At 38.1% G+C, this 72089-nt stretch overlaps 3 protein-coding genes across 7 annotated transcripts; 1 reads left to right on the forward strand and 2 right to left on the reverse strand.

Moving 5' to 3' along the window:
* Positions 1 to 22170: 22170 nt before the first annotated feature.
* LOC104237530 (probable mitochondrial adenine nucleotide transporter BTL1) lies at positions 22171 to 26184 on the forward strand. Its single transcript, XM_009791693.2, has 5 exons — positions 22171 to 22615; positions 22729 to 22823; positions 23076 to 23409; positions 23569 to 23806; positions 25596 to 26184. The coding sequence occupies exons 1-5, from the start codon at positions 22448 to 22450 to the stop codon at positions 25850 to 25852; spliced, it is 1092 nt and encodes a 363-aa protein (XP_009789995.1). The 5' UTR covers positions 22171 to 22447; the 3' UTR covers positions 25853 to 26184.
* A 775-nt stretch (positions 26185 to 26959) lies between these two features.
* On the reverse strand, positions 26960 to 36839 carry LOC104237531 (pumilio homolog 5). 3 transcript variants are annotated; one of them, XM_009791695.2, is made up of 11 exons: positions 36632 to 36839; positions 36453 to 36491; positions 34883 to 35686; positions 32944 to 34355; positions 32713 to 32854; positions 32486 to 32593; positions 30647 to 30859; positions 30445 to 30555; positions 29073 to 29267; positions 27418 to 27601; positions 26960 to 27261 (listed from the first exon to the last, which is right to left on the reverse strand). In XM_009791695.2, the coding sequence occupies exons 3-11, from the start codon at positions 35519 to 35521 to the stop codon at positions 27239 to 27241; spliced, it is 3027 nt and encodes a 1008-aa protein (XP_009789997.1). In that variant the 5' UTR covers positions 35522 to 35686; positions 36453 to 36491; positions 36632 to 36839; the 3' UTR covers positions 26960 to 27238. The 3 variants fall into 3 exon arrangements, with proteins under 3 accessions (XP_009789997.1, XP_009789998.1, XP_009789996.1); XM_009791696.2 differs by lacking the exon at positions 36453 to 36491 and having other exon boundaries at positions 34883 to 35660; XM_009791694.2 differs by lacking the exon at positions 36453 to 36491.
* A 2614-nt stretch (positions 36840 to 39453) lies between these two features.
* LOC104237533 (uncharacterized) lies at positions 39454 to 49860 on the reverse strand. 3 transcript variants are annotated; one of them, XM_070171254.1, is made up of 6 exons: positions 49602 to 49841; positions 49306 to 49395; positions 48923 to 49194; positions 47979 to 48133; positions 40338 to 40474; positions 39454 to 39873 (listed from the first exon to the last, which is right to left on the reverse strand). In XM_070171254.1, exons 2-6 carry the CDS (start codon positions 49306 to 49308, stop codon positions 39706 to 39708), a joined length of 735 nt encoding a protein of 244 aa, XP_070027355.1. In that variant the 5' UTR covers positions 49309 to 49395; positions 49602 to 49841; the 3' UTR covers positions 39454 to 39705. The 3 variants fall into 3 exon arrangements, with proteins under 3 accessions (XP_070027355.1, XP_009790000.1, XP_009790001.1); XM_009791698.2 differs by lacking the exon at positions 49306 to 49395 and having other exon boundaries at positions 48923 to 49231; positions 49602 to 49860; XM_009791699.2 differs by lacking the exon at positions 49306 to 49395.
* Between the last annotated feature and the right edge of the window lie 22229 nt (positions 49861 to 72089).

A 72089-nucleotide genomic window follows, 5' to 3' on the forward strand; every position in this document is an offset into this window, starting at 1 on the left:
TTAACAATTCTCTTGTGTTCTTTCTTTCATTCTCTTAGCAATCTTGAGTGTGGTAAGGCTGACTTGACATAGCAAGAACGTGAGCAAGTTGTGCAAGATCATGAGCGATTTGTCAAGTGTTGCACGTGTACTTGGTTAACAACTAAGGATGTGACACCAGGCCTCGGTCCAAGTCCAGGTCCCAACAGAGCAGCAGGTCATAGGGAGCCAGTCTCAGGTTCCTAAGCTTATAGAGGACCCAGGGACCACTCGGGATCAAATGCAGACAGATGGACCATAGGGAGTTTCTGTATCATCTTCCCTTTATTTTTTGTGCTTATTTTGCTTAGTTAGCATTGAGGACAATGCCAGCTTTCATTTGCAGGGGTAGGCCCTACTTTGATTTGATTTGGATGACTGTATATATTTGACAGATTTTATGCTTTCTTTATTTTTCATCTTTGGTATGTATATAATTTCAGCACTTCATTACATTTTTCTTACTTTTCATCTTGGGTATGTATATAAAAGTTATGTTACATTGTATATATTCAGTCTCTTATTGTATATTCGATTAAAACCCCTCTTGTAAATATTCATTTTATTTTCCGCAGTTTTTCTTTCTTAGCTTCTTATTTATGTTCCTAGCTTCTTGTTTTGGATTTTTGCAATAAGCCTTTGGTTTTCTTAATGCATGGTTTTCCAAAGGTGGAATATGTCTGAACCGGGTGGCTCTTCCCGATGATGGATGGCATGACTACCTTCTTAAGGGTTTGAGTCTGTTTTTCTTTTCTTTTTTGCTTTTTAGTAGTTAGTGGTTAAGAGTGCCTCAGGCAAAGCTTCACTTGGGCCTAGCACATTTGTCTTTGATCTCATGGTCAAAAACAAATTGTTGTGTATAAGATGGTGAAAGTCGTGACCTTGAGACTCTTGTGTTGACCAATAATCATCAAGTGGTCTTTCGGGACCATTGTGTGCTCAAATATTATCTAAGGTCGTTGTGGGGTCCCGATTCTATGTCTTTAGCGATCCCATAGCTTGTGTGGTGAGAAATTGCATTGCAAGTCCAAGTCCCGAGCCATTGGTCTAGAACATGCCCTGAATGTTTGTTGAGGCAAAATCCTAAGTGAATTTTGACTTGAGAGATGATTATAAGCTCTCCTTGATCCAAATGATAGCGTGGACACTTCCATAGCCTACCAATGATAAAATCCCTAGTCAACCCTTTTGAGTCTTAGACCTTTTTCCTTCAAGAACCATAATACAAGCCTTTACCCGTTTCAAAAGATACCCTCTCTTAGCACCCAATCTTTCTTTAGCACATGGCAAAAACATAAGTTTGGGGGGAGAGACGACGATGGCAACAAAGTGGTAAAAAGGTACAAAATGAAGAAAAGGAAAGGCAATGAAAAAGAAAAGCAAAAAGATAAAAAGAATGTTCAATGTAGAAATGAATAAAAGGGATTCAAGAAAAGCAAAGAATGAAAGGTGTGAAAAATTGAGAAAGAAGAAAAGATTTGAAATGAACAAGAAAGAGTGACAGTGTGTCTCTCTAACCCCTTAGAAAGAGGTGAAATGACTCAAAATGTCAAGTGAATGTGTGCCAAAATGAAATAAAAGAAGTGCTTAAGGGAATATGGAACTGACTTAGACCAAACATTGCCTATCCTGAACCAAAAGCCTACACTATGTCTCCACAAAAGCCCTATATAATCTCTCGTTGAATGAAGCTTACATTAGTGGTGACTCACATAAGGGGCAAGCATATGGTACTTAGAGTCGGACTTGTGACTTTTCCTTGAGAGAGATGAGTGTATTTTCATTAACCTCGTTCTGAGTGCCATTATCCTAAAGGTGAGGTTTGCTTAGGGAGAGTTGAGGATGTTTGAGTTTGAGTTCCACAATGACAAAAGTAATAGAAAGAGTTCTTTGATGTGTTGAGTCAACTCTTGATGCTCTTGTGTCACAGTTAATCCATGGTGTTTAAAAGAGTAAAATGTTGTTAATGATTCATTTGTATTGAGGGCAATTGTTAGTCCCAATTGATACTAGATGAGGTCACTTTAGGATATGTCACGACCCCAGTTCGCCCTCCGTGAACTGTCGTGATGGCACTTAGTCATCTATGACTAGGTAAGCCTAATAATGTGGAAACATAATCGAAACTTGCAAAAATATAACTTAAACCAAAATTTAAAACAGAAGAAAGCGAAATGTAAAATGCCACTCGGCATATACAGCATAATAACTCAAACTTCTACATGCTATCCCAAAACCCAGAATCTCACGGGAACACAAGCTAGATGGAATATAGTAAAGTGCTCTAATCTCCAGAAATGTCTACATCAATAGTACGATAGAAGGCTAACACTACAAGATAGAGTAAAGAAGGAGACTCTTCGATCTGCTGACGCGACAGATGTACCTCGAAGTCTCCAAAGCTCTCCCTGCCTCAAGGATGATAAGCATGTGCAGAGGTACCTGGATCTACACATGAAACACATGCGCAGAAAGGGCATGAGTACACCACAGCGGTACTCAACAAGTGCCAAGCCTAACCTCGATCGGGTAGGGACGAGAAAGGTTAGGGCCCTACTGAGATAAATCAATAATAAATGACAAGATAAAGAAGTAGTATAAGTGAGAATCTACAGCAAGAATCTAAACAGGATAATAAGGATACAGTAACGGAAAACAAAAATAAGGCAAACATAAGGAAATACCGTTCACAACAAGGATGATAATTGGGGATCTCTTGGTATCCCGAGGATCTCTTGGTATCCTCATCAAATACACTAGGGATCTCTTGGTATCCCGAGTATCCTCAATAAATATGCTGGGGATCTCTTGGTATCCCGAGGATCTCTTGGTATCCTCAATATATATGTGCCAGGTATCTCTTGGTATCCCGCACCTCAGTCCAAATCATAAACACATGCAGGGGATCTCCCGGGATGCCGTCCCGTAGTCCCAAATTTAAACACACAACAGCAGCTCAAGAATATTAGAATAAATGCTAAACTCGTAACAAGTAACAGTTAATTCTAGCCTAATATGCTTCACGAAATACAATTAAGGCAGTTTAAGCAAATAGGTAATTAAGTCAACTAAACATGCTTTCTAAACTAACACATGCTATATTTGCAAGTAGAATAAAGCAGGTAAGAAAGGAACTCAGTTTGAATACTTAAAGTAAAATCAGATTTTCAACAATTAGCTCAAGTACGCGCTCGTCACCTCACATACAAGGCATTCAATTACCAAATATCATATCCTAAGGGGAAAGGTCTCTCACACAAGGTTAGACAAGTCACTTACCTCGAACCGGCTCAAAATCAACTCGAAACCACACGTTTGCCACGAGTATCCGACTCCAAATGGCCCAAATCTATTAAATTCAATTACATATTGTAAATAACATCTCAAGCAACTGATTCTATGGTTTAATTCAAAGCTAAGACGCGAAATTAGGTAAAATGACCAAATCGCCCCTTAGGCCAACGTCTCGGAATTAGGTGAAATTAACGTTTTCAGAAACTTCGTACTCTCACGAGTCTAACCATATAAAAATCTCTCAAATCGGATGTCGAAAACCTACTCAAAACTCAATAATTCAGCCTATGAATTTTTATCAATTTTTCATTCAAAAACCGAAATTAAAGGAGGAATTCATGCTTAGATTATTGGGTTACAAGCAAAAAGGAGTTTAGAATCGTTACCCAATCGATATCTCTAAAAAACCCTCAAAATCTCGCTCAAATCTGAGCTCCCAAGCTTAAGTTTGGTAAAAATGGCTAAACCCTCGATTTTGAAATCTTATATCTGCCCAGGTAATTTGTGAATAGCGATCGCGAAGGTAGGTCTGCGATCGCGAAGAGTAAAATGAAGGCTCCAGGAAAATAGCCGACGCGAACGTGAGGGAAGGCACGCGATCGCGGAAGAGGAAGGGATGGCCTTACGTGATCGCGTCTGAAGACACGCGAACACGAAGAAGGAATGGGGCCACTGAGCCACCGGCTCAGTTTCTACTACGCGAACGCGAAAGGGGAAGGGGCAGAGCTACGCGATCGCGAACCAAGTCATGCGATCGCGAATAAGGAATTGGCCCCCTCCGGAGTTACTCTATGCGATCACGAGAAAGGGGCCGCGATCGCGAAGAAGAAATGTCTGCAACACACCGGAAGCAAAATCTGCAACTTTTTCCAACTTGAAATGAGCCGTTTAACTACCCGAAACACGCCCGAGGTCCCCGGGACCCCAACGAAATGCACCAACATATCCTAAAACCTTATTCAAACTTGTACCAATCCTTAAACCACCTAAAACAACGTCGGAAACTCGAATTTATCAAGGATTTAAGCCTAAGAACTCCAAATTTCCTCAAAATACGCTTTCGATCAAAAACCTAACCAAACCACGTTCGAATGACCTTAAATTTTGCACACACATCCCAAATGACATGATGGAGCTACTGCAACTTCCAGAATTCCATTCTGACCCTTGGATCAAAATCTCACTATCAGACCGGAAACTTCAAAAATCTCAACCCTCGGATCAAAATCTCACTATCGGACCGGAAACTTCAAAAATTCAAACTTCGGCATTTCAAGCCTAAATTAGTTACGGACCTCCAAAATACAATCCGAATACGCTCCCAACCTTAAAATCACCCAACGAAGCTAACGGAACCATCGGATTTCCATTCCGAGGTCGTCTTCATACTGTTCCGACTACGGACAACTTTCCAACACTTAAGCTCTCATTTAGGGACTAAGTGTCCCAAAACTCTCCGAAACTCAAAACCGAACGTCCCAACAAACCAAAATAGCAGAGATAAACTTGGGGAAAGCAGATAATAGGGGATCGGGGCGTTAATTCTAAAAATAACCGGTCGGGTCATTACATCCTCCCACACTTAAACATCCGTTCATCCTCGAACGAGCATAGAGATATACCTGAAGTAGTGAAAAGATGAAGGTATCGGCTGCACATATCCTGCTCGCTCTCCCAAGTCGCCTCCTCAACCGGCTGACCCCGCCACTGAACCTTTACCGATGCGATATTCTTTGACCTCAGCTTTCTAACCTGCCTTTCCAATATCGCCACTGGCTCCTCAACATAGGATAGATCCTTGTCCAACTAGACTGAACTGAAATCCAACATGTACGACGAATCACCGTGATACCTCTGGAGCATCGAAACATGAAATACTGGATGAACCCCGGCCAAACTGGGAGGTAAGTCAAGCTCATAAGCAACCTCCCCAACTTGCCTCAATATCTCAAAAGGGCCAATAAACCTCGGACTCAACTTCCCTTTCTTCCCAAACCTCATGACACCCTTCGTAGGCGAAACCCGAAGCAGAACTCGCTCACCAACTATATAGGAAACATCACGGACCTTCCGGTCTGTGTAACTCTTCTATCTGGACTGGGCTGTACGGAGTCTATCCTGAATCACTTTAACCTTCTCCAACACATCCTAAACCAAATCTGTGCCCAATAGTCTAGCCTCACCTGGCTCAAACCAACCAACCAGAGATCTGCACCTCCTACCATATAAAGCCTCATACGGCGCCATCTGAATGCTGGAATGATAACTATTGTTGTAAGCAAACTCCACCAATGGCAAGAACTGATCCCAAGACCCTCCAAATTCAATCACGCACGCACGGAGCATATCCTCAAGAATCTGAATAGTGCGCCCGGACTGTCCGTCCGTCTAGGGGTGAAATGTTGTGCTCAACTCCACTCGAGTACCCAACTTCTGTTGACGGCCCTCTAGAACCGTGATGTGAACTGAGTACCTCAGTCTGAAATGATGGAAACTGGAATACCATGCAGACGAACAATCTCCCTGATGTAAATCTCCGCTAACGGCTCCGAGGAATAAGTAGTACACATAGGAATGAAGTGCGCGGACTTGGTCAGCCGATTCACAATCACCCAAATGGCATCGAACTTCTTCACAGTCCGAGGGAGTCCAACTACAAAGTCCATGGTGATCCTCTCCCATTTCCACTCCGGAATCTCTAGCTGCTGAAGCAACCTACCCGGTCTCTGGTGGTCATACTTCACCTGCTAACAATTAAGGCACGGAGCTACAAATCCCACTATGTCTTTCTTCATCCGTTTCCACCAATAGTGCTGTCTCAAATCCTGATACATCTTTGCGGTACCTGGATGGATGGAATACCGCGAACTATGGGCCTCCTCCAATATCAACTCCCGAATACCATCAACATTGGGTACACAGACCCGACCCTGCATCCTCAATACCCTATCCTCACCGATAGTCACATACCTGGAATCGCCATGCTGAGCCTTGTCCTTGAGGACAAGCAAGTGAGGGTCATCATACTACCGCTCCCTGATGCGATCAAATAGGGAAGACCGAGAAACCACGCAGGCTAGAACCCGACTGGTCTCCGAAAGATCCAATCTCACAAACTGGCTGGCTAAGGCCTGAACATCCATCGCCATAGGCCTCTCTGATGCTGGTAGATATGCCAAACTCCCCAAACTCTCTACCCGGCAACTCAAAGCATCGGCCACCACATTGGCCTTGCCCGGGTGATACAGAATAGTAATATCATAATCCTTCAGCAACTCTAACCACCTCCTCTGGCGCAAATTTAGATCCTTTTGATTGAACAAGTGCTGCAAGCTCTGATGATCTGTATAAATCTCACAAGGCACATCGTACAAATAATGACGCCAGATCTTTAAGCCATGAACAATAGCAGTTAACTCAAGATCGTAGATAGGATAATTCTTCTCATGTACCTTCAATTGTCTGGACGCGTAGTCAATCACCCTACCGTCCTGCATCAAAATCGCTCAAGGCCAATCCTCGAGGCATCACAATAGATAGTATAAGAACCCGAACCTGTAGGCAATATCAAAACTGGGGCTGTAGTCAAAGCTGTCTTGAGCTTCTGAAAGCTAACCCTCACACTCTTCCGTCCACTGGAACGGAGCACCCTTCTGGGTCAGTCTGGTCATAGGTGTTGCAATAGAAGAAAACCCTTCAACAAATTGACGGTAATAGCCCGCCAAACCAAGGAAACTGCAAATCTCTGTAGCTGAGGATGGTCTAGGCCAGCTCTGCACTACCTCTACCTTCTTCGGATCCACCTGTATTCCCTCACTCGACACCACGTGACCCAAGAAGGCCACGGAATCCAACCAAAACTCACATTTTGAGAACTTTGCATACAATTTCTTTTCCCTCAAGGCCTGAAGCACTGTCCTCAGGTGTTGCTCATGATCTTCCCGACTCCGAGAGTATACAAGAATATCATCTATGAAGATAATGACGAACGAGTCGAGATATGGCCCGAACACACTGTGCATCAAATGCATAAAAGTTGTTGGGGCATTGGTCAGCCCAAATGACATAACAAGAAACTCGTAATGACCATACCGAGTCCTAAAAGTAGTCTTCAGGATATCTGGTTCCCGAATCTTCAACTGATGGTAACCTGAGTGCAAGTCAATCTTAGAAAATACCTGTGCACCCTGAAGCTGGTCAAACAGATCATCAATATGAGGCAAAGGATAACGGTTCTTCATTGTAACCTTATTTAACTGGCGATAATCGATACGCATACGCATAGAACCATCTTTTTTCTTCACAAACAAGATAGGATCACCCCAAGGTGAAACACTGGGCCGGATAAAACCTTTATCAAGCAATTCCTGTAACTGATCCTTCAACTCCTTCAACTCAGGAGGAGCCATACAATATGGAGGAATGGAAATGGGCTGAGTGCCCGGCAACAGATCAATGCAAAAGTCAATATCTCCATCAGGCGGCATGCCCGGAAGATCAGCTGGAAACACATCGGCATAGTCCCGTACCACTGGTACTGAATCAACAGAAGGGGGTATCAATACTGACATCTCTCACATAAGCTAAATACGCGTCACACCCCTTCTCAACCCATATGCTGAGTTTTAAGGAAAGAGATAACTCTACTGGGAGTGTGATCTAAAGTACCACTCCACTCAACACGCGGTACACCTGGCATAACCAGTGTCACGGTCTTGGAGTGACAATCAAGAATAGCATAATGGGGCGAAAACCAGTCCATGCCCAAGATAATATCGAAATCAACCATGCTGAGTAACACTAAATTGGCTCTGGACTCAAAACCACGAATAGTAACCAAACACGACCAATAAACGCGGTCCACAATAAGAGAATCTCCCACAGGAGTAGAAACATAAATAGGGGAACTCAAAGAATCTCGGGGTACACCCAAATGTGGAGCAAAATAAGAAAACACATAAGAATAAGTGGAGCCTGGATCGAATAGAACCGACGCATCTCTGTGACAAACCAGTATAATACCTGTGATGATAGAATTAGAGGCAACAACCTCGGTACGAGTAGGAATGGCATAGTATCTGGCCCGGCCTCCCCCTCTAGGGCGACCTCTACCTCCCCAACCTCCATCCCTAGCTGGTTGGGTAGACGGGGTAGCAGTTGGAGCTGTGATCATAGCCTGAGAACTCTGCGGAGCACACTGTGGCTAAGAAGTTTGTGGAGGTGCACTCCTCCCAAGTCTAGGTCAATCCCTCACCACATGAAGGGTGTCACCACACTCGAAACAAGATCTGGGAGGATGTGGTGGATGTGATTTGCTCGGGCCAGGCCTGCTGGACTGACCTTTGAAAGCACCCCGCGCAGGAGGCGCTCTAGAAACCGGAGGTGCATAATAAGGTTTTTGAGGTCTGGGAGGAGCTGGAGCACTGCTGGCTGCTAGAAGAGCTGAATGAACGGGATGACTCACATAACCCCTACCATGACGACCTGAAGCTGGGGCACGGGTACCAGAGAAATGACCCGACTCTCGAGACCTCTTGGCCTCCCTCACCTCTCTCTCCCTAGCATGCATACCCTCAATCCTCCTAGTAATGCTCACCACCTACTGATAAGAAATATCCATCTCCAACTCACGATCCATGCTAGATATGATAGGGGGAATAAGCCCCTCAATGAACCGGCAAACTCTTTCGCGTATAGTAGAAACCAAGGCTGGTGCATGACTAGCCAATCTGGTGTAACGGATAGCATACTCTGAGACAGTCATAGCACCCTGACGCAAATGCTCAAACTCTGTGCACCATGCATCCCTGAGGCTCTAAGGAACAAACTCTCTCAAGAACATATCCGAGAACTAGGTCTAAGTCAGTAAAGCAGCCTTGTCTGGACTGTCTAACTCATAGGTGCGCCACCAATCATAAGCGGCTCCCCGAAGCTGGAAAGCAGTGAAGGAAACCCCGCTCGATCCTGATATACCCATAGTACGAAGAATATGGTGGCACTCCTCTAAAATCCCAAGGCATCATATGACGATAATCCACTGAAAACTGAAGGATCATACTTCTTGAACCTCTCAAGTCTCCGCTGCTCATCCTCTGAAGCAGCTGCCCCATCCTAGGGCTGAACTGGCACTGCAGGCGATACAGGAATGATCTCTGGGACCTTCTCAACATGCACTCGCTACTCAGGAGTGCGGGCGGCGGGAGTCTATACTCCTCCCCCGGCCTGGGATGTGGCTGCAGCAAGGGGAAACAACCCTGCCTGAGCCAACATGGTGTACATGCTCATGAACTGTGCCAAAGTCTCCTAAAGGGCTGGAGTAGTAGTAGTAGGTGTGTCAGGTGACTGAACTCCGATTGGATCTGTTGATGGTACCTCGGCGGCAGCTCGCAGGTGCTCTAGCTGCACCACGTGCGTGTCCTCGGCCTCTACCCCGGCCCCGACCTCTAACGACTGCAGTAGGGGGCGCGAGTGCCTGATTATCTCGAGTAACATGGATCCTCACCATCTATGAGAGAATAGAAGACAGAATTTTAGAATTGTGATGTCAAAATATCGCATGACAAGGAAATCAAATGAAGTGAAAATTTTCCTAACAGTTACATAGCCTTTCGTAGATAAGTACAGACGTCTTCATACCGATTAGCGAGACTCTAATAAACCGGCTTGTGTTCTGTGACTCCTATGAAACTAGAGCTTTGATACCAACTTGTCACGACCCTAGTTCGCCCTCCGTGAACTGTCGTGATGGCACCTAGTCATCTATGACTAGGTAAGTCTAACAATGAGGAAAAACAATCGAAACTTGCGGAAATATAACTTAAAACCAAAATTTAAAACAGAAGAAAGCGAAATGTAAAATGCCACTCAACATATATAGCATAATAACTCAAACTTCTACAGGCTATCCCAAAACCCGGAATCTCACGGGAACACAAGCTAGAAGTAATACAGTAAAGTGCTCTAATCTCCAGAAATGTCTACATCAACAGTACGATAGAAGGTTAACACTACAAAATAGAGTAAAGAAGGAGACTCTTCGGTCTGCGGACGCGGCAGATGTACCTCGAAGACTCCAAAGCTCTCCCTGCCTCAAGCTGTGCAGAGGTACCTGGATCTGCACATGAAAAACATGTGCAGAAAGGGCATGAGTACACCACAGCGGTACTTAGTAAGTGTCAAGCTTAACCTCGGTCAGGTAGTGACGAGGAAGGTTAGGGCCCTACTCAGATAAATCAACAATAAATGACAGGATAAAGAAGTAGTATAAGTGAGAATCTACAGCAAGAATCTAAACAAGATAATAAGGATACAGTAACGGAAAATAGAAATAAGGCAAACACAAGGAAATACCGTTCACAACAAGGATGATAACCGGGGATCTCTTGGTATCCCGAGGATCTCTTGGTATCCTCATCAAATACACTAGAGATCTCTTGGTATCCCGAGGATCTCTTAGTATCCTCAATAAATATGCTAGGGATCTCTTGGTATCCCGAGGATCTCTTGGTATCCTCAATATATATGTGCTAGGGATCTTTTGGTATCCCGCACCTCAGTCCAGATCATAAACACATGCAGGGGATCTCCCGGGATGCCGTCCCATAGTCCCAAATTTAAACACACAACAGCAGCTCAAGAATATTAGAATAAATGCTAAACTCGTAACAAGTAACAGTTAATTCTAGCCTAACATGCTTCACGAAATACAATTAAGGCAGTTTAAGAAAATAGGCAATTAAGTTAACTAAGCATGGTATCCTAAACTAACACAGGCTATATTTGCAAGGAGAATAAAGCAGGTAAGAAAGGAACTCAGTTTGAATACTTAAAGTAAAATCGGATTTTTAACAATTAGCTCAAGTACGCGCTCGACACCTTACGTATAAGGCATTAAATTACCAAATATCATATCCTAAGGGGAAAAGGTCCCCCACACAAGGTTAGACAAGCCACTTACCTCGAACCGGCTCAAAATCAACTTGAAATCACACGTTTGCCACGAGTATCCGAGTCCAAATGGCCCAAATCTATTCAATTTAATTACATATTGTAAATAACATCTGCAACTGATTTTATGATTTAATTCAAAGCTAAGACGCGAAATTTGGTAAAATTACCAAATCGCCCCTCAGGCCAATATCTCAGAATCGGGTGAAATTAATGTTTTCAGAAACCTCGTACTCTTACGAGTCTAACCATATAAAAATCTCTCAAATCAGATGTCAAAAACCCACTCAAAACTAAATAATTCGACCTATGAAATTTTATCAATTTTTCATTCAAAATCCGAAATTAAAGGAGGAATTCATGCTTAGATTAGTGGGTTACAACAAAAAAAGGAGTTTAGAATCATTACCAAATCGATATCTCTGAAAACCCCTTGAAATCTCGCTCAATCTGAGCTCCCAAGCTTAAGTTTTGGTAAAAATGGCTAAACCCTCGATTTTGAAATCTTATATCTGCCTAGCTAATTTGTGAATCGCGATCGCGAAAGTAGGCCTGCGATCACGAAGAGTAAAATGAAGGCTCCGGGAAAATAGCCTACGCGAACGCGAGGGAAGGCATGCGATCGTGGAAGAGGAAGGAATGGCCTTACGCGATCGCGTCAGAAGACACACGAACGCGAAGAAGGAATGGGGCCACTGAGCCACTGGCTCAGTTTCTACTACGCGAACGCGAGGGAGTAGCTGCGAACGCGAAAGGGGGAAGGGGCAGAGGTATTCGATCACGAGCCAAGTCATGTGATCGCAAATAAGGAATTGGCCCCCCTCCGGAGTTACTCTATGCGATCGCGAGAAAGGGGCCGCGATCTCGAAGAAGAAATGTCTGCAACAGACCTGAAGCAAAATTTGCAACTTTTTCCAACTTGAAATGATCCGTTTAACCACCCGAAACACACCCGAGGCCCCCGGGACCCCAACCAAATGCACTAACATATCCTAAAACCTTATTCAAACTTGTACCAATCCTTAAACCACCTAAAACAACGTCGGAAACTCGAATTAATCAAGGATTTAAGCCTAAGAACTCCAAATTTCCTCAAAATACGCGTTCGATCAAAAACCTAACCAAACCATGTCCGAATGACCTGAAATTTTGCACACACATCCCAAATGACATGACAGAGCTACTGCAACTTCCAGAATTCCATTCCAACCCTCGGATCAATATCTCACTATCAGACCGGAAACTTCAAAAATTCAAACTTTGGCATTACAAGCCTAAATTAGCTACGGGCCTCCAAAATATAATCTGAACACGCTCCTAACCCCAAAATCACCCAACGAAGCTAAAGGAACCATCGTATTTCCATTCTGAGGCCGTCTTTACACTATTTTGACTACGGATAACTTTCCAACACTTAAGCTCTCATTTAGGGACTAAGTGTCGCAAAACTCTCCGAAACTCAAAATCGAACGTCCCAGCAAACCAAAATAGCAGAGATAAACTTGGGGAAAGCAGATAATAGAGGATTGTGGCATTAATTCTAAAAACAACCGGCCGGGTCGTTACAGGATAGCTGAATTTTCTTGGATTTTCTCTTAAGGGGTGGGTCTTATTTTGTTTGCTTGAGGACAAGCAAAAGATTAAGTTTGGGGGAGTTGATAACTAGGAATTATAATGCATTTTACACTCCTTCATGCTCAAGTTTTGATTAGAAATGTGTACAATATAATCCCAAAGGCTCACAAGTTGTGCTTGATTGCAGGTTTGATCAACAAGGTGACAAGATATCAAAAACCAGCTCAAAAAGGAGTGAAACTTGCACAAGTACCAAGACAAGACAAAGCTCAGTCAAACAGGACCAGTGCGGTCGCACACCATTCTATGCGGTCCGCACAAGTGAAGTTCAGAGAGGTTGTTATTTAGGCCAAAAGGCAATGCGGCCGCAAGGGGTTTTGTGCAGTCCGCATTGGGATCATTGCGGCCGCACTCGATTTAGTGCGGTCCACGGAGCCAAGGTTCAAAGAGGTGGTGCTTTGGAGGTTGAAGCTCAATGCGGTCCGCGGTCCTTTTTGTGTGGATCGCAATGGAAGCCACCGCGGCCGCACTCGATTTCGTGCGGTCCGCATTGCCCAAATTCAGAGAGTTGATTATTCAAGTTTAGAGCCTTAGTGCGGCCGCACTCATTTTTGTGCGGTCCGCACTAGCCCCACAGGGGTATTTTTGTCCAGATTTTTTAGCCTAGTATAAACAGATTTTTTTCCCATTTTTAGGTCATCAGATAGTTTTTGTACTGAGTTGCGCTCGTGACTTCATCTCTTCGGCTCTATTTTGAGTAATTTTAGTGTGATTTCAAATTTGAATCTTCAAGTTTATTTTAGCAATTAATTATTATCAGTTTTTCTTCATCTATTTCTTTGTTTTTATTTATAATTATGTGTAGCTAGACCCATAAGCTAGGGTTGTGGCTCCACCCTAGTGTGGGTAATTGATGGGACTTATGTTTTGATGCTTGATTTTCTATGGGTGTTTGATATTTGGGCTAATTTAGTATTTTAATTGTGAATTAGTGGTTGCAAACACTAATTTATGCCTAGTAGACTTTGGCTCTTCGTGAGAAAGAGAGCCTAAATCCATGAAATTAGTCCAACAAGGAATTGGGGCGTACTCAAGAGATTGATAGCCCCAATTAAAGGGTTAAACCTAGAGATAGTAATACCCGACTTGAAACTTGATTGCTTGTGCAAATTTGCATACCCAATTGGTCTTGAAGAAGTCAATTCGGGCAAAATCACTCGAACTACCGAGAGGTATAGAGTGAGTAGAATCGTGCATTGGTTATATCATACTCCCCAATTGTGACAATCTAGCTTTAGACTCAAGAATCCGTCAATTGACCATCTAGGCGAAAGTCACTACCCTAGTGCCTTTTATCCATTTGAACAACTTGCAATAGTTTAACTTTAGCTTATTTTAGTTTTATTAAGCAATGTAGATTTATAAAATTAGAATCATAATCAAAACCAAAAAATGTGTAGAAGTGCAATTAGGAATAAATACGCAATTCTCATTTAGATAGGCACTCAACTCCAATATCTAGCTCCCTGTGGAAATCGATCCCGACCTTAATCGGGTAAAAGCTGCTTCGACCTCTCTTGCTACTCAATAGTAGTACAGGGTTGGCCTCGATCTGTCATCAAAGTATGAACAACTACCATCCGACCAATTTTCATTAAATGATGCCATTTTTAAAAAATAAGAAAATAAACAAGAAACAAACAAGAAAAATAGACCAAGGTAAGAAAAAGTAATTACACAAATATTCACAAGTTTGGACCAAAGAACTTACCCTTGTTTCTCAAACAACCTAAATTATGCCAAATTGTTCCCCAGCAACGGCACCAATTTTAATGACGTCCAAATCCACTACTAAAAAGTAAATGGACACAGTCGCATGCAATATAATATACCCAACTATGAGTCGATGTCGAATCCTACAGAGAACAATATATAGGCGATTAGAAATGTAAGAGAATTATCACTTGTTATGCAATGCCAAACACTTAGAATTGGTTTTTGGAAAATATTTATACCTAAATGCATAAATGTAAACTAACCTAGAAAGTAAGTAAAATGATCAATGGCTACAAGTATGGATGCATCGGGAATTACACTCAAGTATCGATCCAATGTATTTCACGATTTTGCAAATATGAGCGAGTTTATGTTAATTAGCCACGGGTAATAATTCTGTATTAGCATATTCTAAAGACTAACAAGACTTCCTAATTGAATTATCCCTAAAACAATTAAGAGATTAAGCACACTTGGAATGGCTACAAGTAGTTCAATCCTATTCCTAGGTAGAATCTATAAAATGAGGGTTAACGCCTCAAGCTCTTGTTAATTAATCTTTCACAACCCCAAATAATCTTTCCCACAATTAATTCGGAGTTAATGGGCGAGTCCTAGGGTTAGCTAATCCCTTTGGAAACATTAAAGAACAAGAATAATTAGAGTAACAATAACTCACTTCATAAAAGAATAAAAATCATTCAATACATAAGCACAACAATATATTTAATCCACACTTTAAACATGAATATTTCCATAAACAAGATTCAAGTGTTGAAATAAATACTACACACTTAGATATTCAATGCAAAGCAAGGAAATGAAGAAATAAACATAAATGGGTAAGAAATTCTCAACCACAAGCTTCAAATCTTCAAGACCAAAGTGTGTGTGTGTGCAAAACCCTAGCTTCCAACCTTGTTTTCTCTAGTCTTTAGAACTGAAAATATGCCAAAACATATTTTACAAATGAAATGGTTTGGGTATTAAAACGGTTTGGGGCCAAAAATGTGAAATTACACAAGTGCCCAGAACTGAAGCACGATTTTCGCAATTGCGAACTATGGTTACACTGTTTACTTTCGCATTTGCAAAGAGAACTTCACATTTGCGAAGGTTGACTGCCCTGATTGACTTTGCATTTGCGAAGTCTTCTTCGCATTTGCGAAAACTGCCTGATTTGTCTTCCTTCGCAATTGTGAAGGTCCACTTGCAATTCCCTTCACTGCTTTGTTCGCATTTCCCATAAATGTGTCGCAATTGCGACAACTGAGGCCCCTTCCCAGATTTTCTTCTTTTTAGCTTCTTTTTGACTCGTTTCACTTGGTTTCTTCAAGATCAGTTCTAAATCACATAGAACCTGTAATATATAAGTAAATGGCATTAAACACATGATTTTATCACTCAAACATAGCAAAAATGTAGGTTTAAAGACAAGATAAGTTGGTATTTTACCAACTTATCACTCGCTGAGAAGTTTGTAAGCATCTCTCTTATCAGTGAACCCTTGAATCTCGGCCTCATACTGGTTTAACTCTTCCCGATATCGGAGAAAAGTCTCGTGATGAAATACCGAAGCCTACAAACACATAGAAAGAAGTTATGATCATCTACAAATTGATTTAAGTACAAACTAGACATCATCAAGAGGTATCTGAAGTTACCTGGTTTACCGCCTGTTGAGCTTCATTGAACAGGCAGGGCATTTCCACCTCATTCATCTTAGCTTGGTCCTCCTCGGTCACCAAGCATCGAAGGTAACTGGCCACCCTTATAGGGGCATAAAGGACCCGGGCATCCTCCGGAATTGAGATAATGATCGATCATTTCCGGTCAGGATCCATGCTTAGAGCTGGGAACCGATTGATTAATTTCGGGCTTGAGGATGGCCCGTTTGTTACCAAAGATGGACTCTTCCTAGGCACCTCTAAGTCACCCAATTCGGTAATGCCCTCTGTTGCAGTAGAATCCACGCTATCAAAAAAGCCGCAGAAGGGGTCATCCACTCTATGGGTCCCCTCGTTAGGGCGAGGTTTCACTGCCTGGGCATCATTGATCATATACTTAGTGAACGAAGGTGACTCAGTGATATCTATCATACCGAGAACATCCTTCGGAGCACTACCCTCATCCAGGGAGGCCTCGATTACGGCCTCCGTATTGGACTCGGCCACGACCTCCACATTGGCCCCGACCACGACCTCCTCGTCGGCCTTTCTGGCTCGAGGCAGATCGGCCTCACCTCTCTCTAATTCAGAGACCCCTCGTCCCTCGAACTGCGACCGCACGCGAGCCACCATTTCTGAGGATTCTTCTTCTTCTTCTTCTTCTTAAGACTCGTCACTCAACCAGTGGAGAGCATCAAATGATAGCGCTCGGGAACTGGTGCTTTCTTTGGATTAACGGACCAGCTTCCTCCTCGATTTTTTCTTCTCCGAGCTCGGAGAACCCAAAGCCCTTTTTCTTTTCTTCTCATCACCTTGCCTCGGAGCAGGGGACTCGGTGGGGCAATCCTCGTCACTGGATGGAGGCCTAATTGCGACATCTTTGGAAAGACCTGTAAAGGGAAACGAAACAAGTAAGAACTCAGTGACACAAAGGAAAAACCAAGTGTTATTCACTTAAGAAAGGAATCTCATCCTAAGAACGGGCCTCTCATTGGCCCTTCGCGAGTTCACGCCATGCACACTCAAAATATGGCTTTTGTGACACGATGACCTCGACTCACTCCTTGAGTTGAGGGACTGCATTCGGGACCCGAGCAATAATTGCACCACTACCAATGACCGATAAGAAAGAAGGAAAGGAGAGTAAAATAAAATTTTGGAAAAATGAAATTTTACTTACGTTTTGTGTTCCACTTCTCGGGGAATGGCATGCACTCTGCTGGGATCAGGTCCGAGATCCTCACTCGGACAAAACAGCTTAGCCAACCTCGATCCCGATCTTCATCGATGCTCGAGAATGAGGCTTTACTAGCCCGGTGTGCGAGTTTGATCACTTCCCCCTAAAAGGAGTCGGGGAATGTATATGCGCATAAGGTGGTCAATGGTGAATGAGCATCCGTCGATTTTGCTCACAAAGAACCGGTGAAGGATGACAATCCTCCAGAACGAATGGTGAATCTGGCCGAGGCAAACCTCGTGCATTTTGCATAAGTGGATGATGACTGGGTCCAATGGGTCTAGCATAAAGGGATACGTGTAAATACTTAAGTATCCCTCGACGTGGGCACTGATATCTTTGTCGGGCCCGGGAACCACTACGTCTTTGCCGACCCAGTTGCAGTCCTTTTTGACCGTAGGGAAAATTCTTTAGTTATCGAGCAGATGTATCTCAAGACCTCACACCGGCCGGGTATGGGTGAAGGTTTTTCAACCTTAAAATCGGCGGTTACCGAGCACCCACCGGGGATGAACGTGCTTAGAGGAGGTTCCGCCGTTGGCTAATCGCCTGTCGGCCGTGATGTAGAAGTAGTTTCTTTTTGGGGAACTGTTTTTGAAGTTTTTGCCATTTCTTTTAAAATGGAAGAAAAAAGATGAAAAGGAGGAAGTTAAAGGGATATACTTGATGATTTGGAATGGAGACGAGCGAAAGTTCTTACAAAGATCTCAAGAAGTTGGGATACAAGTGCTAGAAATGTAGAAATTTCTAAGAAACAATAGTAGAGAAGGTTTGGATGTAAAGTTTGAATGAGCGAGGAAGAGTGTATTTATAGTTTTCAAACAACGACAGTTCAAATTCAGGAGTGGCCGACCAACGACTGATAAGTATTCAATGCCATTAAGACGTCACTGACGAGACGTTTCGTTCATTATATCGTTTCTGACACGGAGTATCGAGGTGAGAATCGGAAACTCATATCGTTTCTCATCGTTTACTCTCCAAAAAATGAGGGGTCTATCTGTATACGGTCGAAATCAGGCCCGTCTACTATACGACAGATCGAGCTTGGAACATGAAGGGTTAGAGATCGACCCTGAGTCCCATCGAACCAGAACACGAGGTCAGAAAGTCCGTTCTCGAGAACATTGGATTCATGATTCCGTAATCGACCCTGACCCCGAACGAGCTCGATGAAACACTGTCAGTGTGACCAACAGAAGACCGAAATAACAAAAGGCCAAAGTATCCGTGATCGGTCTAGTATTACGGCGGGAATCTCGGCACGTATCAATAAGGAACCAGCAAATCAGCAAATCAAGAGATTTTTACCTTTTATAGAATTGTACCTAAAGTATGACTCACCTACTATATAAAGTGGGTCTGATTACTTGTAAAATACATTGTTATACGCACTCAAAAGCAATATACCGTTATTTTTCTCTTTAAGCTCTTATTCAACTGTGTCTAGTGATTGGTCGAAGTGCATTCTGTTCAAGGGTGGCTCATCCCACAAGGCTACAACTGTTAAATTCGTGTGATTTGAATTTACTTTATCCCATTTTATTTCAATTGCAATTCAATTTATCGCTTTGTGTCAATTTAATCTACGTATACTTAAAACCACTTACAAATTCAATTGTTATCCGATTTTGAGGGTAAACAAACACATAATAGAATTGAAAATGTCCATTTCTTCTATTCAAATTCTGAGTGGCCATAGTCATTTCCTCCGAAAAGTTTGTCGTGTATAATGGTTAGATATTTATTCAAATTATGTCATAAGTGAGATACCTAATTATGTTGTCATGTAATTGTCAATTTATTTGTGCACAAATTCGTCATACGTGCGGTATATTTACGTTCTCCAGTATAAAGTATATTTAGAGAATTGCATAAAATTATAACCCACCACATTACGCTGCTCCTACATAGTCCCATAATTTATAATAATATTTAAATCAACTTGGTCAAATTTTGCCCACCTTTTTTCTTTTCTCTCCCCTTCTTTTTTTACCAGCTAACTCATAGTATTTCCCCCCATTCCTCACCCCCACCCTTTTTTGGTTATTATGATCATTTTCCATTTATATTTTTTTCTGTTTATTTCGCTTTTTAATTATTTTCAAAACTAACTCATTCATAAGCAAATTTAAAGATGTAAATATTTATTCCAAAATCATACCTTTTCTCAGACTAAAATTTAATAATAAAAAATACAAAATCTAACGGCATCACAAATTTTATCTAGACATAATAAATTAAGTATTTTGTTATTAATACTTGTAGAATGTATAAGTAATGTGTTAGCATTATACAATAGTTTATAACGGCTCATTGCATACTATTATACACATATTATATACTTTTACTATTAGTACACTTTTTTCCCAAGCCATTGTAGCATTTGCTTCCTTTTTATTCTCCAGCTCTCAAACTTTAATACAAGAAGTATAACAAGTATAAGCATTATACAATAATGTATAACAGGTCATTGTACACTATTATACAATGTTAATACGTATAGCATACACTTTTATCACTGCTATGCGTTTTTCCCAACTCCCAAGCTTTTATACATGAAGTATAAGAGTATAACAGCGTATGTATCTTTTATACACATTTATACATTATTATACAAGTATATATACCATTGTTATACTATTATATAACATATATACCAGTATAGTTTGCCTATAAATAAAGCATATACACTGTATGATGGTGTATAACATATATACAATATGGATACACTTGTTATCAGAGGCGGATCCAGGATTTTGGGTTCTTGCGTGTTTTTTTATGTGCTATTGTTGATCACATAGTATAAGTGCACACCTATTTGAACATGACGGTAAAAAAAGTTAGTAAAAACAATCAATGGATTTTTTTCACTCTAGAAGAATGATTCGTTTTTAGAAAGGGTCGAACTTTGGACCTTTTTATTCTTTTCTTTTTTGCTATAGAGAATTATTAGGTAAAAATAAAATAAAAGAGAAAGGTGAAACAAAATTCAGGGAAAATATAGTCTAAAAATATATGGTAGTATTGGGTAAAAAAAAAAGCTTCTTGATAAAATAAAATAGAAATCCTAAGAAGATAAAAAATAAATAAGCTTATTATGACTAGGAATAAAACACCCGTCCACTCATTTGATTAGAGCATTTTAATATTCTTTGACCAAAGCACCCACCAAACTTTTTGTTTTCTCCGCTGTCTCATCATATAAATTGCAGAAATTTTTTATATAACTATACATACCTCATGTTAAGGTTAATGGGTGTTGAATTACCCAAATTCTGTATGTAAATCTGCTACTGCTTGCTATATACATTTACCTTATAAAGCTGCTTCCACCCACCATTAAACCTCAATATCAAAATAATAATCATAATTTTCTTTTTAACAAAACGAATTATTAGCATCAACAAGCACATTTTTTGTCAAAAATCACTAAAGTGAACACAAACCGTTAGCCTAAACCAGCACTCCTCAGTTAAATCTATTTGAATAAATTAGTTATTTTTGTTTTATTGTGGAGCAAATAATAAAAAATATAGAGCATAGAATGCAAACTTCTAAAGAAACAATAGGGTTGAACTAATCCAAGATAGAAAGAATAAAAACAAGCTGCATTTGCAGATTTTGAAGACAGAATGGAGGAGGAAATAACAAAGGGCTTTTGTTTAATAACTTAAGGCAAATAAGGCCGGTGGACAAAGCAAAAGCTAAGGAGAATATGGAAAGATTAAGCAATTTAGTAGGGAGAATGTTTTAAATCAAGTGTGAAATCTATAATTTTTAGATGCAAGTGAATATATAGATAAAGAAGAAAGAGATAGTCGGAGAGAGAATTGGGTGTATCCAGAATTGAGAAAGGAAAGAAAAGAAAAATATCTTTAGAAATATGTCTTTAATGCCGGTTTAACATATATAAACTGGGCCAAATCGATAAGAAGTTAAGATATGAGTCCAATTTGATTGAAATATTATGCATCTAATAATGAAGGTTATATTTTTTATTATTATTAGAGGAAGATGAAGGGAAAATTGAATAGAATATTATAATACGTGGAATCTGACACCTAGCATGTAGTAAAAGATGAAAGACTACATTATAAGCCACCCCGACCCTTATTTTCTATTTATTTAAAAGATAACGGTAGTTTAAGACTTTTATTTAAAAATAATCAAAGCTTATAAATTTTAACCACTTTAAAATTAATCTCAGACTCACGAAGTTGAATGAGGTTAATAATATTTATCTGAAGCTGACTTATTGAGTATGAAGTTAAGTTCGATGAGTCTTAGAGCCTGTTTGGCCGTTTTTTCTTTTGCCGAAAATATTTATTTTTTAAAACTAAGGTACTTGGCCAAGCTTTTAGAAGAAAGAAATACTTTTGAGTAAAAATAAAAATATTTTGTGAAGTTTAAAAAATGGCTTACTTAAAAGTCTGGCCAAATAGTAATTGCTATTTAAAAATATTTTAAAATTGATTAGCCAAAAGTATTTAAAAAAAAACACATTTAAGAAAATCCTATTCAAAATAAGGTAATTTAAAAGCACGGCCAAACAGACTAGTTTTGGCATGGGCGGGAGGTTTTTGGCGGGGGCCCATAGACCGGAAAAGACATCGAAGAAACCCTAGTAATATCTCAAATGTCGCCAAACCAAGTACCTCGTGGAGGGAGAAACGTAATTCCAGTCAAAAGAAAAATCTCCCTCTCCGTAGCCCGTCCCATCGGCCAAATGCTACAAAAACATTGGTCTTATTCCCAGTCTCACAAAACACGTTTTATCCCTTTCGATCTATCCTCTTTTGTCTTGTTTTTCTCCGAATGAGATACATATGCTTGAATTCAGGAATAGTATTCCAAATGCGGCGCAAGTCACAGCTCGAACAATCCCCATCTACTAATATTTAAGCGTTTCCCTTTTGGAGTTGACAGAAATATGGCTGCGGAATCCCAATCGCAGAAGAAGAGTTACTGTCTCGTCGGAGATGTATATCGTGGTGTCATGATTGTACCCAAGGAATTGGACCTTTCTCCTACCAAGGATCTCATGCACCATCAAATTAACCTTCAACTCAAGTTCCCTGACGTTGGTCGAGCCTTTACCGTAAGTTCATTTTCATTCTGATTGGACCATTCAGACCTCTAATGTTACTTTACATTTCGTCCGTGAACCTTAGCTTAACAATGTAGTTGGCGGAAATGCATTCATTTCTGCAGAATTTTACCAGGACTAGAGAAGTCGGTGAATTTCTCAGTGGTGCTTTGGCGGGGGCGATGACCAAGGCTGTTCTAGCTCCTCTTGAAACCATCAGGTTATAAGATTTACCATGAAGTTTAAAACTGATAGTTACTAATTGATTTCCATTTCTGAGGAGTTATATCTATTCCATCCTCTGGATTATGTAATTTCCATAGTGAATTTTGGTAAGATAACTTAATTAAGATATAAAAAGCTTCTCGTATAGTATATGAACTTTTGACTTGGATGAAATTTTATTTCCTTTTAGCTGGCTCTTACAATTCAGTAGGTTATGTTACCTCAATTTGTTATTTGAAAAATGCAGGACAAGAATGGTAGTCGGTGTTGGGTCCAAAAACATTGGTACAAGTTTTATTCAGGTTATTGAGCATCAGGGTTGGAAAGGGCTGTGGGCTGGTAACACAATTAACATGTTACGGATAATTCCTACACAGGCAATTGAACTTGCTACATTTGAGTGTGTCAAGCGAGCAATGAATTCGGCGCAAGAGAAATGGATAAATACTGGCAACCCCAAGCTACAGATTGGTAATGCTAGCATGAGCTTTTCTCTCTCATGGCTGTCGCCAGTTGCTGTTGCTGGTGCTGCTGCTGGAGTTGCAGGCACACTTGCATGTCATCCACTTGAAGTGCTGAAGGTATTGACTAGAGATTTTTTCAGTGTGGAAAAATAGCTTTACTTTTCAGAGTGTTAATGATGATCTTCATAGTTGTATCATTAAGTTATTGTGCTTGTTATGACTTATGAGCTTGTGGAAAGAAAAAACGATCTGAAATTTTGGTGCTGATCTTCACAGGATCGGCTGACTGTGAATCCTGAGGTCTACCCCAGTCTACGCATTGCAGTTCACAAGATTTGCAAAGAGGGTGGAATTGGAGGCTTGTATGCTGGACTTGGGCCAACAATAATTGGCATGCTCCCATATAGCACTTGTTACTATTTCATGTACGAGACAATAAAGAAATCATATTGCCAAGCACAGCAGAAAAAATCTCTTAGCCGTGCAGAGATGCTTCTTATTGGAGCTTTCTCGGGTAAGAATCTCGAATCAAACATGGTAGCTCTCTTTGGTTCAGATTGCTTGAACTTAATAGTGATCTGCCATTTTCTGATAAAAAAGGACTGAGCTGAAACTTCTAATTGTCAACTCTAGGGACATTTAGATCATTGCTTAAAAGACACCTTTACTCCCAGCCTAAGTCCTTGTTTCCAGGAAGATTTGTGTATCACGATCAACTTAAAATCTGGAAGTGCTGACTTGGAAATTACAGGTGCCTGTTGAACGTTTCCAGTGGCAGTTGTAGTAGAGTTGGTCCATTGGACTTTTGATAGATTACAACTCAAAACCAGATAATCGTAATGGGAAATGTTAACAAAGCAGCCTAAAAAAATTTAATTTGCTGATGCAGCAAATTCCTGCTATCTAAGGTCCATAAAGTATGCAGGTGCTGTGATGCTTGAGTTGATAATTCTCTATCACAATTACTGGATTTTGCGCTTTACGGCCCTTCTTATGTATCATGCTGGTTGGGTAGGTCAAAAGAACAACACCAGAACAAAGATGTAATGTTTTTGTAGTATACTGGAAGAAAAAGGGGAAAGTCTGAAACAAGCCTGTGATGCTTTTCTCCTTTGGTGCGTGAGATCAAAAGAGCCATACCAGGACACAGATGTAACATTGCTGCAGAGAGGATAAAGGACATTCATTGTACAGATTCCGACCAAAGGAGGAGCATCATACATTTAAGTAATTTTTGACAAATCATTCTGCTGGGGAGTGTCTATAAGATTATAATAGAGGCGCTAGCGAGGTGACTAAGAAGGGATATGGTTTAACTTACACGCGAAATGCTTTTGCTGGTAGAAGACAAATATTGGACGCAAGTGTAATTGCAAAAGAGAAGGGACATTCGTTATACTGATTCCGAACGAAGGCGGAGCATCGTACATTTAAGTATTATCTTAACCCGTCATTCTGGTGGTGAGTCTATATAAGATTAGCAAGGAGACTAAGAAGGATTATGGTTGAACTTACGTGCAAGATGGATTTGCTGTTGTAAGACAAATATTAGACAAATATTAGACGCAAGTGTAATTGTGAATGAGCAATTGGTTGTGGTGTTGCTGAGCAATTGATTTAAGCGTGATTGCAATAATGTTGCTGAATGGGGGAACCTCTCTGATGATGAGATGGTCCAGCGAGTAGGGATATAACGGGATCTTTACGAAATATCCAGTGAAATACTTTGGCATAACAATCTATGTGCATTTGGATAAACCAAGGGGATAAAACATGAAGTTCTTTCCTAAAATAGCAAATGCACACTGTTGATATAATCACATCGATAGTGGTCAACACAAAACAAGAGAAGTAAATTAGAAAATTCCTATAGGATGGAGCCTATAGAGATAAAGATTGTGATCTTGTTATTGGGGCGGGGTTTCTATTTGGGAGGAAAATGATATCAGTTCTGATAGATCCCGTATATTAAATAAGCAGACATAATAAATCTTGCTATATTTGATTTCCTAAAATAAAGTTAAAATTTTGGAGTTCACGAGGCAAGCCAAAGGACTTCATCATTGTTGACCTCAAGCTTTTATATGTTAGTATATGATATTTTATTCTTTGAGGTTAAGCATTGTCCACTTTTAAAGCTCCTTGAACTGCAAATAGGGATGTGATTTTATTTGGCTATATCTGCTGTTCATTATGGTATGCTTTTTTAACCTTGACGAGACTCTGCTTTTATGCTATCTTACTGTAGCCAGATTGTAAGATTACCATGCATTTCTTAAAGAGTTATTGTTATGGTTGATCAGGTTTAACAGCTAGCACTATCAGTTACCCATTGGAGGTGGCAAGAAAGCGGCTAATGGTGGGTGCTTTGCATGGTAAATGTCCACCTCACATGGTCGCAGCACTTTCAGAAGTCATTAGGGATGAGGGTTTGTTAGGGCTTTATAGAGGGTGGGGTGCGAGTTGCCTAAAAGTAATGCCATCATCAGGCATTACTTGGATGTTCTACGAAGCTTGGAAAGATATATTGCTTGCTGATAGACGTCATGTGTTACAGTAGACATAGTAGAACAAGAAATGAAATCGTATTTCCGCTATCCCGTTCGTACAATGATTTGACTACTGTAACGTACTCAAGCTGGAAGCTGGCGATGGTAAGATGGGTTAACCGTGGTGTCTGTCATCATGAGATTCGTTATAGCTGGGCATCCAGAATTTTTGTTTCCCATCTTCCCCAATCTTCCGTGTGCACTAAGAAATTTCTTTAACACTTCTGTAAACGACAGAATATGCATTTATGATTACTGCAAGAATTTGAAGTTTTTGCCTTTGTAATTTCTTCGAGTACTTGTTTCTCAAGGGTCAGTGCTGTGGTACTACTTGGTTTGACTAGATACACTCTAAGCATATCATGGCAAGGAAGTCAAGTTCGGAGAAGCAAATGGGCCAAGTTTGTTTTATTCTCCTACATGTTGATATGGGGACAACGGGGGCTTCTGATTTTGGTGTACTCGGTTGATGCTCTGCAGTGTCATGTTTTTCTATTTTTCTTTATGTTCATTTGGTTGATGCTCTATACGGCACACATAAGTTGTGTATCGGTGCAGAGTACTTTACTTAGTAGAAACTAGTTGATAAATTAATGAGACGGGAACATCACATTACGATGACTTTCTTCTTAAAAGTAAATCTTAAGGAGTGAGTGTATAATCTACAAAGTACTTATTTTCCATTTTTGACCGTCTCACAAAAATGCTAGCTTTCTTACAAAAGAGCATTTAAAAATATTTAATACGCCTAGTGATTTTATTGGACATTAGGCTAGCCTTCTTTTATACAAATCTGTTTTTAGTTGCAGAGTTTACAAAGGATCTCACCAGCCTTCTCAACAATAAGAAATGTTTCTCATTCTTTAATCTTTTGAAAAATTAAACCAAAACATTTAATTTGAAATAGAAGAGCAATGGAAGATCATGTCAAATATATAATGGGTCATGCTGAGATGGTGACCCAAGTTACCTGGGATTTGCTCCGCTTCCAGCTCTCATATATGTATATTTAACTGAGCGATTTGTAAAATGTGTAAGATTGTTGTTTTTGATTGGCAACAATGCTCTGAATTGCTTTTGAGCATATTTTGTAGAAAACCACGTCCAAAGCAAGTAAATCTTGTCAACTAAATTTGGCATGCACAAAATATTCTCCCAGAATACATGCTTGATTATTCAAGATATTTACATTCTTGGATACAGTTGGCAAATAAAACAACACACTATCTTCGTGCCTGGACAATCAATGAGCTTAAGCAGTAAGCATAGGTGACCCCTACTAAAGGCCAGACAGGCACTCTCATACTGCTGCTTACTGGACAATCAACAGTCAGGCTGCTGGAAACAATTCTACCATCCACCAAACGAGTATAAAACTGACAATTTTGTTCAACAATCTAGGGTTCACATGTTCCAATATCTGCATGACAAATGGTAGAATGTGCAAACATGTATTCATTGATCAAAACACTAAAATTCTTCAAAACATGTCATAGATAATCAAACACAACAGCTGCATCAAATTATAACAACTTGCAACTGTGCAAATAAAGCAGAGCACTTAAACTCTACACACCTTCATCAGAGAGCTGTTCAGACAGCTGTTCAAATCGAGCCACTATGTGTTTTCCGTAGGTGTATTTCTTCAAAGCATGAAGATGAACTCTGATTCGACTGAGCAGAATGTCGCGGTGCTTATCGTTGCTAATCTCGAGAATCTTCTGGACCACATAATTCGCAAATTGGTCCTTCATCATCGACTACAACAAGAGCCAAAATTGCCCAGTGAATATGTCAATTACGCAAGAAATCATTTGTCATTATTTTGAAAATATAAGCACTTCACATTCACCATATAGAAAAGTGAGAAAAGGGATAATAGCGCCACACAAAATGCTAAACATACCGTTGAGACCACTTCCTACCCAAATTAATCTAAAGGTCAATAAATCCATTACTATCTCAGTCTAGGAAATGATGATATGGTGGACAAGCTAAGAGTTGTGACCATGAAATGCATCCCACAACATCACAACAGGTGGCCATGGCTAGTTTCGCATTGTTTCATAGCCGGACCTTTAAATAACCAACACTTGTATCCTTTCCTTTTGAAAACAAAAATAAGTACAAACTTGCAACAATTGATGTATAAGATCCTCAACATATTGAGAAAAAGGTCTTTTCCCTTCTCAACTAACAATTTATTCAAATTATCCTGTTTCCATTCATTTCCTCTTCTTCTTTGGCTTTCTCCTTAATTTGGCTATTATACTTCTTCCCCTTCTTAATCTATGACTTTTAAATGAAGTATAAAGGGTACTATAGGGTCCTAATTAAGATCTACTCTGTCAGTACACTAATTCATTGATAATAAGTAAATATACCATCCTCTATTCTGCAGTGTCCCATCCAATAAAAGGTCAACACCGAATACTATTATTCCAGTGACCCAAATCAAATATCTGAGACGTACATTAGAATCTGTTATCAAAATGAACTTTCTCCTTTCACCTGCACTTACGCTTCTTTCCTAGGAAGAATCCTTTGAACAATTTAAGAAAAATGTCTACCATCCAAAAATAGATTTTCTGAAGGTGGTATCATTTTTTGTAGAACAACTTCTATATTTCCCATCACTGCAAACATCCTTCAGATAACCTTCCAATCAGGAATCAGCACAACATCTTCCCCCCTATTACGATGTGTTTGACTATTTCTCCTAAAAGGTTCTCACAAAGTCTAAACTGGAAAAAGTTATTTTGAAGTGAAACAGAATGAGAAAAAGATTGCAACCTGATGAAGCTAAAGAAAGAGCTAGGATATAATTCCAACTCCAAATAGCAAATTGTTGATATACGAGTTCCATCGAATATTTCAAAAAACTACCATCACATGGTGGAATTCTATATTTTACACCTCAACTGAAGCCCGGTTGAGAAAATAGTTAGCACAAATACGCAGGAAATGACCCAAAATTCAAGATTAAAACATCTCAACTGAAGCCCGATTTAGAAAACAGTTAGCACAAATAGGCAGGGAACCATAAAATTTCTTTGGCAAATCACCATCAGTGAGTAATGAGATGTTGGCTTAACTCAGTTTAGGCACATGGCCTTCCTCGTCCTTTACAAAGAGGTTTCACGGAAATTGGTATGTGAAAAAGTTGATTACTGCATCGCATATGTGAAAAGGAAAAGTAAAGAATAGTAAACAAGATTCAAATCATCTCACCAGCAAATTGTCATTTGCTTCTGAATCTGCAAGTATCTCCTCAATCAAAAGCTCCCTCTCAGCAGAATCACCATATTCCAGACATTTTTCAACAACATTTGAGGCATATTTGTGTTGACTTAATTGTACAACATTTCCGGTCAACTTTTCAATAATTCGACTTCTTTCATGTGGTTTTCCCCTCTCCAGAACATGCTGCAACGACAAATTGAGTTTCACACAACAATTGCACAAAATTCTTATGATAATACTACATGCACCCCTCAGTCCATCTCTGTCCCAAAAACAAATTATTTCTAACACATCGTTTAGAGTCATTTATTTTCCGGTCTTTCGTTTTTTTAGGTAGGGGGGAGGGAGGGGACAGTTGGATCATGGGTGCATGCACACAACAATAGTAGCACAGACACCCAAGAAAACCAAGGGCAAGGATGATTTTATATTTTAGTTCTTATCAAATGACATTGATGTTTAATTGATAGGAACATGTCAGTCAATAAAATCAATGGCCCAAAGCCAAAATTCAAAAAGATATTACAAACATTTAATAGAATTTATGTATATTTTTATTTATAGTTTGCTCTTCAAACTTTTTGAGAAATAGAAACAGTTCATTCAAATATATTAAGTTAAATTTGAAAAATGAGATTGCCATAATGAGCAAAAAGAGAATAGATTGAATGTACGCAAAGAAGGAAAAACTAGAACCAACAAGGTAGGTATTAATCGAATTTTCTACCCTACAATGGTAATTACAATTAATTATCAAAAAACTTCAGTATTTTTTTGTATTCATTATTTGATCTTTTTATTTAATACAAAATTATTTGCCATAAGAAAACTGCCATCTTTGTTTAAAAGTCACAATTAATTGCTAACAGATTCCATTATTTTCTTGTGTTCATTAATTGACCTTTTCAATTAAACAAAATGACTTCATTATTTCATTGCATTATCATGATATTACGAATGTAATAAATCTACTTTACAAGAATTAAGTTATTATTTCAATTTTCAAGTTTCCAACTATAGAAGTTTGTGTAATATTTTAGAATTTTGAATTAACTATTAAAGTCTCCATATTTGTCAATAATGTTTTTGATAACAAGAACTAAGGTAGTGTATACAAATGGCTTTAGTGACCTCACCTTTTAGCCAGCCATAAATAGAAAAGTATTTACAAAACACCTTAAATAAGCCAGTATAAGATGATAATGCCCTTAGTTACAACATGCAAATTAACCTTTCTTTTGGTTTATGTGCTTTTTGTTAGGGTTGGAAAACAAATAGTTGCATATAAAGAACATGAAGTTACGGAACTTGAGGATGAGAAAAAAAATTTATTGCATATCACCTGGAAAAAGATACAAACCTGGGTGACATAGTTCCCATACTGATCTTGAGCAAGAGCATAAGCAGAATCCAAGATTTCATGTACTATACACTGACTTTGAGGGTTTTCTGAACAACGTTCCAATACTCTCTTTGAAAAATTCACACAAAATGAGATGAGTCAATTGAAATATAAAAAAAAAAGTACTCATATATCATGGTACAACGTAGTTTAATATTACCTGGATTACACGGCAACCATAGGGATGAGTAGACAATATAGCTACTTGGCTTTGGAATGAGGAGATAATAATACTAATTTTTTCGGTAGGTATGCACTCAATGCATTTTTGGATTACATGGTTCCCATTTTGATCTCGCACACACCTCAGTACATGCCCATTGAGTTCATGGACAAGTTCTATTTTCTGATCAAGATCGATAACTTCTAAGGCCTAAAAAGAACATCAACAACAAAACAATTCATTTTTTATCAGATAAGAGACGTGACTTCTTTTTTGAGAAAAATAAGACATGGCACCTTTAAGTATAAAATATTCTCAAATTACTTGGATGAAAAAAGAAAAAAGAAATCCCTACACTAGAGCACACAAAAAAGTAGCAGAATATATCTTCACTTCTCCGATACAATAATGGAGCCGAGAGTCTACCAGAAACAACATTTTTACCTTCTCAAAATTGGGGTAAGGTCTGCGTACACAATACCGTCCTCATACAACATTTATGGGATTACACTATGTTTGTTGTTGTTTCTCCTATATAATAATGAAATAACTGTATGGCCTCAAACTGCGCTAAGCACAAGTGTAGACCATTATGTATAACCTATAAAAAGGACATTTCGATTTGTTTTGTATTTGTTCATTTATTTTTTTACTTACAATCTGCTTTCATTTTGAAATACAATCTGAATCAGCTTGAGATCTAGTTGATTAGCAATATACGTAGGCACTTGACAATATTTGAGTTTAAGTTGAAAAAAAGTCTTACTAAAGTTCAAGTTGAAAGATATTTGTGGAAGTTAAAGTTACGTTTGGACATAAACTTCATTTGAAAAAGAAGTAGAAGATTTGTAAGCGGAAACCAATATTCCATTTGAAATACACCTTCTAAATAAGAATTTCAATATCTTCCTTAAAGTTCAAATACTAAATTTCAGTATTTGCAACTACTTGTGGCCAAATATTGAAATATTAGTATTTAACTATTTGCCCAAATAGGTAAGTGAATCTAAAGAGTCAAAAATTGGCCGGAGAAGCCCACCAGTCGAATTATATCATCAAAACTTTAATGACGTGTGAATGGGTAAGAAAGCTAAACTATGATATATTAACAAATTTGCTAAATTTTAAACTTTACCATTATTGATTTATAGATGATATTTCTTAGAAAGCATGTATATAAAAAAATTCTTCAACATTGAGTGGCTATTCACCAAGTCAAATCAAGGATCCTACATCAAGAAACTCTTCAAAAATTCAGCTACTATTTTAATAGTCTTTCTCCTTTTTATTTGGGGGGTGGGGGGGGGGGCACTATTTCAATCAAGTTTCTTAGAAGTACGTTAGCAACAAAAGCCTACTCGAGGGCACTACTTTTTACATGATGTAGTGGACAATATTGTTTCCAACATTTTTTTGAGCAAATATTGTTTCCCACATTTATGCAAGCATGATCTGATTCAAGTCTAGAAGGATTGAGTAATATTGACAAGTACCTGGGGAAAACATTAATGACTATATACATAGGTAAATGTGACTACCGCTCTTTAAAATCTAACGGCCAAGGCTTGGAAGCTTATGCTCTTGTGCAACAATTTTTTATTCATAAAAAAAGAGCAGGGTGCACTAAGCTCCCGCTATGCATGGGAAAAAAATGTTGCAACGCCCACCGTGGGGCTCAAACCCACGACCACAAGGTTAAGAGCCTTGCGCTCTACCAATTCACAAGATAATAATTTTACTGATTGGGAAATCCCCCCGGACATGTTGCATGTCATGCAAGAATAACAACCACCTTCTGATTCTAATTATGTTTGTGTACTTGAATTGAGAATATACCTTTTGAATAACACGACAGCCATACATTTGCAAACTTAAAGGCAGCATCTGTCCTTTTAATTGACATGCCAACATCTTTCTTTGCTCATGACTTCCATGCTCAAAGAACTGGACACAATTCAGATATGCAATAGTTTAACATGCTGGAAGGTCAAAGGCTCAAGGGTTTGAAAATCTTAAAATGTCAAGACGAGACGTAAAAGTACAGAGAAAATCAGAGTGGACACCTTTTGAATGACATAATTCCCAAACACATCTGTCATTAGTTTTGAAGCATGTGGAAGAATTTCTTTGAAAACAGATGCCTTCTCTTCAATACTACAATTTTCCAATTTCTGCTGTATAAACCGACTCCCATGCTGATCAACGCTGAGGTTAAAGAACCATTAACTTAAGTTCACATCTTCGGGATTATAAAGAAATTTTACTACACAAGATACATGGTAAACATATACCACCTGAATTCAATTACACGACCTGCAATATCAGGGAGGTCAATTCTTCGAGCATTGCTTTGTTTCAGTTCTTCGAGAAATGAATGTCTTTTAGAATCATTAAAGCTACCAGAACCTCTTTGTGCAGGCCATCCAGAACACAATCCAATATTTCTACCCGAAGCAGGGGTAGATTTAATTTCACTCCTTCTACCCATAGGGGATCCTGGCAATACAGGACTACCAAGAGGCGAGGCTGGAAACTGTTGTGCGAATCCCAGGCCTGATGGACTTCCAAAATAACTATTACCAGGAATTATCATTTTTCCAGGACTTGGTAAGTTCAGGCTTCCAATTGGTGGACGATTAAAATTCTGTTCAGCAATATAAGGGAGATTTGGCTCCATATTTGAGGCATAAGCATCAACTTCTAGCCCAACCAAGCCCGATGATGGAAACCGCATATACCGACCAGGAGCAGTGTTTGAATCATCAACAGGGTGATGAAAATACTGCATATGGAAAGGATCTGGGAAAGAAGGATGCACCATTAACCCATGATGCCCATAAAACTTGGTTAAATGTTGCAGATCACCAACTTGTGGAATGTTTTCTCTTGGTGTAACACTTTGACCACTGATGCTTCGTCCAGAACCAGCATTAATATGCACAGATAGACCAGAATGAGATGGATATCCAGCTACAAATGGAGGAAGAGAAGGTGAAGCCAAAGCATATCCCCCTACATTGTAATGAGGGGCATATACACCAGGTGGACTCAAGTTAGAATAGTATGGGTTGCCGGAAGCCATATAGGCTGCAGCTGTTGCATATAGAGGAGGCGTGAGGCCAGAACCTTGAGGAACTGCTTGTACCTCAACTGAGGAGAACCAGCTATGACCATAACCTTTTGCTAGGCTACTCTGTAGTGCATTAGTCCCAAGAATATTTGCTTGAACTTGTGGGCTATTAACTTGGTAAGCTGCGATTCGTTGGGAGTGATACTGCTGCTGCTGTTGCTGTCCTACTCCATTCCTACCATGAAAATATTGTTCATCCTTGTTGTCACTAATCTCTGGAGCTGGAAAGTTCTTTGAAATACCTGATGCTATCCCATCGCTGACTAAGAGCTCATTCACCAGAGGTGCATCATCACTAGCTGATATTTCACCCTTCTGAGGGGAAGGAGACCTCCCAAGACTGTCAACAGAAGATTCTTTTTCAAGAGAAATGGCCAAAGACTGATCGGGGACAGCTATATTATGGTCACCTGAGACATCCGCACAAGCGCCTGCACCTGGTTTATTTGAAATGTCAACGGACAGACCGTCCAGTTTAATAGATTGAATATCACAATCAGTTGGTTCCTCCACAGCAACATGACATGAGGGCCGAGATTGATTGTAAACTGGTGATGGAGTGCGAGGGAAGTCCTCCTGTGATCAATTAGTCAACAGTATAAGTAGCATGGAACATGAAAGAATAGCACTCCAGAAGTCTAAACGATACTATCTTCTCATTCATTAGCACAATGTACCCACAAGTCGTGGCAACATGCCTAGTATTTCAGGCATAACTAATTAGAGATTAGTGTACCAAGCAATTAGATCATCGCTGTTTCCCAACATCAGCAAGCCACTACAGTATTCATGAGCTGAAGGCCCCACAACTGTAACCATTGTTAAGTTCATATTTTTTTTATTCGTTAAAACACAGACCACCACAGAGAGAATTCAATGTTGTATTCAATGCAAAATTAGAAGAAGATTAAACAAAACTAGCATTCCAACATATGAAGTTTTATGGGCTGGGTATTTATCATAGCTCACCAATCAGTGCGGATACACGCTTAAGAAAAATTAAGTAAAACTTCTTAGATGTTGACAAGCCCGCACATGCAAACACAAACTTGGAAAAAGAAAATAATACACATAATGGGAAAGGTATTCTTAAACTTCAATACCTGGATTAGGTCAACTAAACTTTTATGTTGACCTGCAAAGGAGGCCATGTGCTGTCCTGAAGCACGACTTTGGGCCAGATCGTCTAAAGCACTTCGTGGTAAATTTTCATCTTCAGGCTCCTCATCATGAGTTGAAAGAGAACTTCTACTCACGTGCAAGGATGCATCCCCACTATTGTCAGAAGAATTTAACTGGCAGCTATCACCCAGATCCGCAAAATGGTGTGCCAAGTGCATGTTCTCCCTTGAAATAATAGGAGGAGGAAGCCTAGGATTCAAGTTGATATTAGAGCTGTAGTAAGCAGAATAGGAGGGATCAGCACGCATCTGCTCTTCAGACTGCCAGTTTTGCATGGCACTGTCTAAGCTTGCCAAACTCAACTTCCGGCCAGAGCTTTGATCATGGACAAGGTTACCAAAGGCTGAAAATGAGCCCTCCATACTTGGAGGCGCACTACCACTACGATTTGGAACCTTATTTCTATTATGCCCATGAATCTTATGACCTTTAAGAAGCAATCCCAGTTCATCAGCTGCCACTTCATTCCCAGGGGACACAAAGGAGACCATGTCCTTGGAAGGAACCCACTTTTCTGTTCTACTGTCTTCGAGTATTCTCATAGGGCTCTCGGTTTCCATCCTCAAGAGTAAGCAAACATATTTTAGCAACAAAAGTTTTCAGATATTTTATCTGAAGCCTTTCATCAATATCACATTAGGAGTTGACTCTAGACACAAAAGATGCTAAGCTGCGATGGCTACATATAATCTCTGGCAACTGCAATGGCAGATTCAGATCATAACCTATAGGGAAATAGAAGAAAATGTTTTTGTCAAAGAAAAAGAACAGGAAAAAATTCACTCTCTCCAAGATTAAATGCAGTGAGATTTGTTATAAACAGGGATGGACAGATATATTTATTTAGGGACCACTAGAGTACACAAACACAAAATTTACTTGCTATATCTAAGTATTCGCTATGTGGTCAGAACTCACAATCTACCCTCCACCAGCCTTACATAGTTAACCTATTAGATAATAGAAAAATAAATGACGGCGCAAGGTTTCCAAACTTCTCAAGAGTGGTCAGCAAGGCTTGAACAACCGTAGTTAGTTTTGAAACTTAAAGCTTTTGTTTTCCATTTTATCCATAAAATTCCATTTTATTCATAAATTTTCATTTTTCTCTTTTAGTGATTTAAAGAACCTGAATGGTTTAATTGCCTAAATAGAAGTGTATTTGGTCTATGATACCCGGAATAATTGTGAAACTTTATTTTGCATATTAATGTCCAATCCCTTAAAACATTACCAAAATGCATAATTCCCATTAGAAACCGCACAAAAGTTCCTGCTTGTAAGACGCTATCCCAAATTACTACGCTCCGCGATGATACCGTATCAGCAGGATATTTGGCACCCAAAAGGGAAACTACGTGAGTAAATAGCTAAAAGACACAATTTGGACAAAATATCAACAACAAAAAAGCGACTATAAGTCACCCAAAGGTGAATTAAAAAAAAAATCAAAAGATAATTGAAAAACAGCTATTTCAATAAAGCAAAAACCTTTAGACCCAACGGCTCTGGTAGAATCGCATGCTAACCCTGATTGGAAGAAAGAAGACAGGGCAGGGGAGAGAGAGAGTACAACAAAAACAAGGAGTAGAGTGAGTCAAACTGTAACATAAGAACCCTAGTAAACTAACACATGTGTAGAGTAGAGTGTAAGTGAAGTGATTACAGACCTGCAGGAGCTGCTAACCGACCACAAGGAGGGAGTCAGCTACAAAACTTCCCGACGGTGTGTGATGATCAATTCCAGAGGCAGCGCAGAGCTATACTTAGAGGAGAGAGAAAGAAGGAAGAAGAATTGAAGAGTTTTCTTGTTTGTTTAAAATTAGATTACAAATGTCGCTTGTAAAACCCCACCACGGGGTTTGAAAAATCCTCTCTTGCTCTATTCTTTCACTATTTTTCTCTTTCTTCTTTATTTATACGTACCAATTTGTCCAAAATGAAACTAAATGACGTTTATACCCTTTTTATAAGACTTAGTACTTTTTCTAATAGTAATTATAATTCCGCATACACAGTCACGATTTAAATTTAATGTGCTCTTCATCAATGTTTTAAAATGCGGGTGCGTGAGGCGAGGCGTTTTACCTCTAATGGGGTAAGACGTAAGCCCTGAGACATGAGGCGTAAGTCCCACGGATCTTTAAATTTTACTAATTTCAAGAATTTAAAGTAGTATAAAATTAAAATTAATTTTAAAAATTAGATTAAAATCACAAAATTATAACAAACAATTTATTTAAAATATTTATAAATTATAATTCAACAATGAATAATACGAAAAGTATGACATATATTATAATATGCAAATCAGTTGCATCATCGTTACAACTCAAACATCAAAAGTAATGTATTCGATGCGAAATCATATATTTATCTCTTAAGGAGTAATGAATCTTGAAAGAATTTCGATATTTTAATTTGATTTTTTTTAAATACTCTTTTTATTTAATATGCTTTCTATTTGAAAAAGAATTTATATAAAAACATAATTCACAATTTAAATATAATTCTCTAGCATCATTTTTTTAAGTTTCAACAAGTTAATAAAGTGACACATAATTTACCATACTATACCATGATAACTAATTATTTGTATATAGTTACTAGCTAATACTGGGCTATTAAATTAATAAGTATTATATCTCGTAAACGTGAAATAAATAATATTTGAAAAAATAATTATAAAAGAAATTATGGATTATTATATAATAAAGACATAACAAAAGTTAATAAATAAATACTTTTAAATGAAGGATGTATTTAAAATTTATTATCATAACAACCTTAATGGATGACGTGCACTAACTTTTATTTTAATTATGATATAAAATACTCTCAACTTAATGATTAATGATTAAGAAAAAAGTAATTTTGAATAGTCAACAATTTATTAAGAAAATTTGCGGATTTACAAGGTTAGTTACGCACAATTGCATAAAGTTCTATTAGGCGAGCCCAGTACACTAGGAGTTGGGCGTGTCCAGGGCTCAAGCCCCGACGGTCGAGGCGTAAGTCTCACGGAACTAAGTCTCACCCATAAGTCCAGGGGCGTTTTACGAGTGCTCTGCCTCGGGCGAGCCCCGAGCGAGTCCCAATTCTGTCTTTTAAAACAGAGATCTTCATTATATTTATAGGTTCAAATCTCATATTTATTTTAGTAAGTTTTATACTTTTATAGTATATACATATATATATATATATATATATATATATATATATATATATATATATATATATATATATATCAAATATTATGAATCCGAATGAACCTAAAAAGTTATATTTGAACTTGCATGCACACCTTAAACTATCTTCTAGGAGACACCTTGACGCCGAATCATTTCTACATAGACAAAAAAAAATGTTGCCGCGAAGCTAATCCATAATCTTTGCTTTTTATAATTTTTAAATGAAATAGAGAATCATTAGATAACATAGTTGAATGATGTTAGTGTTTTTTTTCCCCAACACACACTTCCTTTAGTTTAACTTAACCTAAAACATAAAAAGACAATTTACTTTCAACACCGTTGGTTGGTATATGACAAATTCGATGTCGTACATTTTATCATAAAAAAGAGGAATTTTAATACTATTCATATATCATAATTCATAGCAACACGTGGTCAAATGTATGACTTACAAGAGATACAAATAGAACATTCTTCACTTACATTATTTTACACTCAAGAGATATTGAACTCTACAACACCACTGGTAAGGCCCAAATTTTGATGATTTCTCAGTGAGGTAGATGGTTTGGTTAACTGCTTGCAATAAAATATCCATCTAATATTATCATGTTTTTGTTAGACTATAAAATATGGCTTTGTTTTAATCGAGTATGGACCAAGTTGATGGTCTACATTTGCTAACTTTTCATTGTGTGTGCTACAATATTCACGAACAATGCAATAATGCAATAACTACGTGTGTTTTCCCGTTATCTAGAGTCTTTGAACTTGTCTATATATTATTAGTTTTTTTTGTGAGGGGGGAAATCCGCAGCCGCTACAACCTCTGCCACAGCCTTTGCCCTTCGGGTGACCACTTTGTGCGCACTGGATAAACCTCCCATGTGTAATAGCCTGCAAACCACACAGGGGATGTAAATCGCACTAGGCAAACCCTGTGCGACATACTCAATCCAGAAGGCATTGAAGGGGGAATCAATATGGATGACCGCCCTCCAAGCCAACTGGGCAACCCCGAAAGGTATGTATGTATAGTTAATATCCAATATCTAAAATCTTTTACTAAAGAAATTACAACCGTTGGATGAAAATATTGCTTGCTACGATAAAATATATATATATATATATATATATATATATATATATATATATATATATATATATATATATATTAATAGCTTTAATATTTACTCCTATTAGGAAAGCTGCAATAGGTTTGTAATAAATGAAGTATTATCACAATTGACTAATCAAACTCAAGTTACTCATTCTCATGTGCATTCCATGAAAAGATGTAGGTTGAAAGCACATTCATTTCGAACATAAACCTTTACAATATGCATTTATAATTCATAGTCTTGTCACTCCGTCATGTTCTATTTACATGTGTTGCAAGATTACATATTACGAATCAGGAACAGAATAGACGCTTGCACTATCTGCAATTAGTCTTAAGCATGTCCAGGGAGGACCCCCTTTTTTTTTCTTTTTTATTTGTGTGCAGTAGACTTGCATTCTGTACACACTTGTAAGTGTATGCTGCAAAGCTAGTAACCCAACCATGCAGATGGTATAGGTTGAAACTTTTGCTTGGCACATGCCAAAAGATCACAGTACTCCACATGATTCAGGCAGTCACGGAAGTCTGTGAAAAGCCTTTCAAACACTCGAGATTGGATTTTATAAGACCTTGAGTATGGGAAAGGTAAGATCACCTGCAAAAATATTGAAGGACAGACAAAGCACTATGTTACTAAAGAAAGCATGAAAATTGTCTGAACTATAAAGTAAGATAATTGCATCAAAAGACTCGAGAATAAGGTGGAAATCTTTCACATGCTCTATTTGTTTTGACGCTCTCACTGCCATCTTTAATACTTATTTGGATAGTTAGCCTCTTATAATCAAGCTCCTACCACATAACAAAACTTAGCAGATTAAACAACATACAACTTTTTTTGTTTTTTTAAGTATAAAACAACACAAAGATCTATCACTACAGGTTGATTAAACAACTATCGAACACAAGCACACATCAAGAACACTGATTTGCAGACACTCCAACCCCCTCTTTTGACCTTCAGAAAGATGATGCTCATAACAAGACCATCAATACAGGACACACACAGTGATTATCAGAGGTACAACAAAGAGTAGAAGATTTTGTGATTTTGCTTACATCCCCTTCTGATGCAAGACGCTTCAGTAAATCAAATGTTTGTTCATTCTCTTCCAAGTTGTCAATCACAGCCAGCCATATTATTGAAGCAAGCTCATGAGCCATGTCCCTCGACTTACCACAGGCAATGAACTGATCTGGAGAAACAAAAAGATAAAGCAAGATTATAGGGTTGAGAAGGAAAAGTTAAATAATGGGTTAATACCAGGATACTATGAGTGTAGAGAGCGTCAAACACTAAATAGATCCACGCTTAATTCCAATCGATGGGGCCATATCAAAGTTAGTTTCTGACTTGACACCTGTAATATAGACATGCGGTGCATCTACACAGAAGAACAGCACAACCAAACATGGTCTTCTGAGTCTATACAAGTACAAATTAAAAAAATGTTCCTTCTCCAAATACTCCTCAAGGGATTGTGATATCAAAGCCACTTCATGAGCTTGTTTGCCCTGGATTTTTGAACTGATGTCAGATCTCACTGGAAGATCTCATGTATGTTGCATAATTTCTTTTTTATAAGTGTCTGCTGCATAACTTCATATTTCTGTTTCAGAATGACAGATAAGCCATAAAAGAGGTAAATTTAACTAAAAAGGTAAGAAATAACGCCTAAATAGATTATGGCATGATCCGTAGTTTCTCCATTGCGTCACTTTTCCTGCTCAAAGGTACGCTATCTAATTTTTTGATGAAGTAATATGTTTCATTAAGAAGGCATCAAGAAGATGCAAAGTTACAAGAGGCACGCTATCTAATTTCCGAGTATTCCTTCACAAGCTAAAGCAGTGGTACAGCTTCATTGTCGGGCTAGCCATAGTAATCTGCAAGGCAGCCGACAAGCTGATATTCTATACGTAATAGCATTAATCAGTTAAAGCCGTAACTATTCAAGCAAGTAGCTCCTTCTGGGCTCTGATGCACATAGTTTCTTCCAATCTCACTAGTTCCACAAGAATATAGCACAATCATATTGTTGTTCCAATGACCCCTTCTCCGCCTTTTATTTTATATTCATTCTGAAGGATATTTTGGAACAGTCTGAATGGCTGTAGCGGCTCCTTTTTTTTTAGGTAATTAACATTTTATTAATCACCGATAATCTTTACATTTCATAGCCTGCTTTATAACTCAGCAGCTATATCTATCAAAACTCAAAAAACAATTTCATCCTACATACTATATCTAATGAAATATAAAATGTTGCACTAAGCTACTAATTCCTTTGGTAGCTCACATGACATATCATGACATATGTAGGCTATTTCTCTAGCTATGCTATCAACACTTCTGCTTCTCTATTGAAATATTCTCATGTTCCTTTCAATCCAGACACCATGGGTAACCTCTGCATACACCATTCTGTACAATAGTGCTCCATAGGATCTGCCCTCAGCTCTCTGTGTTATCCATTCTTGATGTTGCCCCCAGTTATCTCCAACTACTTCTTGCCTTTGCATCCATTGTAGTACCTTTTGCCACACTGCCTTAGTAAAGGAGCAGTTCACAAACAGATGATCTCTAGTTTCATCATGCAGCTGACATAGGGAATAGTTTGGATCCACATTGACTCCCCATTTAATCAATATATCTGCAGTTAGAAGCTTACCCTGCAACTGTAGCCACATTGTGAATACTCCCTCCGTTTCAATTTATGTGAACCCATTTGACTGGGCACGGAGTTTAAGAAAAGAGAGAAGATTTTTGAACTTGTGGTGTAAAATGAGGCACATATATTTTGTGTGGCTATAAATCATTGCACAAAAGTAAATTGTTTCCAAATAAGGAAAGGGGTCATTCTTTTTGGCACGGACCAAAAAGGAAATAGGTTCACATAAATTGAAACGGAGGGAGTATAACTTTTGGTCTAGCTTTGTTTTTGAACATCATAGACCTCCAAGCAACTCTAGGCCTATTTCCCAGCAACTGAATGTAGAACTGGCTAATCATGCTTTTTTTGACCTGCTGCCTATGTTGAATTTGTTGTAGAACTGTTCTGGCACTTAGAATCTGTCTCACCATCCAGCTTGCCTGTTGTGGGATTGCCATGTCTTCTAGCCTCTTATCTTTGATGTAGTATGCTTGAATCCATCTTATCCATAATCTATCTTGCTTGCTTGCTATATCCCAGCACAGTTTTGCTATAGCAGCCCTGTTCCACACTTGTAGATTAATCAAACCATAGCCCCCACTTGACTTAGGTGTACACATCCTATCCCAAGCCACCAGGGACTTCTTTGTGATGGTGTTGATCCGAGACCAAATATAACTTCTGCAGTAAGCCTCTATCATCTTCATAACTTTCACTAGTAAGTTGAATAGCTGTGACCAATATGATTGGATACCAAATAAGATAGTTTGAACCAGTTGCACTCATCCAGCATAAGAGAGCTTTTTGGTAGTCCATGAGGAAATCTTTGCGACTATCTTCTCTATTAAAGGATGCCACTGTATCAGGGACAGTTTCTTGGTAGCAAGAGGAATACCAAGATATTTAAATGGTAACTCTCCTATTGTGTAGCCCAACTTCTGAATAATTTCCACCTTGGTACTCTGTTGTACTCCTCCAAAATACACTGAGCTCTTCTTCAAATTTGCCTGTAAGCCAGATACTTGAGAGAAATGGTTGAAACATTCTTGAATATGAGATACAGAATTGAGATCATCCCTGGCAAATATCAAGAGATCATCTGCATAGCTTAGGTGGGTAATCCCTAACTTTGCACACCTTGGATGAAACTTAAAGTTTTTCACCTCCTTTAATTTGTTGAGGCTTCTACTGAGATATTCCATTACAATTGCAAACAAGAAAGGGGAAATGGGATCACCTTGTCTTAGGCCTTTGGCAGCATCAAAAGGTGAAGTAGTCTCTCCATTAACCATAACAGTGTAGTTGACAGTTGCTACACATTCCATTATCCAGTTCACAAATCTTTCTGGGAATCTCATTTCAATCATGACTTGCTCTAAGAAACTCCATTCAACTGAATCATAGGCTTTTTGAAGGTCAATCTTGATCATGCATCTGGCAGAAATATTCTTCCTTGTGTAAGCTTTGACTATCTCATGAGCTAATATAATGTTGTCTGCTATCCTCCTTCCAGGTATGAAACCAGTTTGAGCTTCACTTATCACTGATGCTATCACTTGTTGGATTCTGCCAGCTAGGACTTTAGAGATTAATTTGTACAACATGGTGTAACAAGCAATAGGTCTGTAATCTTTTATTGTACTAGGATTGAACATTTTAGGGACCAATGTGATAGAAGTACAATTCACTGCTTTATACAATTCCCAGTACTGAAGAACTCTTTAACAGCTTGACCGACTTCACTTTTGATAATCACTCATGTCTTCTTGAAGAAATAAGCATTGTAGCCATCAATTCCTGGCGCTTTGTCACTATCAATAGCACATAATCCATTATAGATCTCTTTGTCAGTCACCTCAACACATAGAGCAAGTTTCTGCAGTTGTGATAGTTTGGCCCATTCTTCATGATCATTTTGTCTATGGCAGGTAGAGATTGAGTTGTTGATCCCATTAGAGATTGATAGAAATCTACCACTTCCTGCTTTATGCTGTCAGGATGGATAAGTTTATCTCCCATGATTGATACAAGTTCATTTACTTGTTTTCTCTGACTTCTTTCCTTCATAACAGCTGCAAAATACTTTGTATTAGAGTCTCCCAGTTTGATCCACTTAGTTTTTGCTTTCTGCCTTAATACACTTTCTTCAATAAGGGACCATTTTTCTAAGTTCTGCAACAGGCTTTTCTCTTCTTCAATCAGAGTGTCATTACAAGCTGTATTTATCTTCTACTGCACCTCCTCTAAGTTTGTTCTAGCTTGTTTAATCTTCATACTAATGGTTCTATAATGCTCAGTGTTGAGGATCCTGAACAAAGGCCTTAACCTCTTCAGTTTTACCCAAATGTTCTTCATTTTGCCCTCAGTGAAAGATTGATTCCAGATTCTTTCTACAATGGATATAAAGCTTTCATGATCTGCCCAGACATTAAAGAATCTAAAAGGTGTTTTACCAGGTTTGGGAGCTGAGTGAAGAGTTAATAACATTGGACTATGATCAGATATGTATGGCAATCCATATTCAGTAGCCACATGACCCCGCTGCATCATCCACTCATAATTGCCAAAAGCTCTGTCAATCCTGCTGCTGATCCTTTCTACACCATGCTGCTTGTTAGACCATGTGTAATAACCACCTGTCCATGCTAGTTCATTCAGAGTTAGATTAGCTACACAATCAGCAAAGTCCTGTACTTCTGTATATGTAATGGGGTTGCCCATAAGCCTGTCATTAGTATATAGGACTGCATTGAAATCTCCACATAGCAACTATGGTTTTGTGTTTCCAGCTGCAATGTCCTTCAAACCACTCCATAATTGCTTCCTTTGCTCAATGGTATTGTAACCATATATAGCTGTAACTACACAATCAATTATTCCCACCCTATCTTGTACCAAACAGTGTATGAATTGAGCTGCAACACTTAGGATAGTAACATTATACCACTGAGAATCCCAAGTAAACCATATCCTCCCATTTGAAGCAACCTGATAGTTGGTAGCATAGCTCCAACCTGGCAGTATACTTGATATGATTTTACTAGCATTATATTCCTTAACTCTTGTTTCCACTATGATTGCTAGCTTTATTCTTTGGCTACTAATATATATTTTTAACTCTTTTTGTTTATACCTCTTATTCACCCCTCTAATATTCCAAAATATCCACTTCATCAACGAGTTAGTCTATCTCTACCCTTAGCGGGAGGTACACTACTAGTACACCATGATCCCTTATTCAATGGTCCAAAAGAATTCCTCATACCAATGGTTGATAGAGATGGAAAGTTTGTCATATCCAGTTCAAACTTGTTACATGCTGGACATTTGCCTGGACATTTGCCTGATCCACCATTGGCTGAATATTCTCCTTGTCTACAGCTTCTCTTTGACCGAGTATCTGTGATTCCCTCTACTGTAGGCTAGTCTCCCCTGCTTGACTAACCACTTCTTTCACTGGGCCTTTGATTCTCCATTCCATTGTTACTTTCTTTGCTTCTCTTCTTTTGCCTTGTTGTTTATCTTGTTGCTTGTATTGTTGTTGTTCCACACCACATCTATGTCCAACCACTAAGCATTTTTGGCAAAATTCTGGTTTCCAGTCATACCTAACATCTTGTAGGAATGTCTTTCCATTAGGGTCCATTATCTTTATCTCAATAGACAATTCTCTGGTAATATTTACTTCTATCAGCATCCTTGCAAATGATACTCTCTTTTTCTTTGCAGTACATTCATCTGCATAGATTGGAGTACCTATTGCACTAGCCATTCTACTCAAAGAGTTATGACCCCAACAATTCATTGGAAGATTAGGAAATTGTACCCATAAGGGAATTTCGGTGGGAAATTCCTCCTTGAAATCAAATTCCGGTGTCCACTGCTTCAATATGATAGGTCTATTGTTGAATGAGTAAGGTCCAGAATAGAGAATTTCTTTCATATCATCAATAGTTTGGAATTTGATGATATAGTACCCTTCCTCATGTAGATATAGATCCGGCTCCACCACATTTGCCCAATTTATCCCAATGAACCTTTTCATAGCATTATAACCTGGAGAATCCCCAATTATATATGCTATTACCGCACTCATCCACTTCTCTGTTTCCAGATATACCTCCTTTTTGTCTAATTGAACCACAACTTGGCCATCTATAATTTGTGGTGGTATGTAAGTTAAGGACATACCACTTTCCGCTGCTCGATTCCCCCGAAACAGATTTGTCCATGCTTTGCCTTGCTTATTAGTTGCTTCCTTAGGCTGATTATTCTCCATTGGCATCACTTCACTAGCTGCATGTACTGATGTCACTGTTCCATTGCTTGAGCTAGGAATCTCCTTATTTGCATGTTGGATCTGCGCCTCTTTAGAGCTACTAGCTGTCACCGGAGTACTCAGAGCAAGCCTCTTCTTCACTTTTGTACCCATCGACGAAGATTCAGCTTCACAACTTGTACCTTGTTCTACCTCTGGTGTAGCTACTTTGTCCTATAAAATTTCTTCAGCTTGAATTCGAATTCCCAAAGAGCTACCATAGATAGCTATGGGGTTCTTCCTGGGCCTTCCTCGACCTCGTCTGCGTCCCTTACCTCTGCCATTCGCCATGGAAACACCAAACAACGCACGTTAACTATCGTGCACCGAGAGCATGAGCGAAGTTTGTTTTTTAGCGGCTCCTTCCAATGTAGCAATATTGTACATTGGTTTGGTTTTAGCCAAGGGTTTATTTAATTCTTTTCCGAGGTTTCTACACAGTGCATGGATAATTGTGAGATGCAGAGAACCTCTACTAATTAAAAAAAACCTTACTCCTAAAAGATATATTGTTGAGTATTAGAATGACACAGGTTCAAATGGACAGAATTGATAAAGAGAATTACTGTAGCCGACTTCAACATATTCTGAGCTAACTTTTCTCAGACCGGTATATAAATTCAAAGCACATGAAATAAAGCAGGCGCTACCACCCCATCTTAGATCTGTTCAAAATCCAGAGAGGATACCTGATATTGTATCTCTTTCCAAATATCCCCACTCTTAATAAGAGAAAATGAAGTCAAATGATATCAAGGAGAACTCAACGTCCAGAGTTTGGAAGTTTCGAGCTCAATAGAGAAGAGGCATTAAATCTCTACCAGCAAAGACATGTGCCTAATCGGTTGGGCATTATGCTGCCCAACTCAAAGCTCAAGTAAAGCCAAGGAAACTTAAGACACACTTCAAAGAAACCTACCATCTGAAGTTGCTATGTACTTAAGTCTTGATTAGACTGATAATACCTGCACCTTACTTCATTGGTTTGAGATGAAATATTAAGATTTCCTGCAATTATCAGCTTAAGGACTGTGCTCTCTATTATATACAGAAGCAGATAACAGAGTAAATGATGCAACTCGGAACTTGGCACGTTTTTTTAAGTAGCGGACGCCGTAGTCTTCATGGTGGTAACTGCAATGGCCTTTCACCAAATGAAGATTAGGAAGCTTTTTGTATCTTCTTTATCCATTTACCTTTGCCTCAACTTTATACATCAGTGGTGTAACCCACCATGTTTCAGAAACAATTTATTTTGTACTTCAAATTTTGATGATATGTTAACCTTCTATTAGCTTTATTCTGTTGTGAAAACATCAAAAAATAATACCTAGTGCAGAGTCCTACCGGTTTTCGAACTAAAGACATTGGTGTGACCTATCAAGGCTGAGTCTTTTTGCTATTATTCTTTCGTGCAACGGTTCTTAACATTTCCCTTGCCGGAAAAGGATTATGCTGATTTTCTACCTAGTTCCTTTTCCCACTAATATAACCTTTTGGCAATAAAGTATCTTGTTTATGAATGAGAAAAAAACAACAGAGAACATGATTTCCTTTGCACATGGAAGTGCTAAAGCTTTCAGGAAATAAGAAAGCCAGGCCAAGATTGTCATACTGAAATCCTCACATCTTAAGTATCTCTTTGGATCTCTTAATATAAGAAACAGCAAGAGGTCCATCAAAAGAAAAGAGGAATAGCAGAAATGTAGGTCATTAATGAGACTGTACCTATGATGGTTCCATGAAGTACTCCAGACAAAGGTGGCATTTTCGAAATTTCAAGCTGCTCTTTGAGAAATAAATAGACATGACCAACAATCTCGTCGTCCACTTCTTCACCCAGAGCAAAGATATGCTTGCTGAGATACAGTGCAGCATATCTCCTGAAACAAGGTAATGGCACTAGGATGTCACTCATAGAGAAAACATGAAACAAGAATTGGAAAATTTTGATATGACAAATCAAACATGAAGTCAAATTAACTATTAACCTTAAGATGCTCTAAAATAAGCTTTTTTCTTCAATCTTATTCATTTTAGAGTGCAGACCAATGTCACTGTCTGTTCTCTCAGAATATAAAGGAAGTATATCTAACTTCAAAGCTTACATTCTTTTGATGACGAACTTCAAAGCTTTCATAAACATAATTCTTTTCATCATATCTAACTTCATACAGTCATATGCTTTTTTTAACAGTCTAGTGCCTATCTTATCATAAACCAAAAAGACTATTCCAGGAATATAGTGATGCAAAGACAATCCATAGTGACATGTTTTATCCAGAATGGGTGAAACTTTTGCTTTTGAATATATCTGGAATATTTTTAAGATAAAGTCCAAACTCTTTTCTCCCTCCACATTGTCATGCTTTGACTTTGGAAAGTAAGAATTGAAAATTAAGGCATTGAAGAAGAGGACATTCTGAATTGTAAATAGGGGTGCACTAAACTTTCTAACTGAAACAGTGACATCATTTTAGCATGAACTCAAAATGCAAGAGAGACATTCCATATGGAAACTAGGAGCACCAAACAACTAAAATTGAATTGAATGAAATGGCGGTAATATCATGAGATGTCTTTAAGTTTCAAACGCCAATTAATGAAAATTTTCAGTAATTTGTTTCCCTGCCTGCACAATAAAAGAGTGTACATCAGCTATTTCCATCTACCTTTTGCTCAAGCCTTGAGGAATAGGCCCTGGCCATCTCTTAACGTGGCGAGCTAGAGGAAAAGTTCTGAGAAGAGCAGCATTCCACAAGAACTCTTGCCGAAACAGATGAGCCCAATGTTTCTTAACACAAGACAAATGTCCCCATTCAGATATAGGAACGCAAATGAAAATTTCTATAAGCAGATGATCTGGAAGCTTCCCAAAAGCACAATCAGCGGAAGACAGAGAGACACGGTTCCCTTCGTTTGACATCGGGACAAGAAAACCACACTATGTATATGCATCACCAAATGAAGAAGAATTGGTTCTGAGTAAAGAGAATAAACAAGTCAAAGGTGAAAAGAACAATGACAAGCCAACTTGGAGTTTCCAGGAAATTACCATAACTTGAACAATAAATTCCACAAATTGAGGTTAGTAAAGCACAGGTATCTACACCACCATGATCGACGATACTAATTCTAGCATTATCTGACGCATAAGAAATCCATTTTTAGCTTTTCAGAATAATCAGGCAATGGAATGGTGATGGAGCAATAATCTCCACGCCGATTAGGAGGAAGGAATTTGTACTTTTTTGACATTTAAAGACTGAAAACCCAAGTTAGTTAAAAGAGCGGAAGAAACTGATTCTACGGAACAGAGCGGAACCGCAAGAGCTAAAAAGGGGAACATACCGATTAAGAGTTGACCCCTTTGCAACGCAGCTGCTCTCTCTCTCGGCAGCTTGTGTAGCTTGAGCTCCCACTGCGCTAGGGACTGACAATACAGAAAACGAGAGACGAGAGGATCGATATGCCCTTTCTGTACCGATGATGATACCTTTACTCTCTTTTGCCATTCATTTCCGTCCTAAGATCATTTCTCTCTTAACCTCTCTCTTCGACTCCCACACTTCTTTTCTTTTTGACTGTACCTCTGACCGTTTGACTAGACGATAATACATCAAACTTATCACTTTTAATAATATCGAGAAAATTTCCAAATTAGTCCCCTAAGTTTGTCATATTATTATTATTCTTATATTATTGCTACTACTACTGCTACTTCCTATCCATATATATATAAAAAAAAATATCGGAGTAATATATATATATATATATATATATATCTTAAAATACGTGTATTGCACGTGTATTTCATATTAATGAATATAAATTTTTATAAAGATTATATAGATATTATTTGCAAAATTATCTAAATTATTAAATAAAATTTTGAAAATCCAAATACCTGAAACAATGATAAACATTAATCACATTTATCTAACTCAATAAGAGAAGATTTCTTTATTGACACTATGAAAAACTACGAAACTCTATGACAATACTTTTGGAAAGTGTTTTATTAACATTTTCCTAAAAAAAAGAATAGTTTGAAATACCTAATATTTTTAACATTACCCACATTAAATCTTTTAAAACTTTAGCTAATTAAAAAATAATTGTGAGCTCTTGAGTTTTGCCTTAAGTTTTTCATCTCTTGGTATCTTAAAGTTGAAGACTTCTAATGTCACCTGGATTATTGTTATTCTAGTTGAACTAAAAATTTCTAAAATCACGTATTCTTGTGAAAATTAACTTAGTCAACTTATATAAATAACCATGAGTATTAGGAGTTCGTATATAGATCAAATAAGAAAACAATTTAATAATAAAAATTTTAGTTAATTTTAATATCCTAAATATTAAATAAAAAAAATTAAATGCTAATTTTATCCAATGTAAAATTTATTTTTAGATGTTAAAAAGGTCGATTAATTTTGCATTGAAGTTTCGTACTTTTATTATTACATTTCGCGTTTTCACACGGTAAAGTTTCGTCGTAAGTTAATCGACGTATACTCGGGGATGAGATTATTTTTGAGGTTATAAGTATTTATGCTATTTATAACGGGTGATAAGTAAGTACCATGAAGGTTAGAGGGTAAACAAATCAAAGAATATGAGTTTCATTGAAGATTGTCAATTTGGGATAGAATACGATTCAAGCTATAATACCCTGTGTTTATGGATTAGTGTCATACAATGTACTTACATAACCATGATAGTAAGGTGTATAAAGTATGTTAAAAGTGATTAGTATTTTAAGTATATTAATATATTACCTAATTATGTTAATAATGGGTCAATTGTTAATTTGGGTGGGAAGTTAACAGATCAATTGGAAATTGGTGGATAAGTTTGGTGGAAACATTACCCCAACGTGGCAGCAAGGGGTTTAATTACTAAGACCAAACAATGACTTTTTAGCTACGTGGCTAGTTGGCATATTTAGGGATTTTGGCAAAATAATCCTTACAAAAGTGGGGCCCACAACCCACAATTATAAGAGATCTTCTTATATTATTAAGTGGGATGTGTATGTTGCTAAGTAACAGATGAAGTCTCAAAAAGGAATTCATATGAAATTGCATAATACCATAGCAGCATGAGATTGCGATTCTAAGGGAGTACGGTAGAATCTTTCTCAAGAATATTATACGGATTTTTCCCTACTTCGATCTGATGTTACGTGTTTTATCGCGATTGACGTGTGTTAGAAGGATTGTCAAGAGAATCAGCTCAGATATGTTAATGATATCCTTTAGTTCCTTTTGGCATGATCCATATGATACAAATGAAACAAGCAAATGCACAACTTTCATAAATGTCTTTATTCATAGAAGCACTAGGGGTGCATATGTTCTTGAATTCTCACGTGTTTTATTATTATATCTTTTGTTCATGGGTATCAGAAAAATACGTAGTTGATAAAGTTTATCCAAAGGCATATTGTTCTCATGACATTCCGAGAAATCTTATTAACTTATTATGCATTTCATTCATTTATACATGTACATTGACCCATGACCAGATGGCGTTATATACACGTATATTATATGTATGGGATATGGGAAAAGTTTACGGCGTTATATACGCACCACCACCTGATCAGTTGGTATACCTTGATGATTTCGCCCACAGAGACCGAGATGATATGATGGGATGCACTTAGAGGCTTAATGAGGTTATGTACGCATATACCCATGCATGATAAGACATATATATGCATATACATGACATTATAAATGTCTCATGATTCACAAAGCTATTCAGATTTACAGGTTGAGTCTTTTACTTCATGTTTCTTTTATGTTTTTTACATACTACTTTCCTTGCCTTACATACTCGGTACATTATTTATATTGACGCTCTTATTTCTTGGGGCCTGCATTTTATGCCTGCATGTGCAGGTAGACAGGCTGACAGTCCCCCTTCTTAGGATCCTTGATCAGCGAGAGTTGGTGTGCGCCACTTGATCCGGAGGTGTTATTGATTTTGGTACGCTATTTTTGTATGTAGATATGGGTATGACGGGTCCAAGTCCCGCCCTTTATACAGTTGTACACTCTATTAGAGGTCTGTAGACAGTCATGTATGATTGGATAGTATGTGGCTTTGTCGACTTCTAACGTTGGATATATAGTTGTCTATAGCAGCCTTATTGGCTCGCCCTACCGTATTCCGCATGTATATGTATATGTCTTTTGGGCATGTTTTCACCACGTATGTTATTCACATGATTCAATAGTTTATTAACAGATGTTATATATGACTTACCCTTAATTCATGTTTATATCTTTGACGCATGCTTAGGGGTGTTCGACAGGTAAGACTGGGGCACTCATCATGGCCCATTGGTTTGGGTCGTGACAAAAGTGGTATCAGAGTAGTTCTGTCCTAGGGTTGTCTAGTAGAGTCTGGTTTATGAGTGTGTTGTGCACCACATTTATAAACAGGAGGCTACAGGACATATATGATGTTATCCTTCCTTCTTATCTTTGATCATGCGATATAAAGATTTATTTTCCTAACAATATGTTATGTTTTCAGCGATGCCTCGAATACTACAGTCGCCCAGAAGGGCAAGTCCGTGGCTGATGAGAATACTAGTCAAGCGCCACGAGTTACCAGGGCCTGGGCGGGTCTCATAGTGAGATTTCATCTCAGTCTTCACATACCCCGCCCTCTCTAGAGGAGCTCCGAAGGGCACCAGTTCTTGTGCCTGCCCCTGTTTATCCATTCCTCAGCAAGATGCACCAAGTCAGGAAATGAGAGATGTTATTCAACTATTGACCCGATTAATAGCCGCACAGGCTCGGCTTCCGGAGGTAGGTATTGGTCATGTAGATAGGTCTATCAGTGCGAGGGTTCGTGATTTCATTAATTTAGAACCTCCGGTATTCACTGAAGCAGATCCAAATGAGGACCCTCAAGTATTTATCGATAGGATGTAGAGGACTTTGAGGGTAATGAAGGCCACTGCGACTGAGTCAGTTAAGCTAGCTTCCTATAAACTTCAGGATGTTGCAGTTAATTGGTACAAGTCTTGGGAGTTGTCCAAAAGTGAGGATTCAGTATGTTAGGAGTTTACAGAGGTTTTTCTTCGTCATTATCTGCCAGCAGAACTTAGACGGGCCAGAGTTGATAGGTTCTTGACCCTTCGGCAGGGTAATATGAGTGTTCGGGAGTGCAACCTTCTGTTTGATTCGTTAGCTAGGTATGCTCCCGCTATTGTAGTTAAGATGGAGGATCGGGTTTATCGGTCCGTGATGGGGTTGGAGTCGCACCGACTTAACGACTGTATGTCGGTCTCACTTCAGTTAGGCATGGATATTTCTCGTATGAAGGCCTACGCTCAGGGTGTAGAGGAGTGTAAGCAGAAGCAGAGGGTCGATCGTGAGCATGGTAGGGGCCATAGTAAGAGAGCGAGATCTTTGGGTCCTTCTGGTGAGTTTTGAGGTGGTTAGAGACAATAATACCCGAGGTATCCATCCCAGCCATCGGCTAGCGCACCCCCTCAGTTTGCCGGTAGGAGATTTGATCGTTCCACATATTCGGGGCCTGGTCAGAATTCCAGGGCCTCAAGTTCTCAGTATAGAGATGAGTCAAGTCAGATGAGGCTGCCCTTGCCACGGTGTGCTCAGTGTGGTAAGCAGCATGCGGGCAGTGCCTTATGCGATTGGATGTTTGTTATACTTGTGGTTATCCAGGCCACATTATGAGAGATTATCCGACGAGAGGTAGTGCAGGTATAGTTCAGCCAGCGGGATCTGTAGCTAGTTCGTCATTGTTGATACCCAATTTTTTCCTCATATTTTTTAAATTGTATACACACACACACACACACACACATTCAAAATAGTATATTTGCATCATTATTTAATTTATGTAAGCATTTTCCATAATTTTTAGAGCTCTAAATTAATTTTCTTGCATTTTAATATCTAATAATTATCCTTTAAATTATCTTGCGATGACTTGGTTACATAAAATACATATTTTGCACCTATAATGTATGTTTCAAATATTTTATTTCATTACATGTAATTACACTAGCATTTTAAAGCTATTTTGTCTAGTTTTGCAATAATAGCCTATATTCATGTATAATTAGATTATTTATGAAAAAAATAACTTTTTATATTTTTATAATATTAAGTTATTATTTTTAATCATTTTAGTCTACAAATAATATTTTTGTTATTCATTAATTACTTTAATAAATTATTTTTGCTAAAATGTTGGGTATTTAAAAACTAGCCCCACACTAAACCTATTTTCGGACCAAACAATGGCCCAAAATCACCTAATACACCAGCCCAATACCCCTAGCCCAAACCAAACGACCCCTAACCCAAAAACCCGGTCGATACCCATTTCTTTAACCCGCCCCAATCCTGTTTTAAAATCTTGGCCATTGATCTCTAAGATCAACGGCCTACAGTTAACCTACCCTTTTTATTACCCAACCCCAAACCCTAATTCACCATTTCCTTTAAACCCGCCACCCTTAAACTCTCTCAATGCTCTCTTCATCTCTGTCAAACCCTAGCTGTCTCACCTTCAAATCCCCTCTCCTAATCCTGTTGATAATGAGATTTTACCATTATTTGCTTACCATATTTGGTTTCCTTTGGTACTGGTTACTCGATTTTGGTATTACTTAGGTATTTGCCTAATTTTGGTAAATACCACCTCTATATCGGACGAGAATCGACTCAATCTTGAAGATTTGTGTGATATTCCGCCCATATACGCGAGATGAACTGGATCCTTCATACCAGTTGTTCGATTTCGAGTTTAAAACCCTAACTATGGTTTGGAGTTTGATATTTTTCCTTTTCTGTTGTTTTACTGACATGCATGCGAGATTTACCCTTTCTCTTCGTCTGTGTTTACTTGGTATCTTTCCTTACCTGTGTTTAATTAATTATTTTCCTTGTTTGTGCATCTGATTTTACTGCTATGTAAATCCACTCCCTTTCCCCTTTTGAACAGACCTGAATCGATATAATCTCACTAAAAACTTGAGGTTTTGCTCTGTAAATTCCTTATTATCTTGCTCTTTATTTTGTGGTGACCGGCTGAAAGCCAAGGCCACAGAGAATCTACTGTTCAAACTCTTCTGGACTCTTGTGGATCTTTTGCTTTTGTTTGTTGTTCATTTAACTTGTAAGCTACTTGACTCTTGCAGTTTCATCCCTATGTGTTCTTGATTTGTGTATGTTCTCACCTCTGAAATTCTTGTCTTAATATGTTTTTTGGATTACTTTTGTGCACGAGTTTGTTAATTCTACTTTGTTCTAAATCCGTTAGCATCTGACTCTCCTCCTATTGCTACCAGTTCTGTATTTACCCAAGCCTAACTTGGGTAATCTAAGTGCAAGGGTGTCTAGATGTTTCCCTGATTCATGCTTATTTGTTTTGTCTTTAACCTCTATAGTGAATGCTAGAATGTATGTATGACATGTTCACTTGCTATTTTGTCACTCATCATGCTCACTTGATCCTCATACCCCATTAGTGACTAATTGAGATCTTAACAGTTACCTCAACCCGTTTTTCCATGCCCTGCTTGAATCATTTTGTGACATGATTTAGATCTTCTCTAGTTGTTTAGTCTATTATGACAAATTCAGAATACTTATATGTGATATTTGGTATGAGTTTGCTATCTTACACTATTCTAAGTCCTTGCACCATTTGTTCTGCATATACAATGTGTTGCAATTTGTATTAAAACTATTTTCTATCGACTATGATCTTGCTTGTATGATAATATGTTTTCCAGTCTGTCCCTTGTTCATTTGATACCCTGTTTCTTCCAGTGTTTATCATAAAATGGGTTCCCCATCATGTCTAAATACTGATTAGCATGACCCTAGGATGCATGTTTAGCTTAATCTGAACCTCTTAAGCCTTAATTGGTTTAGTTCCATGACTGATAACCTATGCAAACTTGTTTCTTTTCGAGCTTCTTCCAATATATGGCTGTCTATATGGTGCTTTGCTATGTTTTGCTAAACTTGTTGTCCTATTTGATTAATTGCTCTCTATGTCTATGTCTACTTTAGGTTATAAGTATGTTCCCCCCACTTTTGTCCCTCAACTATTGTCCATTCTCCCTCATTATCACTTATGCTATTCTGAACTCCATATTCTTAGCCAGCTGAAAGCCAAGGCTATCAAGGCTCTTGCTACTGACCTCCCTAGTGTGAGCACTGCTCACTGTCCATTTGAGGCCCTTGTGAACTCTAACACACTAGAAGTTGGGTCTTTGATCATTCCCTCTGATACTGAAACCTGCACCATCCCTAACACTCCACTCTTTCTGCTTATGGTCTACTGAATATGTAAATTGGTGGGTCAATCTATGGTTGTGCGATCTAGCCTAAATTCTTCTATGGATTCTGGGTCATGCTGATGAATATGATTACTTGGTATGCTGCATGAGAGTTGCTAAAGGCTCAGGCAATGCTGGGTGTTTCCTTTTGGGCCTGCTATGAGCCTACTGCCATTGTTGCGCAATACTTGTAATTACATTACTATTGGGCCTATAATATCTTTGTAATGAACAACTGGGTGTTAGTAAAAATGGGAAATGGGTAGAATATTAATGTTTGCATGAAAATAGGTAGATAATATGCTTATAGAACTTATTGATTCACTTGCTATATGTGTCGCTCGATCTATATGTTCATGTCATTAGGATAAGCATACACATATACACTGCATGTTAGCAAAGGTGAATGCCGCAATTATTTCTTACTGCTATGCATTGTTAGAGAACCTGCCTATAGGAACCAAATATCAATGAACTATCTTTCAATTCGCCTCAGCATGATCAATAGAAAGCATGCCTATAGGATTAATCACTTCATTTGCTATTGTCCTACACTATACACTAGAAACCATGTCTATAGGATCTGACTACTTCATTTGCTATTATCTCACATTGTACAATAGATATCATACCTATAGGATTTTAAATTCGCTATTGCATCATACTGCCCGCCTAGAAAGCATGCCTATAGGTGTAAAACATTTAAAATCAAGCCCAATTGTCAATCGTTAAGAAAACCTGCTTAGAGGATGTTTATTGATGACTTCACTGCCCATTTTCACAAACGACTAGATATCATGTTTATAGGACCTGCAACATTCTAATATGTCAAAAACTACAGCATTACCTACAGCATTACCTTTATAATACTGGAATCCAGAATCACCTAGCAACCATGTCTATAGGTTTAATCACTTATAATCTGCAATTGCAATAATCAGCTTGTAATACTAAATATGCCCCCTAAAACTATTCGTTATCTATAAGTGTGAAATGTCACATTGCATCTGGAACTGCCCGTACTTTGGTTTAAAGTCATCTAGAAATCATGTATATTGGTTTAAGGCTCTGAATTATGAAAGCTCCTAATTTACATATGTGTTTGCGTACATTTGTTGTCTAAGTATGTATGCTAACTTGAGCCCTTAATTGCTTTTATGTGAAGTCCAACTTGTTTTGTATGTCGCCTAGTTTTTCTCATTTTGAGCAGCTTAAGTTAAGTCTAGAACCACCCAAAATAGAGGTCCAAACGTCTCCGGAACCATAGGCATAGGACGGGTAGTGCACGCATAAGGCTTAGTTTAGAATCAACTAGTGCGTTTTAAGTAACAACTTAAAGATAGTAATCGAGTAGCAGGAGATGATAGTCTGTGCCCGCTGAATAATACGAGTAATACCCCCATCTTGAGGGAGTTACAAAGTATTATTTATGTTGCACGGGGTGATCCTTTAGGCTAAAAAATTTAGGACCCCCATCTTGTCTTTAAATCCATTATTTGTGTTTAATACTGAACTTCCCAAACTTCTTGCTTTCTTTATCTTTGTTTGTCTGACTAATTCATATAATTTGATTTCGGCGGGGACCCACAGTTGTAGACCTCGAAGAGTTCCTAACACCTTCTCTTCGAGGTAAATTTCGATCCCTTGCCCGATCTTTGGTGATGCAAACTGGTTAAACCTGAGTTATTTGTAAATAGGTGCCCTAACGCACCTCAAACCCGTTAGGTGGTGACTCTCTCTTTTAATACCTTCCTTAAAAGAGTTGTCACGTGTCGAAACCCAAGTTCGCGAGAAAAGGGGGCACGACAGTCATCATTAGTATGCCCCCTAGGCAAGGTTCACAAGCACCAATCGGTTGTGGTAGAGGCAGAGGTGTAACATCTAGCTCGAGCAGTCCTCAGAACCGCATTTATGCATTAGCAGGTCGACAGGATCAGAAGTCGTCACCTGATGTTGTTACAGGTATATTATCAGTCTCCTCATGTGATGTATATACATTGATTGATCTAGGTTTCACCTTATCATATGTCACTTTGTTGGTTGCTAGTAAGTTTGGGATAAAACCTAAATTGGTTAAACTTTTTGAGATGTCCACACCTGCTGGGGATCCAGTGATAGCTAGGCAGGTATATAGAGATTGTATAGTAGTAGTTCATAGTTGATCTATAGTAGCAGACCTAATTGAGTTAGATATGGTAGAATTTGATACTATAATGAGTATGGATTGGTTGGCTTCTTGTTATGCCAACGTTGATTGTAGATCAAAGATGATTCAATTCCAATTTCCAAGGGAGCCTGTTTTGGAGTGGAAAGGTAATACGGCGTCACCGAGAGGTAGGTTTATTTCCTATCTCAAGGCAAGGAATATGATCAGAAAGGGCTATATTTATCACTTAGTACGGTTATAGGATGTGAAAGTAGAGTCACCAATTGTTCGATCTATCCCTGTGGTTAATGTATTTCCTTGATGTTTTTCCCGATAAGCTTCTGGGTCTTCCGCCAGAGCAATAAATTGAGTTTTCTATTGACATATTACTAGATACTCAGCTAATATCTATTCCTCCCTATAGAATGGCACCTGCAGAGCTGAGAGAGTTGAAAGAACAACTAAAGGACTTGCTTGAAAAAGGCTTTATCGGACCTAGTGCATCACCGTGGGGAGCACCTGTGTTATTTGTGAGGAAGAAAAATGGTTCTTTGCGGATGTGTATTGATTATAGACAGTTGAATAAGGTGATGATCAAGAATAAGTATCCGCTTGTAGATATCAAAATTTTATCGGATCAAATCCATATGAAATTTGGGTTTGATCCTAAATTTAAGATATTACAAGTAGAATCCATCGAGTTTTCTTGGAGGCTACTCTATCTGAAACCTTAATTTGGAGGCTACTCTACCTTAAACCCTAGTTTGGAGGGTACTTTACCCAAAACCCTAGTTACACATATAAAAAGGGGCCATATATTCCCTTTAAGAGCATCTCGAAATTCCATAAAAATTCATGGAATATTCATAAAAAGATCAAAGACATAAAATATTGTCTTTCTCAAAGCTACCGAAGTAATCAATGGATGTTATTCCTTTTCATGGAGATCAAATATATCCTAAGAAAGTTCGCATCATCCTACGTTCGATAAATACACTGGTTAAGCCCTCGAATCACGGAGAACAATCTAGAGAGAAGAATCAAGGGAACAAACAGAATTGTACTCGCACCATTTTATCAATAAAATTATGTTTCTTCATATTTATATTGTGGTTGCAATTTATTTTTGTATCACAAATAATTTGTTGCAAACAAATTGGCATGCCCAGTGGGACCAAATCTGCCCTTCATCTCTTCTCTCACAGTGAAAAGAATGTGGTGTCTTCTTTACTGGTACTTCAAGCGTTGTTTATGACGATCTTGTAAATCTACGCCCCGACAAGCCTTGAAGTAGGGGGTATTTGTAGACATCAAAATTTTATCGGGTCAAATCCATATGAAATTTGGGTTTGATCCTAAATTTAAGATACTACAAGTAGAGTTCATCGAGCTTTCTTCGAGGCTATTATATCTGAAACCCTAACTTGGAGGCTACTCTACATGAAACCCTAGCTTTGAGGGTACTCTACCCAAACCCTAACTACACCTATAAAAGGGGGCCACATATTCCCTTTGAGATCATCTCGAAATTTCATAAAAATTCATGGAATATTTATAAAGAGATCAAAGACATCAAATTTTATGTTTCTCAAAGCCACCAAAGTGATCAACGGATGTTCTTCCTTTTCATGGAGATCAAATACATCATAAGGAAGTTCGCATCATCCTACGTTTGAGAAATATGTTGGTTAAGCCCTCGAATCACGAAGAACGATCTAGATAGAAGAATTAAAGTAACAAACAAAATTGTACCCGCATTATTTTATCAATAAAATTATGTTTTTCATATTTATATTGTGGTTGCAATTTATTTTTGTATCACAAATAATTTGTTGCAAACACTGCTCCCGAGGATTGATGATTTATTTGATCAGTTACAAGGTGCCAAGTGTTTCTCGAAGATAGACTTGAGGTCCGGGTACCATTAGATAAGAGTTAAGGAGAAAGATATTCCAAAAATAACATTCAGGACCAGATACGGCACTTTGAGTTTCGTGTTATGTCATTCGGTTTGACCAATGCCCCAGCAGTATTCATGGACTTGATGAACCGTGTGTCAGACCCTTTTTAGATCTGTTCGTGATTGTATTTATCGATGTTATATTGGTTTATTCTCGTTCAGAGACTGAGCATGCAGATCATTTGTGTACTATACTCAGATTTCTTCAAAAAGGAAAATTGTATGCAAAATTATTTAAATGTGAATTTAACTTTCCTTGGGCATATTATTTCAGGTGAAGGTATCCGGGTTGATACACAAAAGATTGAGGTAGTAAAGACTTGGCCTAGACCCATGACACCGACGGAGGTTCGTGGATTTCTCGGTTTGGCAGGTTATTATAGGAGATTTATAGAGGGATTTTCTTCTATTTCAGCACCATTGACAAAGTTAACCCAAAAAGGAGCTAAGTTTCAGTGGGCTGATGGCATTGAAGGATAGATTAACTTCAGCACCGGTTCTAACACTCTTAAAGGGAATTGATGGTTATGCTATCTATTGTGACGCTTTGGGCATTGGATTGTGTACTGATGCAGCATAGTAAGGTTGTAGCTTATGCTTCTAGACAACTAAGAAAGCACGTGAAGAATTACCCGACCCATAATTTAGAGTTAGCTGCGGTGATTCATGCACTAAAGATGTGGAGGCACTATTTGTATAGTATTCATGTTGATATATATATGGATCATAAGAGCCTTCAGTATATCTTCAAGCAAAAGGAATTGAATTTATGACAAAGGAGATGGTTGGAGCTACTGAAAGACTATGATGTTGATATTTATACCATCCAGGGAAGGCGAATGTAGTAGCCAATACCATCAGCTGTAGATCTATGGGATAACCCATGAGATTCGTTAGCTAGCTAGTCTTGGAGTTTGATTACTGGATTTAGGTGATACCGAAGTTACTGTTCCGAACACGACAACATACTCTTTAGTAACTGAAGTGAAGGAACGCTAGTACGAGGATCCTGTGTTAGCTTATTATAGAGATACAACCCCTCAAAAGGAGAAGACACCATTAGGGATTATAGGAAATGGGGTCCTCAGATATCGAGGACGATTATGTGTCCCTAATGTTGCAGGGCTGCGCTAGCAGGTTATGGGAGAGACTTACTATTCTCATTATTCTGTCCATCCAGGAGCAACAAAGATGTATCATGATATCAGGGAAATATATTGGTGGGACGGAATGAAAAAGGATATAGTGAAGTTTGTTGCTCAGTGCCCTAACTGTCAGCTAGTTAAGATTGAGCATCAAAAACCCAGTGGATTATTGCAGGCTATAGAGATTCCGACTTGGAAGTGGGAAGTAACTAATATGGATGTCATCATAGGCTTACCTCGTACCCACTGTAAGTTCGATTCTATATAGGTGATTGTTGATAGACTTACAAAGTCAACCCATTTTCTGCTTGTTAGGACTACATATTCCGTAGAGGATTATGCAAGGCTTACATTAAGGAGATAGTATGGCTTCATGGCATGCCTATGTCTATTATCTCGTATAGAAGTGCTCAATTTACAGTTAAGTTTTGGAAGTCCTTCCAAAAAGGATTAGGGACTCAGGTAAGTCTTAGTACAACATTTTATCCCTCGATAGACGGACAGGCTGAGCATACTATTCAGACACTTGAAGATATGTTACGAGCTTGTGTGATAGACTTCAAGGGTAGCTGGGATAATCATATGCCGCTTATTAAGTTCACGTATAATAATAGCTATCATTCCAGTATTTAGATGGCTCCATACGAAACTTTTTATAGACAGAGGTGTAGGTCGCCTATATAATGGTTCGATGTTGGGGAAACTAAGTTAGTAGGACCAAAGTTGGTACAACATGCAATCGAGAAGATTAAGCTTATATAGGAAAGGCTATTAGCAGCTCAAAGCTGTCAGAAGTCTTATGCGGATAGTCGACGACGAGACTTGGAGTTTCAGGTTGACGATTGGGTATTCCTAAAGGTATCACCGATGAAAGGAGTTATGAGGTTTGGTAAGAAAGGAAAACTTAGCCCTCGGTACATTGGACCATATAAGATCATACACAAGGTAGGTCAGGTAGCATATGCGTTAAACTTGCCATCTGACTTGGAGTCTGTACATCAGTCTTTCATGTGTCTATGCTCCATAAATGTATTGGATATCCTTCCAGAGTCGTGTCAGTTGACGATGTTCAGGTTATAGAGCAGCTATCATATGAAGAAACTTCCATTGCTATATTGGACAGACAGGTTCGGAGATTGAGGACTAAAGACGTACCTTTGGTGAAAGTACTTTGGAGAAATAATAATGTGGAAGAAATGACTTGGCAAGCCGAAGAAGGCATGAAGTCTAGGTATTCTCACTTGTTTCTTCTTCCAGAGGAGGATCCGACTGAGACATCATAGCCTTAAGATGCGTGTATGGATTCTTGTGTTAGTTATTGTCATTGGTTGTGTGAGGCTATTGTCGTTATTGATGATTATGGCCCTATGTGGCATTGAATTATTGAGTTTTCTACAGGAAGGGTTGGTAGTAGTACTGTTACAAAGGCGACTCTGCCAAAATTTATATAGATCCCGAGGAGTTAAACATTCGAGGACGAATATTTCTAAGGGGGGAAAAGATGTTACATTTCACATTTTTGTACGTTAAAGTTTCGTCATAAGTTAATCGACGTAGGCTCGGGAATGAGATTATTTTTGAGGTTATAAGTATTTATGCTATTTATAACATGTGATAAGTAAGTACCATGAATGTTAGAGGGTAAACAAATCAAAGAAAATGAGTTTCGTTGAAGATTGTCAATTTGGGATAGAATACGATCCAAGCTATAATACCCCATATTTATGGACTAGTGCCATACAAGGTACTACATGACCATGATAGTAAGGTATATAAAGTATGGTAAAATTAATTAATATTTTAAGTAAATTAATATATTACCTAATTATGTTAATAATGAGTTAATTATTGATTTGGGTGGGAAGTTAACAAATCAATTGGAAATTGGTGGATAAATTTGGTGGAAACATTACCCCAATGTGGCAGCAAGGGGTTTAATTGCTAAGACCAAACAATTACTCTTTGGCTATGTGGCTAGGTGGCATGTTTAGGGGATTTTGGCAAAATAAGCCTTACAAAATTGGGTCCCACAACCCACAATTATAAGATATCTTCCTACATTATTAAGTGGGATGTGTATGTTGCTAAGTAACGGATGAAGTCTCAAAAAAGAAATTCATATGAAAATGCATAATACTATAGTAGCGTGAGATTGCGATTCTAAGGGAGTACGGTACAATCTTTCTCAAGAATATCATACAGATTTTTCCCTACTTCGATCCGTCGTTACGTATTTTATCGTGATTGACGTGTGTTAGAAGGATTGTCAAGAGAATCAGCTCATATATGTTAAGGATATCCCTTCGTTCCTTTTGGCATGATCCATATGATACAAATGAAACTAGCAAACACACAACTTTCATAAATGTCTCTATTCATAGAAGCGCTCGGGGTGCCTATGTTCTTGAATTCTCATGTGTTTTATTATTGTATCTTTTGTTCATGGGTCTCAGAAAAATATGTAGTTGATAAAGTTTATCCAAAGGCGTATTGATATTATGACATTCCGAGAAATCTTATTAACTTACTTATTATGCATTTCATTCATTTATACATGTACATTGACACATTACCAGATGGAGTTATATACACGTATATTATATGTATGGGATATGGGAAAATGTTACGACGTTATATACATACCACCACCTGATCAGTTGGTATATGTTGATGATTTCGCCCATAGAGGCCGAGATTATATGATGAGATGCCCTCAGAGGCTTAATGAGGTTATGTACGCATATACCCATGTATGATAGGACATTTATACACATATGCATGATATTATAAATGTTTCATGATTCACAAAACTATTCAGATTCACAGGTTGAGTCCTTTACTGCATGTTTCTCTTATGTCTTTTACATACTACTTTCCATGCCTTACATACTTGGTACATTATTCGTACTGATGCTCCTATTGCTTGGTGTCTGCGTTTCATGCCCGCAGATGCAGGTAGACAGGCAGACGACCCCCCTTTTTATGATCCTTGATCAGCGAGAGTTGGTGTGCTCTACTTGATCCGGAGCTGTTATTGATTTTGGTACGCTATTTTTGTACGTAGATATGGGTACGACGGGGCCCAGTCCCGCTCTTTATACAGTTGTACACTCTATTAGAGGTCTGTAGACAGTCATGCATGATTGGATAGTATGTGGACTTGTTGACTTCTAGTGTTGGATAATAGTTGTCTATAGCAGCCTTGTCGGCTCGTCTTACCGTAATCTGCATGTATATGTATATGTATATATATATATATATATATATATATGTCTTTTGGGCTTGTTTTTCTTACGTATGTTATTCACGTGATTCAGCAGTTTATTAACAGATGTTATACATGACCTACCCTTAATTCATGTTTATATCTTCGACGCATGCTTAGGGGTGTTCGACAGGTAGGACTCGGACATTTGTCATGACCCATCGATTTGGGTCGTGACATTTATAATAGTTCAGATTGATTGAAGAAGACAAAATTAAGTAAAACATAATTTACCTATATATTTAGTAGTTTTTAATTTTACTCTCACATTATTTACTACGTAATTAGTATAAATTAATATACTTTGTGCAAATGCCAAGTGAAGTAACAACTTTTCTTCAAAAAGATTACTCATTGATGTTAAAAAAAACTATTTTGTTCGAAGGAAGTAAGTAGAAGTTGACCCTCCTACATACATTGCAGGGAAGGACCCCTCCAGTGGCATACTTTATGGAGAAAGGCTTCCATCAGCAGGCAGGTATTTACTGGTTCCTTTTCCCCCAAATCAATGAAGAAGGGAGACGTAAGTTCATCATGAATGCAGTTGGAGTACCATCAAGATGTCATTTTTCAATTGCCATATAGAATTTACTTCAAAAGAACGGCTACATTGTACTAACGGTCCAAGTAATTGAATTCTTAATTATTTATTTAAGGTAAAATTTTAATCATTTTTAAAGTTCTTAATTTTAGGTACCTAGTTTAAATAAGTAAAGATTTAATAACTAAAATTTTAGGTCCTAAATATTAGGATAATCAAATGACTATTTTGTTCAATATGAATTATATTTTAAACGGATAAAAAAAGCAAATGACATTTCGCTGAGGACCTTCGTGTTTTTAATATACACACACATACATACTTATTTTTTACTTTTTATTTTATTTGGTATGATGATGACATGAGCCGATGTACGTAGGAATATTCGTAAATGGTATCAATATTTGAAGAAGTGAACAAATGAAGAAATTACTGTGACGATAGGCTATGCCATTTTTTTTATATTTATACACAATATTTTAATTTTATTTGTTATTTATACATGTATATTATGAAAAAATTCGACAAAGTGGTATCACGTGACACCGCTTGAACAAGGTGCCTACACCCATGTATGAGTTGACCCTATACCAAGAAGTACATATTCAATATAGTCAAAAAGAACTTGTTTGGGACTGAAGCGCAATGTATTGTTATTTAAGTATTGCTAATACAAGTGTAATGTATGTAGACATGTGATTTTTGACCCTTCCCAAGATTTTACACATTTTTATATTTAAATATTTAGTTTAGATCTAATATAGTTATTTTAACTAGTTTTGACCCTTTTACTTTATTTTATCACAAAAATAAAAATTACAAAAATATTTTTTTTTTTAGCTAATCTAGTTACTTTTAATTTATCTACTTTACGTAAAATTCAAAAAAAAAAATACAAAAATAGTTACACTTTGTTTTTAGGAATATTCTTTTTATTTTTGCAATGATTTTAATCTAATTCCATTTTTATCTTTTAGTATGATATTTGAAAATACCAAAAAAATAGGTTTGTTTTAACGGTTAGTCTTATTTTAATAGTTATTTTACTTAAGTAGAATTAATTAATAAATGGTGTAGTATTTTTGGTCTTGCTATAGAAAAAGAGTATGAAATTTGGGGCTAATTTTGTTTGGTCTTAATTGAAAAGGCCCAATTTCGGATAGCCTAAAACATTGAGCCCATACTCATTCCCCATTTAACCTAACCTAATTTCGACCCCTATAAAATAATCCCGTTTCGATTGTCACTTAAATTGAAAAAATCTCCCTTATATACCCTTTCGGGGTGGAAAAGGAGGTGTGACAGCTCTGGCGACTCTACTGGGGAAAAGAACTCAGAATCTCTGGTTCAGGGTTCAAGAATTCGAGCTTGTTTTTATGATTTTTAATTGGCTTCATTTATTGCTAATATTACTATATTCTGTGAACCTTTTGTGCTAAATGCTATCTGTTTACCGCTTTAATATTGTTTGAATTGTATATAACTGTCTTCTTACGCCACCCCTTTGAGTCTTCTGAAAATGGTGCATACGTTCGTGTGGCCCGCTTTTTTTTGTAGAAGTTATACCAAATAAGAACGGGGCTAGACCAGCAACAAGGCCGGGTAGACTTCAGTGCTCCCGGTACGTTGCCCCCTCTTCGGCTCGAGTTGTCCGCTCGGGTAACCCAGGTCTAGAACACAACCCCGGGATTTAAACCTAGAAAAAATATAGCCTCATGCCGGATCCCTAGTAGGAACGCTTGTTTGCATCATGTGCATTTGATTTAGGAGACTCAACACAGGGGTTGGGTCCGTCTAGGACAGGTGTACCCAAAACAACAGACCATCTTGATGCATCCTATGTGCAACATGTTACATTTTTTCAAGGGTAAAAGGGCATTTGGCGGACCAATGATAGTTGAGGGCAAATGAAAAAAAAGAAAAAGAAAAAAAAGAGAGGGTGAAGTTTGAAAAATAAAGCAAGTAACCCGATTATGTTTTCTGTCACATTTTTGTTGAGAAAACACATGAAAAATTCAAAAAAAAAGATTTTGCACTTTTCCATCATGTTCCAAAAAAAAGGAAAAAGAAATCCAAAAAGAGTTTACATGTTTCATCATTTTTCAAAAAAAATACAAAAAAATATATTTTCTCTAAATTAGTTATTTTTTTAATTCTTGCCCGTATCCAATTTGCCCGAACTACGCATACATGATTCTCATCTTTCGGGGGCGGGATACGTAGGCAGCCCACATAGGGCCCGGTCTTCCTAGTAAGTTTAGGTTCTTGGCTTTGTGGGGTCTTAGCCAATCTTGCATTTTTAGCCACTTTTAGCCACATAGGTTAATTTTAGAAAAATAATCACAATCATGTCTTGCATGTGTCCAACAGGAAGTGTTATTGTCTCACATAGTGTTCTAGGTCTTTAACTTTATTTGGTCTTAATTTTCTCATACAGGTGTGGGTCTACTTACGAGAGTTTGAGCATGATAGATGCCCCTGGACTATCCAGTCAGGATTGCTCATTCAGGAGTTTGCTTAAGGAGATTTTTTTAGTTATTATGCTTTGAGTCTGTTGTTCTTTTTATGTCATCTTTTACCTTCTCTTTTGTACAATAATGTCGAGTCTTTTGTTATTGTACTTCCTTTTTTTTGTATTTGAAAAATGTGTTATAAATCAAAAATCCAAAAAAAGATATTTTGCATTTTTATATTTCCGTTAGAATTTTCTTTAGAAATTACTACTCTTAGAAATTAAAAAAAAAAAAAAGAAATTTTGAGGTATTTTTTTCCTTTAGAAAATTAATATCTAGAACTCAAAAAAAAATTGCTTTTATATTTTCTTTAGGATACTAGGACTAAAAACTTAGAAAAATGGGATTTTTCTCTTTTGATATCTCTTTACAAGTTTTCTTTAAGGTATTAATTCCAAAAGCCAAAAAGATTTTCCTTTGAGGCTCTTCTTTCAGAAATTAATAATAAAATATATATTCTTTCTATTTTCACTAGAATTTTAGGACATTGTACATAGAGAAAAAAAACATACTTTATCTTTGATTTATCTTCAGAGTTTCTCCCTTAGGTAATCAAACTGAAATCCAAAAACATTTATTTATCTTTTTTATTTCTTGGTTCGAAATCTTTCTTTCAGAATATCAAACGAAAATCAAAATATATTTCTTTGGTTTATTTTTTAGATTTCCTTCTTAAAAAAAAGTCAAAAAATATTTTTCTCTTCTAGAATTTTTTCCTTAATAATTTTCCATAGAGTATTTGTTTCAAAAAAAAATACATGCTCGTTAAGCTTGAGTTTAGAATAGGTTACAGGACATTCAGTCTAGAAAATTCAAAAAGAAAAATTGCTTCTTTTGTTTCTCTTTTCTCATCAGAGTAGTCATTAAGGTAAAAAGAAAAAGAAAAGAAGAAAAAGAAAAAGAAAAAGAGGACGTTAGTTTGTTTACTTTATTCCCGATCTTCCCGAACTACGCAAAGATTTGATTCATGCGGCGTCATGATACGTAGGCAACCTACATAGGGTTCGATCAAATCATTTTTTTATTTATTAAAAGAAAAAGAAAAAGAAAAAAAAGAGAAAAAAGAAAGAAAAAAAAAGAGATGAAATTATGGGATGTGAGAAATGAGAGGAAAGAAAAGAGTGATAATTAGAAAAAAGAGAAAGGAAAATGAGCAAGCAAGTGCTAGAAAAGCCAAGAAAAGAGAGGATTGAAATGAACAAATTGGGATGATGCCAACTGACCTTTGTACCCTCGAAGTCATTTTAGAACCGATAACTGTGGCTAGGTGAATTGCATATAAAGTGAGATTATTTTATGTTAGATGCCCTAACGTTAACGTGATGACTTTATCTTCATAGTAGAAAGGTGGTTGGTTTGTGGTTCTTAAAGTGGTAACTCTTCTCTACAACATAAGGTCGAAAGGCAATGACAGACGACAACAGAATCAAGTCGGTTGATACTGGTGCCCAAAAGCAATTGGTTGAACAGGGCAATGAGTTGATTGAAGAGGTAAGGATGTTAAGACAACACATGGCGGACATGTATCAGGCTTGGATGACTGGGAAGGCACCACCCCCGCCACCGCCTAGCTTCTTAGATACTACCCTTACCCAAACTCCGGTCATAGTGCCAGATAATCCCCCATACTCTCCAGATCTACCCGCTTATCACAACTTTCCCAACCACCCTAGTAGCTCCATCACTCGTCCTCCAATTACCTTTCCCCAAAATTTCCCTCCTGTCATATATACTATCCCCAATAGTGAACACCAATTCAACCTCCTTGATACCCAATACTACCCCTCAGAGGTTTTCCACGAGGTCCCTAACTCATACAATCATAGCTTTCGAAATAAGCCTCATGTTGAAAATGAAAAGTTCCCAGGAAAAGAAGGGCGAGATGAGATATCCAGGAAGCTGAAAGGCATAGAACAGTCCTTAAGGAGCATGCAAAGGATGGGAAATCAGACTAACATGTCTTACAATGACTTGTGTATGTTCCCTGATGTTCATCTGCCCACAGGGTTTAAAATGCCAAAGTTTAACTGGTATGATGGGCGTGGAGATCCAGTAGCCCATCTGAGGGGTTACTATAGTAAAATAAGAAGTGTTGGCGGGAAAGATGATTTGTTGATAGCGTATTTGAATGAGAACTTGACTGGGGAAGCCTTGGAATAGTATACTCGTCAAGATGTCAATAAGTGGCATGCATGGGATGACATGGCTCAAGATTTTGTTCGACACTTTCAGTACAATCTAGACATTATCCTAGACCGCTCCTCCCTGTCTAATATGGAAAAGAAACCCGAGGAAAGTTTTTGGGTGTTTGGGCTCAGATGGAGTGAACAAGTTGCTCGGGTCAGCTCTCTGGTTGGTGAAGAAGAAATGGTTGAGCTTTTCCTACAAGCCTAGGGGCCCACCTACTTCAGTCATTTGATCCCGGCCTTGGGTAAACCTTTCAATGTTGTGGTAAAAATGGGGGAGATGGTAGAGAAAATAATCAATTCAGGCAAAATCATAAGTTATTTTGCATTGAAAGATACTACATAAGACATTCAGAACATCTCAGTAAGTCTGGTTGGAAGAAAGAGAAAGAGAAAAGATGTTATTGAGCCCCGCCAACGACGGGATCCAGTGGGAATTCCTGCTCAATGCTTTCAGCCTCGATATTGACCCCACGGATATCCCTGTGCTCCAGATAATCCTCCCCAATGCTACTTCTCTCCACAAAATCCCCAAAGTCATACCTCACTTTCCCAGTACCCTATTTACAATGCACCATGATATGCTCCATACCCATAAGACCCACGATGTCCCGCACCACTTCCACAAATGTCTTACCAGCCCCCTCAAGCATATCAACCACTTGCCTGCAAAAGGTTCTAACCGAGGCCAGAGTACAAAATGAAAAGACTTTCACTTCTATTGGAGAATCATATGCCAGTTTGTTCCGAAGATTGAGGCAATTGGACATGTTAAAGCCAATTCAGATAAAAATACCGAACCCTTTTCCAAAGAATTTTGATTATTCTCAAAGGTGCGCACATTGCTCTAATGCCCCAGGTCACAGCATAGAAAAGTGCTGGCATCTGAAAAGAGCAGTTCAGAAGCTTATTGAGGCAGGTGACATTATCGTGCAAAATCCAGATGCAGTAGACACTAGCCAAAGTCCATCGCCTGTTCATAATGAGGCGCATATGGTGGGTATGATTTGTGTTGAAAAGGAATATGAGAATTCTTCTGATATCCTCAGAGGGTCACTTGCCCCAAAGCTTTCAGCACCATCACTCTCGTTCCGGAAGTTGATCTTAAGAACAAGTTGGCAAAAGGGACCCAAAAGCTATTTGTTGAGGTCAATGTGATTGAAATTGGTAATGATATTGGTAATATTAATGTGGAACTCAGTGGTTAAGATGTCGAGCTTGGTAATTGGAAAGAAGCTCCCTTCTTGGTTAGTTAGGGAGGAGTTCTGGTGGTTTATTTTGTTGTCATTTTTGTTGTCCGGGTTATTTCAGGATTATGATCCGGATATTGTCTTGTGACTCAAACCCTTCTATCCTTTTTATTTTGCCTAGTTCGTTTAGTCGTAGTAACTCATTTGGTGTTGTCTAGGTTTGTTTCAGGATTGTAACCCTAGTTTATATTGCTTGTTTTGTTGTTCAAACCCTATCACCGTCTGTCTAGTCAGTTTTCTATTTTCTGTTATTTCTAGTCATTTTTTGTGTTTAGTTCTCTTCTCCTTTATAGTTCTTTTCATGCTGGCTCTAGTGACATGACATGTACGCATAATTCTAGGCCTGGTCTTAAAAGTTAGTTTAATCATGAAGCAATGAAACAATTTTGAAGATAATGGGAACACTTGAGGGAAATAAGTATAGATTTGGATATTTTGAGATAATTTGAAGCCCGAACCATGTGAAACTGAGGCAGATAATTTGGGAAGTT

Source organism: Nicotiana sylvestris, chromosome 3 (assembly GCF_000393655.2).
Source record: "Nicotiana sylvestris chromosome 3, ASM39365v2, whole genome shotgun sequence".
NCBI classification, from domain to species: Eukaryota; Viridiplantae; Streptophyta; class Magnoliopsida; order Solanales; family Solanaceae; genus Nicotiana; species Nicotiana sylvestris.

What these genes read in the sequence shown, in the direction of transcription:
- LOC104237530 (XM_009791693.2), top strand. Translation starts at nt 22,448, where the DNA reads ATGGCTGCGGAATCCCAATCGCAGAAGAAGAGTTACTGTCTCGTCGGA. An exon ending in ACGTTGGTCGAGCCTTTACC is followed by an intron (nt 22,616 to 22,728) that starts GTAAGTTCATTT and finishes TCATTTCTGCAG; the next exon opens with AATTTTACCAGGACTAGAGA. An exon ending in TCTTATTGGAGCTTTCTCGG is followed by an intron (nt 23,807 to 25,595) that starts GTAAGAATCTCG and finishes ATGGTTGATCAG; the next exon opens with GTTTAACAGCTAGCACTATC.
- LOC104237531 (XM_009791696.2), bottom strand. Translation starts at nt 35,521, where the DNA reads ATGGAAACCGAGAGCCCTATGAGAATACTCGAAGACAGTAGAACAGAA. An exon ending in GGTCGTGTAATTGAATTCAG is followed by an intron (nt 32,855 to 32,943) that starts GTGGTATATGTT and finishes CTTTAACCTCAG; the next exon opens with CGTTGATCAGCATGGGAGTC. An exon ending in TGAACAGCTCTCTGATGAAG is followed by an intron (nt 27,262 to 27,417) that starts GTGTGTAGAGTT and finishes TTTGTCATGCAG; the next exon opens with ATATTGGAACATGTGAACCC.
- LOC104237533 (XM_070171254.1), bottom strand. An exon ending in CCTCAAGGCTTGAGCAAAAG is followed by an intron (nt 48,134 to 48,922) that starts GTAGATGGAAAT and finishes ACCTTGTTTCAG; the next exon opens with GAGATATGCTGCACTGTATC. An exon ending in GTCTTGCATCAGAAGGGGAT is followed by an intron (nt 39,874 to 40,337) that starts GTAAGCAAAATC and finishes ATATTTTTGCAG; the next exon opens with GTGATCTTACCTTTCCCATA.